The 60,948-nt window shown below is 42.9% G+C and overlaps 2 protein-coding genes and 1 non-coding gene across 3 annotated transcripts; 1 reads left to right on the forward strand and 2 right to left on the reverse strand.

The window, feature by feature from the left end:
* The first annotated feature begins 32,332 nt into the window (after positions 1 to 32,332).
* On the forward strand, positions 32,333 to 34,376 carry CLDN23 (claudin 23). The gene has a single exon (XM_019953630.2). The coding sequence runs from the start codon at positions 32,708 to 32,710 to the stop codon at positions 33,587 to 33,589; it is 882 nt and encodes a 293-aa protein (XP_019809189.2). The 5' UTR covers positions 32,333 to 32,707; the 3' UTR covers positions 33,590 to 34,376.
* Positions 34,377 to 37,983: 3,607 nt separating this feature from the next.
* Positions 37,984 to 38,056, reverse strand: TRNAE-CUC (transfer RNA glutamic acid (anticodon CUC)). The gene has a single exon. It is a non-coding gene; the product is annotated as a tRNA-Glu (tRNA).
* A 4,765-nt stretch (positions 38,057 to 42,821) lies between these two features.
* Positions 42,822 to 60,748, reverse strand: LOC109553363 (low-density lipoprotein receptor-related protein 4-like). The gene is made up of 17 exons (XM_019953336.2): positions 60,720 to 60,748; positions 60,181 to 60,442; positions 58,408 to 58,537; positions 58,027 to 58,211; positions 57,068 to 57,254; positions 56,268 to 56,486; positions 55,691 to 55,874; positions 54,485 to 54,686; positions 54,232 to 54,396; positions 53,855 to 54,055; positions 52,345 to 52,894; positions 51,819 to 51,944; positions 50,623 to 50,733; positions 48,132 to 48,368; positions 45,594 to 46,062; positions 43,399 to 43,507; positions 42,822 to 42,952 (listed from the first exon to the last, which is right to left on the reverse strand). The coding sequence occupies exons 1-17, from the start codon at positions 60,746 to 60,748 to the stop codon at positions 42,923 to 42,925; spliced, it is 3,396 nt and encodes a 1,131-aa protein (XP_019808895.2). The 3' UTR covers positions 42,822 to 42,922.
* Between the last annotated feature and the right edge of the window lie 200 nt (positions 60,749 to 60,948).

The following is a 60,948-nucleotide window of genomic DNA, read 5'->3' on the forward strand; positions in this document are numbered from 1 at the left end:
AGTTCTTCCAGAACATCTCAGTTTAGCCAGGTAACAACCACTGAATGTTCACAAAACATCCTTGGTGACTGACTTCTGAAGTATACATCAAACAAGGAAGAGCATCCATGATCCATGGAGCCCCTGTAACCAGGCAAATCTGTGGCAGCTACTAAGCACTTGAGAGAAACGTGGGAAAATGTACCGTTGGGAAAGACAGAAGACGAAAGCCCAATTCCAGGATCCACTGGTTCATGCAGCAACATGCCTAGGTAATCACCAGTTCTCCAAAAAGTACAGACAGTGGGCACAAATGAATCTTCATCTCTCTTTATCCTTTTCTAGCCTGAGGACAATGGATGATTATGACCACTTCTGTCTGGAACTTATAATCACTATGACTTTTCATCCATTCAACAAATTTTATTGAGCTTCTGCTCTGTTCTGGGTACTATGTGGGGCACCAGAAAAGAGCATTTAAATAAGACCTAGTCCCTGACTTTGGATTTCTCACAGTGAGATGGAAGAGGTAGGCAGGTTACGTTTAAAGTCAGGGCTAACAGAGCACTGAGCCTTCTTTGAAACTATGGGATATATGTTGTCCCCAGAACCAGGGTCAGAATGAAAAATAAACAGGAATTCCCAGCTGCAAGGTTTTAGCAAACAATCCCCTTTACCCAGGACAACAGTTAATCTTTAATAGGAAAAACAGGAAGCATCCTATTCAAATTCCTGGATGAAGGATGCAGGCTGAATATTCATTAGGGTGGAGGGGGAGGGGAACCCAAGGGAGAAAATAGCAGGAAGCCATGGCATGAGAATTTCTCCAGTGGTTGAGATGTGTTTCCTAGACAGCTTCCATAGAGGAGGCATGTCAGGGTTTTCCTACTGTGAGACTAAATACGACAGTGATAATTAGTTTAGCGAGTAAAATATTCTTTAGTTCCTAATAATTGTCAGCTCACAAATTCTGTATACATTTTAACATTAGGCAAATGAAAGTAAAAGCATCATTTGGTTTAGGACTGTCACCTAAAGTCAGATTAGAGGAATATAGAGACAATATGAAATTATAATTATAATGTAGTGCCGCCATGGGAGCCAGCAAAAGAGAATCCACTTTCTTCTTGCTCTTTTTGTGGCTGTTATTAAGCTACTGCTTTCCCACTCCTGATAAATACCATCCTTGGGCTTGGCTGAGTGGTTGGTGGACAGGTAAGCCCAGAGGCAGACTGCCAGAGATGGGATCATATGTATACAGCAATTCTATAAACACAGCACAATAAAATAGCTCTATAGAATGAATGTCTGCCTTTTTTCTCTCTACTCTTTGAAAAGGAAGGGACAAGTGCATATTGGCCACATAATCAGCAGTCACATGTCTTGCCTGATTGAGACATCATCACTGAATGCAGGTCCTCAAAGGGACAGCTAGGAAATTTTAAAGGTGACCTAAAAACGGAATTTGAATATAAGAGCGGAAACATTCTTGCTAGCAATATTTAAGTAGAAGTTAAATGTACTTGGCTGTGCTGCACAAAGGAAATCGATGTTCTCTATTAGCTAAATTTGAGGTCATTTGCGTTTGCTTTCCCAGCCCCTGAGAAACCACAATTCTTTTGGAGTGAGTCACAGCCCTCTCACCTTCCTTCCCTCCTCCTTCCCCTGCTCACTGCACCTCCAGCCTACATGCTCCTGACAAACACCCAAAGCTTGGCAGGAGCCACTCTTTGCTCTCACATATCTTCCTGGGGGAACGGGACAGGGCAGTGGCAGTCTGACTCCCTCACGGCGCCCTCTGACACCACAGCCTCTTACGGGTATCAGAGGTATACCCGGCTCTAGTATAAGGGCAGAGGGCACATAGACATAGTATAAGGGCATAGTATAAGGACATATACATAGTATAAGGGCAGAGGACAGGTATCAGAGGACACCCGGCTCTAGTATAAGGGCAGGGGGACATAGACACAAATGACACTCCATTAAACCCCTGACACTACTGTCACCTCCCTTTCCTCCCCAAAGACACAGGCCAAGCCTTGAGGGGATAAAAAAGAGTCACAGAAGCATGGCCCGCTGGAGAGAAGGGTAAGTTTGGTAGGGTGTTAGCTAAGGTGGAGAAGGCTAGAAGAGGGGTTATTGATCATTTGATTTGATGGATACAGGTCTCCAGACTTGTTTGTGTACTTCTTTCAAGGTGCCCCAGCTCCTTTCCTCCCTACTGTTCTGTCTGAGTGCCCCATCCTACCCTGCACACCCTTTCCAAAGAAACCTTCGGGAGGAAAGATAAAGGTGGTCACAGACTCTTATACCCATGAGTTCTCTCCCCAAAAAGTGAACATGCACACATTTGCAAAAAATTTCAGTTTTTAACTCCCCAAATCCTTTCCATAGTTCTCTTCTCCAAGTCAGAGATCAGTGTGCACGCAGTGGTCAGTGCCAGGACACTCCCAGGTATTGTGCTGCCTTGGAATCCTGAACTGTCCTTCTTGCACTCCTAAGACCCAACTGCTTGTGCTGCTTAGCGACTTTGCCCTTTATAAACCACTTCCACCTACATCACTCCTTTCAGGTCCTCTGGAACTTGGTGGTGTTGGTTGTCCTGTTTATAGACGAGACTCAGAAATGCTAAGGCGTCACACCTAATGTCGGTCCTCTGGAGAGAACGGAGCTCAAACTCCAACCGCATGCCTTGACTCCAGAGCCTGCTTGGTCCTCCTTTCCTTGCAGCTTTCTTTTAGAATCTTTTATGTTTAATCCCTCATGACTGGGCACTTAAGACATGGTTCTGATCCAGATGCTTGCTGAAGAATTTGGGAACCCGGGAAGTTCCACCTTCAGGATGAAAAATACTTTTTTTTTTTAAAATTCATGGCATTCTTTGGCATTTTATGGCATGAACATATATATTTTACGTGTATACACCCTTCTGTATTGTCAGGTTTTAGTGACCCAAATGGGTCCTTCTATGTTCTAGCAAGACTTGGCTTGGTGTTACTCTTGCACACCCCTGACCTGCTACTCATTTGTGGCCATTCCACCCCTGAGCAAAGGGCCTCCCCACGGCCAGCCTTAAGGTGGGTCAGGAGCCTTGCACGTGAGGGAAGCAGCTGGCAGACAGTTACCACGTTGGCAGAGTTAACTTTTCTTGGCTTTGTTCTTTTAAAGATTTTTATAAGAAAGCAATTTCAAATGAATCATTTCATCTCTCTGAAACGCAGTCTCCCTGTCTCTACATCAGGCCTGACTTTGGTTGGTCTTTCTGTATAAAGCAGAGCTGTGAAGAGGCCGGGAGTCCTCCCAAGGTTAGCAGGCTTCTGAGCTCCTGGAGGAAGGTAAGTGCATTAGCGTCCTGTGTGCTTGCTAAGTCACTTCAGCTGTCTCTGACTCTTTGCAACTCCATGGACTGTAGCCCACCAGGCTCCTCAGTCCATGGGATTCTCCAGGCAAGAATACTGGAGTGGGTTGCCATGCCCTCCTGCAGGGGATCTTCCCGATCCAGGGATTGGACCTGTGTTGTTTGCGTTTCCTGCATTGGCAGGTGGGTTCTTCACCACTAGCGCAGTCCTGGGGCTGCCCTAACAGAGGATCGCAGACGAAGTGGCTTCAACAGCAGAAGTGTATCCTCTCACAGTTCTGGAGGCTAGAAATCCGAGATCAGGGTGTCAGCAGGGCCTGCTCCCTCTCACGGTGCTAGGGAGAGGGCTGTTCCAGGCCCCTCCCCTGGCTTCTGGTAGTTTCGTGGCTTGTGGCAACACAACACCAGTTCATAGGGAGTTCTGTGTGTTTGTGTGTATGTATGTGTGTGTGTTAATCTCTTCACATGGTATTTGTAAACACACCGTCGTATGAATTAGGAGTCCGCCTAAAACAGCGCAGGTGCACCCTCTCCCCTTTTAGAATTCTCACACATGCATGTGTGCACTCATTAACATGTGCATGTGTGCAAATGCACATTCACACAGACACACACACACACACACACTTGCACTCAAGTGAGCCAGAGAAGACCTCCAGTGTATGAGCTGCCATCTGTTGCAAACCTGAGATGTTGGAGCCCCCTATGTGTAACTGTGAGACTGTTCTTCACAGAATTTCCACAGCTAGGGAATTTAATTTTATGATTCTACTCTCATGAACACACTTCTAGAAAATAATTCTATTTTATTCTATTTGTATGTTCATACATTCTGTAATATTCTACTATATGTGTGTGCGTTTACTGGAGCTTTTCTGTCATAACAGGAAAAATAAAAACCTGAGTGCTAACATTATGAAATGCTTTTTAAAAAACTTATATTTTATCCCTATAAAGAATTATGAATCAACTAAGTTGAAATCAATTTTTGGAGATTTTGTTATGTCTTTGGGAAATGCCCATAAAACGATTTAAAAGAAAACAGTAAGCCATTAAATATTTAATGATTATTAAAAGAAAAAAGTATACTAAAATGATAAATTCTCCAAAAGGTTAATGGTGTTTACCCTTGAGTTTTAGTATTGTGAATGTTTTAATTTCCCTTTTTAGACTCCTTTGTGTGTTTTCTAAGCTTTCTATACTGAATGTGTGTTATATTTACAAACAGAAAAAACAGCAATAATGGAAGCTGTTTTTAATGTGCAGAATTCTTTTAATGTGAAGAATTCCTGTCTGTTCTTTCCTGTATACCTTCCCAGCCCGCCCCTGTCCATCCCTGGGGAATTTCAGGCTTCTTTCTTCTGTGTTCATTTAAGAAGTAAACAATGTGGGATCCCAGGTCAGACTTGCTTTGATACAATGAGAAGACCCTCTGGCTAAATTCCTCTTCTTTTTCCTCCCACCGCCCTTCACCCCTTCACACTCCTAACTGCAAAACAGGGCATCTTGACAAACGCTGCTAACAGCAGCCTGGTCTTTGCACCACGGCCCTCTAAGGCTCAGATTGCTCAGCCACAGCAAAGCCCCACCAGAGAGAAGGGGAGAAGGGTGGGGCAGAGGGGAGTGGAGGGTAGAGGAATAGGTAGATCTGAGATTGAGGCTGATTCAGGCTTCCTGGATAGAATCTGTCAGATTCTGGCAGAGATGAATGAGAAACTCAGGCCCCTTCCCACATGTTTGGAACCCTGGCCCTGAGCCATGAGCTGTGCATTTTTCTTTATCTTCTTTGTGGGCTGAAAAGATGAAATTGCTTTCGCTGAGAGAAGTGGCACGGATTTACTTATGTATTAGATTAACAGGATGTATCCGTCAGACTGACCTCTGGACCACCCGACTCAAGAGACAAGTCCACCCTGGTGCTCAGTGTCCATCTGTCAGTGTGTCTGGCTGGTGGGCTGGTGGGCTAGGGGCTGAGCTGGCTCCCCTTCCCGAGGGAGGTACAGTTGATTGTTCAGTGATGTGCAGGAGATCACACAACTGAAGAGAGGAAAGGCTGATTATTAGACTCAAATTTCCATCTCCCCACCGCTGTGAGACTGCGACGTGAGGCTCTGCCAAGAGCTTTAGCATCTTCACATCTCCAGCCAAGTGTACCGTGCAAGATTCACGCAAATAAACCTTTCTGATGGCGGTAGTTCATCTTTTTCTTTCCCTTACCTTCCTCCCCAACCCCGCCTCCCTCCCTTCCCTGCCTCCTACATTCCATCAACCACGGAACAGAAAACATGCTTTGTTTCATCTCTCACCTGTTCTAATATATCTCAGGCTGAAACTCCACGGGGCCCATCTCTGATGAATATTAAGATTAAACTTCCCTCCCTCCCAGCTTCAGTCTCTCCCCCAGTGCTCAGGAGTCGCCACCCCTCCCCTACCACAGGGCTCTCCCCAGTTCCTCTTTCTCACACCCCCACAGTGGTTTCGTTCCTCTTTGGCCTACATCCTTTCCCAGACAGAGGCAATGTGTTAACGTGTCCCCACCTGAGACAAAGAAAGGGGCCTTTGTTATACCTCCAGGATCCTAAATATTATCATCATTTAATTACTGCCATTCTCCCAGGCTGACTTCTTGGCAGCAGGCTCTCCTTTAGTTAAATAGGCTTTTAAGTTTTCCCAGGGAGGCATCATCAGAGAACTTTGTGAATGGAGACTAATTTGGGGGTGTTACTGCCGGTAAAAAGAGGTGACTCCAAGGTAATTGAGCCCTAAAAGACAAACTGGGAGAAAGGTTATGCATTTCCTCCAGGCACAGATCATCTTTTGGAAATGACTGTAACTCTCAGATTCAGCATCTTGGGCAAAAACCAGTGGACTGCATTATTAACTGGCCCAGATTCAATTCTTTTTTTCTTTTTCTTTTCCTCCAAGGAGAAAAGGAGAACTAGGTCGCACTTGCTGTGCCTTGGTTGCCTGGAATTGTTCTCCTGGTTGTGCTCAGGGAAAAGGACAACTTGACTTCAGTCTACTGGAATGCACATCAGCTGGGAGTGTCTGCTTGACCCTAAAAGGTTATGTCAGAAACTTCCAAGCTGTGGAATGTTGCTTGCTCTGTAGAAACACCAGAAGATCTCACACCTGAAAGGACAACATTCCAGACAAAAATGTTCCATATCCTGGCCTTTAGAAATGGGGACGCTGATTTGCCGCATGTGTTAATGTGACTGTAGGAACACAGATGGTTCTCAAGCTGCTGGACACGTCTGATTTTATTTGGTCAAAGTTATAACCTTTGTGTTTCCTTACGATATTCTCTTGGGAAAGCTCTGGTGATGGGTTCCTTTAGTGCTCCAACTGGAGTGATCCTTCAATTGCACTCATTTGTGGCCACCTAGACTGCAAAAAAAAAAAAAAGCGAAGATCAGATCTCATTGACTATTCCTGTTATTGGAGAACTGGGGAGAGTTATTATCAGCATGCCCAGATTGTCTCAGGCTTCCCTGGTAGCTCAGATGGTAAAGAATCCGCTCACAATGCAAGAGACCTTGGTTCGATTCCTGGGTTGGGAAGATCCCCTGGAGAAGGGATAAGCTACCAACTCCAGTATTCTTGGGCTTTCCTGGTGGCTCAGCTGATAAAGAATCTGCCTGCATTGGGGGAGACCTGGATTTGATCCCTGGGTTGGGAAGATCCCCTGGAGAAAGAAAAGGCTACCCACTCCAGCATTCTGTCCTGGAGAATTCAGGTCTGAAAGACTGAATACAGGCCTGGAGGACAATACAACCCATGGGGTCACAAAGAGTTGCACACGACTGAGTGACTTTCAGATTGTCTCTGTCTATCCTAATCTTTTTTTCTTGGTGTTACTACAGAGATAAAATTGATATAACATTGTACAGCCATAAACTGTACAACACGTGGACTTGATACATTTACAAATATTGCAGAGAGTTTACTACCATATTATTAGCTAAACCTCTACCACGTCACATAATGAACATTCTTATTTGTGATGGGAACAATTAAGATCCAGTCTCTTAGCAACTTTGAAGCTTATAATACAGTACTGTCGATTTTAATCTCTAACACACATAATGCTGTGTATTAGATCTCTAACATTTATTGACTGGCTGCAAGTTTGTTGCCTTAAATGACGTCTCTCTAAATCACTTACCTCCCAGCACCTGGTAACCTCCACTCTATTCGCTGTTTTTTAAAGTTTTAGATGCCACTTATAAGTGATATCATACAGTATTTGTCTTTCTCTCTGACTTATCTCACTCAGCATAATGCCCTCAAATTCCATCCATGTTGTCATAAATGACTAATATAGTGAGTGGATTTGGAGGAGCATCAAAAACATGATATTCCTACATTTCCTCCCACAGTAATAGATTCCTAAGGAATCTAGAAGATAATTCAGCAAATGGTACCGTACCTTGAAAGTATTTTAAAAACCCATTATGTTAATCCATCCTATAAGCACAGGAAACAAAATTTATCAGGCCAATCTAGAAGAAAGGGTGAATAAGCACATAAATATCAACAAAAGTAAATAGTTATAAACGTCAGCACATGTATCACTTCTTCTTTAGGTCCTGGAGCCTTTTTTCAAAATCCAAATGCTGGACAGTTGAGTTCAAAAAATTATCAAACCAAAATTGGGGGTGAAAATCAAGCACTGGGCACACCTTCATGGTTCCACCTCTTCCTAAAGCCCTGCAAAGTAACAGTACAAAGATTTTCAAAGACATAAATGCAAAGGACAACGAGAGAGGAGACAAGAACAAAAACTTTTGGAAGCCAGAGAGGAAATGAAAATTCACAGCCATGAAAATCCTGTCTTACTTTGTAGAACCCTCCCCAAACTCAGAAGCTGGTAACACCAGATACTTCTGAAAGTAGAGGTGAAGACAGAGCTAAAGCAGAAAATCAGTTGTTAGTTTGGCTCCCAGGTGGCCTCCCCAGATCCAAGCAGCAGGCAAAATCTCTTAGCATCACCAGGAGAACAGTCAAGATGTGTTCTCCAAACAAGGACAAACAGAAAAACAGTCTTGGATGGGAGATGAGTGTGGGAGGCATGCTGAAATGGGGTCACATACCAATGACGAAGTGGTAGGTTCTAGGAACCCAGGCCAGCATGAAGTCCTGAGCCTTAGAAGGCTGAGCCTGGGGACCAGAGAGTCATAAACTCTCAGGAAAAGCGAGTGCCTTCAAGACCCTGTCAGTTACAGCTCTCATTTTACCAAGGAGAATAAGTTACACTTCAGAATCTTGCCTAAAGCTAGTTCTAAATCCACTGAACATATCTGCATTTTATAGGTGTCCAAATAAGCGTATGAAAAATAAATATAAAGAGATCTCATGTATGTTTAATTTTCTGCTCTAATTGTCTTCCACCAGCTACCTGTGCCACCAACTGTCCAGGATATAAGATTTCTCTCTCTCAAGGCCTCCACAGTTCCTTTACTGCTCTGAGCTGGAGTTGGGCATGTTTCTTCAGAAAACATTCTTTGAAATATTTTTGAAGAGCTTCACAGAGTCCTTGTTATCTAATAGATAGGCCAAAAATCTGACTCCAGGCATGTTTTCCTTTTCTGTTCTATCAAAGGAAAATAAAGATGAAAAGCCTTTTTGTATCTTATTAGGATATTTTTAAAGTAAATAGTTTTAGTCAAAAATGTTAGAGGCAGTTTCCTAAAACAGAGGCGTATTTAATGGCTAGATTTAATAAATTCCAGCTCACAAACTGAGCTCATTGACCATAACTGCTTGCAACAGTAGGAACTAGACACAGAGATTAGCATAATTATGATTTGACTCCTATTAGCATTTATAAATATAATGAGAACCAAGTATTGGGCTATATTAGAAAGACTTCACTAAAATTTCTCTTGTGAGAATAGGAGGTGGCATCGTGATTAGGGCATGGACTGGCTCTGTGACCTTTAACCTTGACGTGTCTCACTTTCCTCATCAGTAAAACATTGTGTGATAACTCAGTGAAAGTGAAAGTCGCTCAGTCGTGCTTGACTCTTTGCGACCACATGGACTATACAGTCCATGGAATTCTCCAGGCCAGAATACTGGAGTGGGTAGCCTTTCCTTTCTCCAGGGGATCTTCTCAACCCAGGGATTGAACCCAGGTCTTATTCTTGTTGAAGAGGCACTGGTTGAGGGATTTTGCTTCTGCTTAAAGTGGAGAAATGACGTCAGATTTGTCTACTGCCTGAAACAAACACACACACAAACAAAATCAGCAAAATGTATGACACAACAGTTTTTGAGACACTGGTCATCAGACAGTGGAAGACAGTGATCTCTGAAGAATAAGGAAAAATTAGGTGAGCCATACTCTTGCTCCAGCTTGCTGCCTTGAGAGAGTTTCTGCTCTGTTGTATAGGCAGGGAGAGACCCGGGCAGAGCCTGGTAGACTCTCCAGCGTAGGGAGATGGGGATGAGAGTCATAAATTATCACTAACCGGAAGACGATGACAAGTTAGAGCTATATACTATATGCTGCACACAGTATGCTACGTTTTAGTCACCTCTGTGTTTGGGATAATTTGTTACATTGCAAAAAATCTAATGTTAATCCTTCCTGGAGCAGTGTTGAAAGCGAAGTCTATGTCTGAGCAAATGTGATCTTCAAAGTGTTGATTTTTTTTCTCAGCATGTTTTCTAACAAAGCTTTGTTGGTTTTTTTCTTCTTTTGCCATCCCCAATACAGCATTAGCGAAATATCTCAAAGTTACCAATCTGCTCAACATCAACACTCCAGCAGTGCTAAATGCATCTACACAACTCTGTACAATTATAAGCTGCTTCGTTACTTTTATTGCCCTTGCCCTCTTGGTCAATCAAACTTACTGAGTTTTAGGGAAGAAAAGTTAATCGTATTGTATTACTGCTTTAATTATTGCTACATGAATCATTCAAGAGGGGGAAAAAAGCAAGCCTGGTATAATAAGAAACTATAAGAAGTGACCATGTATATAGCCTTCCATCTGATAGCCAAGCTAAAGTCACCATGACTTGACAGGTTGTTTTCCCCAAAATGTTACAGTTGTCTTAAAAGCGTGATTTCAAGGTAAGCTATGTGTGGTGTCTTATCCATCTAATGCACAGGGGGGACTGTAAGGAACATGGAAACAGGCAGCACATCTCTTGGGATATTCCTTGAGGAAAAAAAAATCATAATCAAATTGTTTGCAAAACATTAAGTACAAATGGCGGAGAAGGCAATGGCACCCCACTCCAGTACTCTTGCCTGGAAAATCCCATGGGTGGAGGGGCCTGATAGGCTGCAGTCCACGGGGTCGCTAGAGTCAGACACGACTGAGCAACTTCACTTTCACTTCTTACTTTCATGCACTGGAGAAGGAAATGGCAACCCACTCCAGTGTTCTTGCCTGGAGAATCCTAGGGACGGGGGAGCCTGGTGGGCTGCCGTCTATGGGGTCACACAGAGTCAGACACGACTGAAGCGACTTAGCAGCAGCAGCAGCAGCAAGTACAAATGGGCCCCTTTTAGAGTTTTACCACCTTTAATAAAGATGACCTAGGTTTCAAAATATATAGAAATCATGACTGTTATCCTGACCTAGTGCATCATTTGTCAGTACGAAGTCATCCTCTTTTTCCCTCAAATACCTGTTTGATTCTAGTTTGCCAAATATTAAGGTAAAAAAAGATGATCCAGGTTTGTGCGGTAAAGAAACCTGTTTAATTAACTCAGTTTATCCCCGAATTTCCCAAATGTATTTGATTTGTACTTTGTCCAAGTTTTATAGTTGAGGTCAGTAGGAGGTAAGTGGAGGTGTGTGTTTATTTCACATGGTTGGGGAAGTCATTTTTTGGCACACCTATTCATCCCTGGAAACGCAAATGTTTTTGCACGGAAAATATTTGAGGGAAATGTGGATCTAGAGATTAAATTCATCACATGTTTACTTACCCTGTCCCTTCTTTCTGATGCTATTCCATTCTAGGTCAGGGGTGGATAACATGTGAATTTGTGAGAAAAATTCCTAGCATAACTGCTCACAAATGGAAATCACCACCCCCACCTCACCTCAAACTGACTAACACAGTCCATAATCTCCTGTGATAAAATGAATCCTCCGTAACTCAAGAAGTTCAGGCATCACAGATCAGGCAGGGCTTATCACTCTAAAGCGTTCCACAGACATTTTCCAAGCATCTATCTTGGGTGAAGCTCAGTGCATTACTAGCCTGTCAGCAGCACACTGGTCTCTGAAGCTCAGAGAAGGTAGGGCCATGCCAAGAAGGTGTCCAGGAGGGATAAAGACTCATGGACCCCCAGAGGCTTCCGAGGAAGAGAATGAGTGGCCAGGCTGGAAGGTGACAGAGACCCTCAAACAAGGTCACAGGGTGGCACTGCCCTGACCACTTGTGTAGAACCTTAGATGGGTCTGGATAGGGTAGCGAACTCACCCCCTGAAAGCAAAATCAATTGACCGCAGAGATTCTGTGATATCAATCACTGATGGAAATGTCAAGCTAAGAACAAAGAAGGAGTAGAAAAGAAAGAAACAAAAAGAATAGTTTCCATTTGGCATTGATTCTAAGATGCACATTTTTTCACATTTTGACATCTCTGAACTCTCTGAAATTGGCATATATCCTATACAATCTTACAATCGCTGGCCTGCAGGCATCCACGTGACCTAGTTGTCACTGCCTGCATGTGCAAACTTGTTCACAGACATTGCAGTTGTCATCATTTCAGCAGGATTATGTGCGTTGTTGGTACTACATGTGCCAGGTTTAATTGCTGTGTAAAATGTCTTCAGAAAGATTATACCGTGATTCAGTATTGAAAAGAAAACTTACAGTGTCTTCAGAAAGGCAGGCAGACAAAGCAGCAAGGCATAAATTTGATATTTGTGAACTGAATATTCATTAGAAGAGAAATGATTGTAATCCATTGTCTCTTGTGAAAAAAAACAAAAGCCCAAGTGCTGTACACCTGCTTCTCACAATGTGGTCCACGGACCAAGAACATCACCTGGGAGATTGTTAGAAATGCATAATTTCTCAGGCTCTACCACAAACCCCCCACATCAGGAAGAAGCAAGGAATGAATTCTCCCTGAATTTCCAAATGGAAACTATTTCAGACCTCCAGTTTCCAAACTGTGTAAGTAAATTTACTTGCTCATTTGTTACGGCAGCTACAAGAAACGATTACACCAGATTCCAATAGAACTGGTTACCATCACAAGAACTCAGTGGCCCCAGGCAGGATGCAAGTTTCTCACCAAAAAATGTTTTACTAATGCCCTACTTCTAGAGAGTGCCACGTGTGTGCAGGTGTGTGTTAAGTAGCTTCAGTCGTGTCCGATGCTTTACGACCCCATGGACTGTAGCCCACCAGGCTCTTCTGTCCATGGGACTTTCTAGACAAGAATACTGGAGTGGGTAGCCATTCCTTCCTCCAGAGGATCTTCCTGACCAAGGGATAGAACCTGCATCTCTTATGCCTCCTGCATTGGCAGGCAGGTTCTTTACCACTAGTGCCACCTGGGAAGCCAAGAGGGCACCATAGTTAACTTTATTTGTGTGTTTGTTTTGGCTGCTCTGTGAGGCTTGTGGAATCTTAGTTTCCCCACCTGGGATTGAACCCGGCCCCTGCAGTGGAAGCTCAGAGTCCTAACCCCTGGACAGCCAGAGAATTCCCTACAGTTGACTTTAAAAAGAGGCTCACACAGCCTGTGGTACTTCATCCTGAAAGGCAGGTTAAGGTTTTGTTCTCATTTTCACAGCTGAGTAAGCCATGGCCTGGAAAGTGTACGCAATTTAAGAATCAAAAGTGACAGAACCCCAGAAAGATGTACCTGGTATTTTGAACCCAAAGGGATTTCTGAAGAATGACACTCCGCCTGTTTCAAGGAAGCCTTAGCAAACTCTGATATAGGCACACTGATTTATAGTTTATAAACCACTATCTGTTGTCTTTATCCCTCTCCCCCATCCCCAGTTTAGTGACAAAAGGCCACGTCTGACAGTGCATTTTACTCCCTGAGGTTTGCTGACACCTGCTGACAAGTGGGAGGATAACAGCGAATAAAGAAGTTTCGTAAAAGAGGCTGTCGTGCTGCTGTGCAAAGAGAAGCCAAGGTAAGCTTCACACAGGAGAAGACGATCATGGGTGTAAGAGATGCAACAGCCTCCAGGTCTCTGACCAGGTGGGTGGAGCCAGAGAACCCCCCAGTCATGCCATATAAACACCCTAATGCCCCGTCAGGTGGTCTGACAGGAGCCATTGCAAGTCCTGTGTTCTGGATGATGTGTAATAGGAATTAATTTCTAACAATGCAAGTAGTAAAACTCACTCGTGTAACCTGAGATTATTGCAAGTCAATTCCTCACTTTCCTATAGCACTCAGGTGGGACACGTTCTAGAGTTAACCTAACTAAACTCTTATTAATACAAGGTGTGTTTATATTTTATATTTTTATAAACACACACTAAAACGCCACCCCTTTTACCAATAACAGTTGGATCTAAAGACAGCAGTGATAGCTGAACTTTTAAGAGAGAGAAGTACCACTTTATTCCAGTAGGTGGAACCAGAGATCAGCTGATATATATTGCAGGTCTGTCATCCTGGGCCTTGACAGGTGTTTTCCAGGTTTTTTCCCAGCTCTTGCCAAGCTTTACACTTACTGGGAACAGTGAACAAGGCAGTTGGGAGCTCATATCTCTGCCTGAGAAGACCACCTGGGATGAAGCGGGCAGATGGCAGCGGTCCTGACCTGCAGGGAGTCAGAGGGGCTAAGCATGGAATGAGAGTTGGCTGTGCCCAGTGGGGTTTTCAAGATCCCCACAAAAAGGCTCCTGGGGATAAGCAGCCAGTGTTTGGCCATCTGCCACACTTAAGGGGGCAGATTATAACTATCTGAGTCAGATCCAACACGTATGGCCCCTCAACTCTTCTCGTTCTTCCCTTGAATCCCGAATGGGCACGGTGAGTAGGGGGCAGAAAGCAGAGGGGACAGACCTGGGGAGGGGAAATGCTGTAAGTGTGTGGCTATCATTTTGCTATCAGTCTGTGTAATATCCAAAAGGGACGAAGAATGCTGTGACTCAGAAATCCCTCCAGCGGCAGGAAGAACAACGCTAAAGAAAAGTGTCACAACCCAGTGTTGAGAAAGAATGGAGCTGGCCTCTGCTCTTTCCGTGTAGAATCCAGCTTGGATGTGGGGCTTTGGGAGGTGGGCACGGTGCTATCTCTAAAGGAATACTCTCTCCTAGAAAGTCTTAGTGGATTTTTTCCCTTGTGTAGGTTGGAGGTGGTTGATGCGTTATGGTGGCAGAACTTGTTCTGCAGAGATAGTCTGGCTTTTATTGTCCTCTAGCTTGCAATGGCACCCCACTCCAGTACTCTTGCCTGGAAAATCCCATGGACGGAGGAGCCTGGTAGGCTCCAGTCCATGGGGTCGCTGAGGGTCGGACACGACTGAGCAACTTCACTTTCACTTTTCACTTTCATGTATTGGAGAAGGCAATGGCAACCCACTCCAGTGTTCTTGCCTGGAGAATCCCAGGGACGGGGGAGCCTGGTGGGCTGCTGTCTATGGGGTCGCACAGAGTCGGACACGACTGAAGTGACTTAGCAGCAGCAGCAGTTTTGAAGCATCTGCCAAGCACGTGGAGAACACAGGAAAAGTCATGTTTCACATCCTGTCACAAAAGGATAAAATGAGTTGATGTGAGCTAAGTATTTTGCACCTTGCCTGGTACACTGTAGGCGCCCAAGAAACGGAAGCCGCCGTTGTCTCTTTATTGTTTGGTGGTGGTGTTCTGTCGCTAAGTCCTGTCTGACTCTTTGTGACCCCATGGACTGCAGCACGCCAAGCTCTTCTGTCCTCCACTATCTCCCAGAGTTGGGTCAAATTCATGTCCATTGTCGGTGATGCTTTCTAATCATCTCATCCTCTGCCGCCCTCTTCTCCTTTTGCCTTCAATCTTTCCCATCATCAGGACCTTTCCCAGTGATTTGGCTCTTTGAATTAGGTGGCCAAAGTATTTGAGCTTCAGCATCAGTCCTTCAAATGAAATTCAGGGTTGATTTCCTTTAGAATTGACTGATTTGATCTCTTTGCAGTCCAAGGGACTTTCAAGAGGCTTCTCCAGTACCACAATTCCTTATGGAAGATACCATAAAGATACATAATCTCAATTTTATAGTAGGCAGAATAGTTCCTAAAATTCACTAACATCTTTAACTTTACCTATAATTTGAAATTCCTCTCTCTGAATGACAACACTTTTTAGAAAGTGGTTTTTCACTATGGGGATAAAAGTGCCAAATAATTGCCTCTAAATCTAAAATGTTTCACCTGAAGCATTACAGTAAATAGCCTCTTATCTCACCCCACTTCTCCCGGTTCTCTATTCTACTCCAGAGTGACGGCTCAAAAACAGACCAGAACATGACATTGCCTTGCTTTAAAAACTGCTGATACCTCTGTTTCCTGAAGAATGAAGACCGCACACCTCAGCAGGCATGCCATCTCCCATTCAGAACTGCCTTAACAGTGTCGTAGTGCTGGTGATGATGTGATCACAAACACACACACTTACACATAGAAAGAATTAACTCCTCTGTGCTTTTCCTGCTGCGGCTTCCCTAGCCTGCATGCTTTATCTGCCTGGGAAGGTCTCATCTTTCGAGCACCAGCTCATCTGTATCCCTTCACCTGCTCTCTGCAAGTCGTCCCCTGCTCCCTGTGTTCCAGGAAGAGGGTTCGTCACACCCTGTGATAGTTGCATTTTCTTCTTCCTAAGAACCCAGCACAGTACTGACGGACTGTGTGTGTCTAGAATGCCGGGCGCTGAGAATGGATTGCGCTACTCAAGAACGTTTACAAAAAAATAAACAAGAGGACATATTGTTTTTAATGAAAAACATGAAAGCAAACTAAATGAATTTTAAAAGTCATTGAAATGAGAAGAATGAAGCATGTTTGACAGTGTGTACATATTTTAAACTCACAAAATAAGGAGACAAGATGATATGTCTTTCTTTATTGACAAGTAGTTTGATGTGATATTCTATCCAATTTTACTTTAAGCACTGGAATAGTATAATCCAGCCTTAAAATAAGAGCTATTTATTTCCATATTCACCAGGAACAAGTAATTTGTCAAGTGTTTGGGAAAGAATCTGATTTCCTTATTATTGTCAACAGCACAACCGTCTGAATGAGGATGTGGGCTAGTACAAATAAAAACAATGTTTGATACATTTTTTTCTATTTATCTACAGGGATAAAAAGATTAACTAGACTATAGACTGGAATTTTAAAGCCCCCAGAAAACACATTTCCCTAGTTACAAAGAGGACAATGTAGACAGTGAGGAACACTGGGTCAAATTCCTGTAAATGGTACTCAGATTCACAGCATGGAAGTTAAAGGTCATGTTTTGATGACAAAAATGGGACATGGTGAAGCAGAGTAGTTGTGAATTAGTGGGGTTCTCCTCTTCCATCTTCTGCCCAGGAGGAAATAAATCAGTTCATTTTACAAGTGCAGATTATCCTCAAAACTCACACTGGGAATTATGTTCATCTATCTATTAGGATAGAATTAATCAGCAGTGAAACGTATGTCACATTAAAAGCAGAATAGCAGAGAGGAGGCAAAGTATAAATCCTGAACCCTCTAGCAAAATATTGCAAGACGTGACCTTTTAAATTTACAGATGCTTTTTAAAATTTTACAGGAACTTTTTGCAAAAAGGTTGGTGAAGAGTTAGCTGCAATTAGGATTCTTTGCTGCTGCTAAGTCGCTTCAGTCGTGTCCAACTCTGTGCAACGCCACAGACGGCAGCCCAACATGCTCCTCTGTCCCTGGGGGAAGGCAATCACAGATGGATTGGAAGAACTAGGTCCGCAATGGGCAAAGGGCAAACTAAATCAAGTCCTCCTGTAACTAGGCTGCAGAGTGCTCACGATTTCCCAGACCAGGCTTCACTTAGACGTTTCTTGGCTCTTAGTCCCTCTGTCTCTGCCTGGACTGTCCTTTCCCAACCTTCTCTGACTCACAACATCTTACTAATCCTTTATGGCCCAGTGCAAATGACACTTCTGTGACCCTCCCACCCTGACCCTGGGTTCCCCAGAAATAGCACTTCACACATTCCTTTCTTTCAGTATCTATCTCTGAATCATGACTCTTCATTTTAATTCTATCGTGCCCTCTAAACATATCTGGTTTGATCTTTCTGTTGCTAGCACCAGGCTCAGTATGAGCACTCAATGAATGCCTGGTGAAAAAATGGAAAAATTAATAAATGGATGGAAACTAGATTTCTGGACCAAGCCTGCCAGTGTCATTCCTCGTTGAAACTCTCTAATCCTAGTTTCCAGTATCCTTTTGTTATAAGGAAATGCAATTCAATGGTTTCTAAAATAATTACAACTGTAGGATACAAAGGCAGTGTTCTTTATCTGTTAAATATTCTGCCTAACAAACTACCCTAAGACTCAATGGTTCATTATTATTTCTCTAGAGTTTGGTGAGTGTCTTTTCCTGTGGTCTTATCTGGGCTCACTCCTCCAACTACATCCAGCTGGCTGAGAAGGAAGGTTCGAGATGAACTCACTTGTCAGGGGGACTCGATGCTAGCTGTGCACTGGATGCCTTGGTTCGCCTACAGGCTTCCTCCATCCTCTATCCACCCGCCCGACTAGCTTACTTACTTGGACAACTTCCATTACATAAGCCTCTGTTCAGTTATGCATGGTGGTCTCATTGGCCATGGCAAGCCCAGCCAATGTGGGAAGGAAATTACTTAGACTTTACCTATTCATGGACAAAGTGGCAAAGAATTTGCAGTCATTTTTAATCCTCTACATCATAGAAATCTTACTAAATGTGTTGTTGCTGTTATGAATGAATCTTTTATTCCCCCCATCTTGTTTCTTCCTTCCAATATTTCTACTCTTCAACTTAGGTTCTTATCCAGTTTCATTGGTTAGCCTTCCAGGTCATTGTTGTAAACTAGTCCTGAACTTACCAGGAACGTGCCTGCTATTTCACCGCTTACAATGCTGGACACTGATGTAGACATTCTTTACCACTGAGAGAATTCTCTCTCTCTCTTATATCACTAGGGTTCTTGTTGTTGTTGTTGATTTAATCAGTAATTCATATTGAGTTTTATCAAAAAGAATCTTTGAGTGTGGTTATTTGTTTTCTTCTAAGTTATTGATATGATGGATTATATTGTGGGCTTTCATTCTTATACAGAGACTTGCTCCCCCACCTCCCACCCTTCACTGCCAGGTTGTGTGAATGGCTGGGAGGGAGACGATTGCCCTGCATACAGACTGTCCATCAGTCTCAGTCTTACAATCCCCCCCCTTCTCCCGCTTGCCCCATCTGTCAACATCTCAATCTGTGCTCAGCAATGCAACAGTAACCAGCCACAGGAAGCCATGAAGCACTTGGTATGGATATATTTATATGTATGTGCTTAGTCGCTCAGTCATGTCTCTCTGCAACCCCAGCGACTGTTGCCCGCCAGGCTCCTCTGTCCATGGGGTGTCTTCAAGTAAAGAATACTGAAGTGGGTTGTCATACTCTCCTCCAGGGGATCTTCCCAACCCAGGGATCAAACCCAGGTCTCCCTCATTGCAGATGGATTCTTTACTGTCTGAGCCACCAGGGAAGCCTAAGAATACTGGAATGGGTAGCTTATCCCTTCCCCAGCAGATCTTCCAGACCCAGGAATTGAACTCGGGGTCTCCTGCGTTGCAGGCAGATTCTTTACCAGCTGAGCTACCAGGGAAGCCCCATTTACATATATACCTAATGACATGTATCTGTATCAGACAGCACTGATCTAGCTCAATTCTACTTTCTGGTTGTCAACATTTCCTATTCAGAGACGGTTGAACATATCTGTGATAGATGGTGGCATTAATGGCCTGGATTTGCTCTCATCACCCTTTATGCAGACCCCGGAAGACCCCTTCCCCGCTTACTCTGAGCTTGTTCATGTGACTTAGCAAATGTGAGCAGAGGTGTGCCGAGGGCCTGTGAGTTAGGTTTGCCCTCTGTTGCTGTTAGAACCCTGAAGTCACATGTGAAACAGCCCCAGGCAGTCTCCTGGAGGATGACTCTGAGGAGAGAGAATGCGCTATGCAAGGGGACCTAGCTGTTCTAGCAGAGCCCAGCCCCCAGCCACGTGACTAAGCCCAGACCAGACCTACAGAAGCATCTCCCAGCCAAGCCATAGAATCAAAAGAAATAATGAAAAAGCATTGTTTCAAGCCATGAAATTTTGATACCATTTTTAATGCAGTAAAGGCCAACTGATTCAGTACTCTCAGTCTTTGAGAGATCACACTGTGTAGTGAGGATTGGTCATAATTCACTTTAATCAAAATAATCTCATCTCTTGCAAATAGATTTTAAACTAGCTAAACCTGTCACCAGTATGTCATTTCTTACCAATGCCCTCTGTCTTCATTTGCCTCATCATGCAAAATAGTTCAAAATAGTATCTACCTTATAGGTTTCTCTCAAGAAACTTCCTCCTTGCCCAGGCTTTTATGGACAAGCACTCTCGCCTCTATGAGGTAGGTTTTATTGCCCCTACAATAAGTAACTTTTCACAAGTGATGTGACTAACAATTCAGCGCTTCTGAATTAGGTCATTACTTCTCCAGGGAGTCTTCCAGCTGACTAATCCTCCAAAGCCAGCCTCCTCCCCACGGGACCAGCAGATGTCCCCAAGGCAAAAGATAGAAGCGTGCATCTTTCAATTAACTGAATCTGTTATTTAGAGCTGAGCGACCAAATAACTTGGCTAGCAGCCCAGTAACATCATGACCAGAACTGTTCATGAATTGTACTCTAATGAAATCAATTGTCCACGAAATTTAAAACATATTCGAAGCAAAACCACATGTACCATGTGGCTGGGATCTGATAATAGAAGAGGGTGTCTATTGACTGACCATCCTTCTACATTTCTTAGAGATTCCAACTCCAGTGTGTTCACTTTCTTTCAATTCTGTCATCTTCATTATACTGGTTGTATTTTGCATCCACTTAACAAAGTACTATTCCAATTTGGAATTTATATTTGAATTGTGTTGTTCCAATTTGGAATTTTGCATTCACATTGTCCGATTATATTTGAACATTCTACTTTCAGAAATGCCCCATTACATTTTCAATGACTGTGAAAAAATAGTTTCAATTAGCTTTAGACTATTCTGTATTGGCCAATTCTGTATTGGCCAGAATTGGAAATCTTGGCCATCCAGCAGCTAGGACTTGGTCCTTTTGCTGTGGTGTCCCAGGGTTCAATCCCTGGTTGGGAAACTAAGATCCCACAAGCCACATGGCAGAGCCAAAAAGAAATTGGTCGGAATCAACTTCAAAGATTTTTGTAAAACTCCTTTGGAAGACAAACTCAATTTTAAAAGTGTGTAGGTTTTCAGCACTTGAATTTGACTTACAGAATGAATTGTTGTTGTTTAGTCGCTAAATAGTGTTCAACTTTTTTTGACTCCATGGACTGTAGCCCACCAGGCTCCTCTGTCTATGGGATTCTCCAGGCAAGAATACTGGAGTGTGTTGCCCTTTCCTTCTCCAGGGAATCTTCCCTACCCAGGGATTGAGCCCGAGTCTCCTGCATTGCCAGGCAGCTTGTTTACTGCTGAGCCACCAGGGAAGACTTACAGAATGAATACCTTGGTCTAAAGGCAAAAGGAATACTAGCCTAGGGCTCAGTTCAGTTCAGTTCAGTAGCTCAGTCGTGTCCGACTCTTTGCGACCCCATGAATCGCAGCATGCCAGGTTTCCCTGTCCATCACCAACTCCCGGAGTTCACTCAAACTCACGTCCATTGAGTCGGTGATGCCATCCAGCCATCTCATCCTCTGTCATCCCCTTCTCCTCCTGCCCCCATTCCCTCCCAGCATCAGGGTCTTTTCCAGTAAGTCAACTCTTCGCATGAGGAGGCCAAAGTACTGGAGTTTCAGCTTTAGCATCATTCCTTCCAAAGAACACCCAGGACTGATCTCCTTTAGGATGGACTGGTTGGATCTCCTTGCAGTCCTAGGGACTCTCAAGAGTCTTCTCCAACACCACAGTTCAAAAGCATCAATTCTTCGACTCTCAGCTTTCTACACAGTCCAACTCTCGCATCCATACATGACCACTGGAAAAACCATAGCCTTAACTAGCCTCGGGTTCAGGTTACTGTAAATGGTACACACACTAACTGGTTTGCAGACTGGGCACACTTGTTCTAATACCATCACCTCATAGGTTGCCTCATAGGTCATTTGCCTCTTTCTTATATCCTGTAGCCACAGAAAACTAGACGGACCAAAATATTGCCTTTTATTTCAAGTCACTACCACATCATCCATATGAACACACTCCTCTCCACTATGCTCTTGAGACTTCTAGATTCCCATTTTTATTATAAATTTTAGAAATACTAGGTAAAGAGTATAATGAGGTTTAAGCTGATATCATTCAAATACTTACTAATTGTGTTGTCACTGTTAATAAAATGCCATTTTAAGTGCCTATTTTATAAAGATTATTTCACTCATCCTTATACCAATCCTGTTGAGTAGAAACTAACTGCTCCATTTTGACTTGAAGAGAAAAGGTCAGCTTCTGAGAGCTCAACTTGGCCCAACAATAAGCAATGCATGGCAGAACCAGTTGACACAGAAAGTCTGCTTTATGTCAAAGCTGGTGCCAGTGGCCTTCACTCCACCATTCTGAAGTCACCTCTCCTCTCTGCACCTCTGAATGTACATTAGGGGAATAAGAGTCTATGCTCTCTCCTTCCAGCCCCAAGGGTAGCTGATCTGCACATACCATGATGGGTTTGCCCATTTCTCCATTGCTAGGCTTTTTCCAGGTCTTTCTTACCCGTCACTGGGTCGGGAAACGAAGTATGCCTGTCTGGTTGTAAACATTATGGTTATTGATTCAGGTGAAGTGAAAGACTGATAAAATGCCTGACTGATGGCATCAAGCTTCACACTGACAAGTTTTGCAAGTTTAACAGGTTCTGTTCTGAAGTGCTTCTACAAGATTGAGGTGGAAAGGAATGCTGAACTGAGGAGAAAGTGATCATTCTCAAAAGCTTATGCTTAGAAAGGTCTCTATTTTTTAAACATTTGCTTTCTAGCTACTTTTAACAAATCTCACGCCAACCATAAAGTGAGTAAAATACACTTCTGCATGTTTTGATGGTCTTCTAGATGTTAGTGATGTATGTAACTCCTTTGTCTCTCATATTTTAGTTATTTCAGTAAAATTCACCCCATTTCTGTCTGCTGATGTGAAACATAGCTGTGCACAGGAATGAAACAGGACAAAGAATTCTCCAGAGCAATTCTACAGTTTTCTACCTGTCAGAGAACAAACATGTTCTGCAAATGTTCAGGCAAAGGGGTTATTTTGTCCTCCAATCAGGAGGGAGACACCTTTTATGCCCCTTTTTTCATTCCCAAGTCTGGAAGATCTTTCAGTCAAAACAAGTGCTTGTTAAATTTACTCACTTTTACTTCATCCAAATATAATTAAATCTTATGGGATGTATGTTTCCCATACAGCCACTATAATTCTATCCGGTATCTTTGAGCTAAAATTTCCCCTTTAAACTTTCTAACTTAAGTTTATGGGCTAGCAGTATATGGTCTTCACCTGTGCTATTAGATTCAGTGCATTCCTCACATGTGTTTAGAATTCACATAGCATGACATTATAAACATAACATTGGGTAATTCACAGGGTTGTTGTATCTGCTTAGCAACCACAGGAAAGTCTATTCAGGGTTTCAGGAAGAAAAGGGGAAAATATATTTCTTATTCTTTTAAATATACTGTACTCACCATTATTATGAACAACATTAATAAAAATGACCTTCCAAAAAAAGAAATAATGAAAAAATGAGAAAATTGGATGTATGGCTTCTCTGCTTACCAGTCCACAACATATTTCCCAAATATTAATGTAATCTTGAAGTTCAAAGTCAATGCCAAATGTGAATTTTGAAGCTCATGACTGATTTATATACTGAATCTTGCCCTTGCTGTTTGTTGCTGAGTAAAGAATATCTCTGGACTTCCCTGGTGGCTCAGACAGTAAAGAATCTGTCCGCAACGCGGGAGACCTGGTTTCGATCCCTGGGATGGGAAGATCTTCTGGAGGAGGAAACGGCTACCCACTCCGGTATTTTTGCCTGGAGAATTCCATGGACAGAGGAGCCTGGGAAGGCTACAGTCTGTGGGGCCACACAGAGTCAGACACAACTGAGCGACTTTCATTTCACTTCAAAGAGGGTTTCTATATCATGTGTAAACATGAAAAATACTTGGGAAAACACCACCCAATTTTCTTTCTGGTGTTTGTTCATATTGTTAATTGTGTGTACATTTCTGTGGATGACAATGTGACAGAACTCCGCTCTCTCCCACTTTTCACATATGGCCTAATTATAGCCATAAAAGACTGTGCACTCACAATTATGGAAGAAAAATTTGTGTCATAAGAATGTGGGACTGGACTTCAAAGTTAGAGAAATTGTGAAACATAGTTGGCCATGAATTTTTAAAAGTCATCTTTTTCCAATTTAAAAAAGCCTAGTGGTAGGAGGGTTCACGATGGAGGGAAAACATGTATACCCATGGCTGATTGATACAGATGTATCACAAAAACCATCACAATATTATAAAGTAATTCTCTTCAAATTAAAATAAATAAATGCTTTTAAAAACCTAGAATAAGGAAATTTTGAAAATGTATAAAAGTTCAAAGAAAATAAAGATTGGTTCTGAAATCTATCACTCCAAATACAGCTAACATTTTGGTATATCTTCTTCTAGTATTTTCCTATGCATAAACTTTCTTTTTAACCTAATTGGTTTCATGCTACAGTACTATTTTGTAATCTGCTTATTATAAGGGGCACTACAGTGAATATCCTTATTGCTAAACAGTTCTACATGCTGTTTATTTCCTTGGAGAAAAATACCTGAAAGGCTAATTGAAAAATCAAAGAGAAGGCACATAATTAAGGCTTTCAAAACAAACTGCAGTGTTATTTGTGAAATATAATACTCTATTTCCTCTAGTGACTTTTCCAAATCTAGCCTAAAGTATAGCATTTTTTCCCCTTAACTTGTCAATTTTGTTTATTTATTTAATGTTTTTATTTGGCTGCTTGGGGTTTTAGTTGCGGTTCTTTTTTTTTTTTAAGTTTCAGTATGTGGGATCTTTCTACCTGTGGCATGTGGGAACGTGTCCAATTTAAAAGGAGAAAAAATGGTTCATGCACATTTTATTTTGCATTTATGTGAATAAAAGGGTCATTTAGTTGATCACTCTGAATGTGTTTATTAGATATTTATTCTCTTCTGTGATTGTGCATTTTCTTTGCCCATTTTTCATTGCAATATTGTGTTTTTATTGATTTGCCAGAGAGATATGAAATATTAACCTCTTTTCTGCCACAAAAACAGAAAGAATTGTCCTAATGAAACAGAGAAGGACCCTATGATCCCTCGCCTCATGTCTTCAACCTGCCTTTTGCCTGTAGAAACCTTTAGCCAAATAATACATTTAATCGGAGAAATGAGAAAATGCAGAAATAGAGGAAAACAGTCAAATGAGACCAAATAATAATAGTTTAGTTATTAAGTAAATGCAAGAACGTTTAGTTTCTTTTCAGGGGCTATAGATCATATCCTAAGCCATGTCTTTTGTGCTGTTTTGTAGATATTGAAACCCCTACCAGGCTGAAGAAGTTAATCTCATAACCAGACTGCAGCCATGTCATAAGCTGCTGTAATTCAGAGAAATGGGAATGGCCTCAGAGAAATGGGAATAAACCGACCCTGAAACTAAAGATTAACTGTACTTAAAACAATCAAAATGAAACTGCTCAGATGACCACGTGGCCAATTTCAAGATGTCTCTGCTGTTTCTGCATGTAGCCTCTCTTCTCTGTCTATAAAATCTCTTTTCGACTGACTGTGGGTGGCAGGGTGTGGTAAGGGAAGTCTGCCTTCGGACAGGAGTTTGCCCTTCCAACCAGGTTGCTGGCCTGAAAAAGAAAGCAAACCTTCCTTTCCATCAATCTTGGCTCTATTGGCTTTTAAGTGGAGAGCAGCAGGACCCACTTTAGCTAATAGACTTTGGCGCCCAACGTGAGGCTGTGCTCTCGCGATATTGGGCTCCCAGCATTTTCCCCTATCAGAATGCGGTCATGATGGCCAGGATGGCTGCAAGGAACTCACTGCTCAAGGCCCACTGGCCCCAAGAAAGGACTTTGGGGGATACCATTTGTTTCAAGGATCCAGAGCAGTCTCCTCTGCTCGGCACCGGCTGCAAACATACACATTTCCTTGGTGGAATGGAAACATGCGCCTGGACAAGCTGACAAGCTCCACACCCAAGTAAGTCCATCTGTGTGCACTTCGGCAAACTTCTCTTTTGAGCATAAGGTGCTTTTTGAGCGTTTTACAGTTGGTTCTGATGAGTGTCTACCATTGAGAACTGTTTGTGAGCACTGAATGTCATTTGAGCATTTTGCCAATTGGTTCTGATGGGTGTCTATTGTTGATGATTGTTTGTGAGCACAAAGTGTTATTATTGGTCATTTTGGCCAGTTGGTTCTGATATATGTCTGATGTGGAGGGCCATTTTTGTGGAGGAGGTGTCTGTTTGGGACTCAGTATTGGTTATTCTCTTGGCACATTTGTGATGGTTCTATCTACTGGTGTGTATACATGTATTCCATTTGTGTAATCAGTATCTTTGTTGTCTTTTGTAAAATGGGAAGTTCAGGTTCAATTTATTAGAAAGCTTTAGCTATGAAATCACAATTAAAGACAAAAAAATTAAAGAAATAGAAAGATTTTGTAAACATTACAAAATTACAATTAAAGACAAAAAAAAATAAAGAAATAGAAAGATTTTGTAAACAATGTACGGCAACAGTATTCTTGAAACTCCAGAGAAGATTGTTTAAGATGAAACTCTTGAAATTCCAACACTGGTTCTTTTTGTATATGCAGTTAGAGAAAGCTAGCTTGATAAAATACTGTTTTCAGGATTCTGACCGTAAGAGCAAAAATAAGCCTAGGAGAAAGCTTGACGTTAACTCTTATCATGTCCTTGAAATACAGACAATCCCACTTTGCCTGGGACTTTAGGTTTGAGTTAAATAGTAGAATTTCAAAAGATGTTTGGGATTCTTAAACACACATCTTGTTTCACATTAAAGAGAAATTATGCTATGAGAAAAAAATTCAAGTTTTTAGAGGTTATGGGATATGTTCTAAGTTTGCCAATCAGTAAATGCTGGTAAAACAGTTTAATTACTTGTTTCTTGGTTTTGTTAAGGCTTTTAAATGTTAAAAATTGTCATATGTAATTAAAGCTACTAAAAATGATAAGGAAACATTTCAGTGTGTAAAGCAAGTAGGATATGTGTTGTTGGTGAGAGAAGATACAAAGAATGGAGATATTTTTGTGAGGAAAAATGATGATAATTTTGTCCTAGAGCTGCTTGTTTCTGGATGGGGAATACTTAGCTGATCTTGTAAGATTGTAAGTTTCTTTCTCTAACTTTGAGTATTCCAAAGGGCCCCTAGGCATCTCAAAAGAATCATTAAGGTAACTAGGATTATTTGATATGATAAATTATATGGAAAGCATAAAAGAATTCTAATGGTTAAGAAATTTAAAGAATTCTAGTGGAAAGTGATTCTTTTGCTTCAAACCATATTTTTGACCCCAATGTTTAGGATGAAAAAAATTGTCTAGGGAAGTTGTCACAGGGTATAACTACTCATTATGTATATTACTGCTGGCTTATAAGTTTACTGCTAAAAGCACATGTACCATTCTTGTGTGACAATTGGGTATAAGTGATCAAAAGTATAAGCTATAAAATTTCTCCATCAGAATACCTCTGTACTTGTTTGTCATGTCTGATTAGTTTTCCCCCAGTGTGGATAACTAGGCCAGGGTATAAACGAAAGATACGCCTAGCACCAAGGGACCTGAATGGACCCCGAGCAGGCAACTGAGCCACTCTGGCAATGCTAAAAAAAATGTACTGATTACCAATGCTTTCTATGGAGAGATTTGCAGTTTAGAGGGGAAAGTGGTGGAAGAAATTTTCACATGTTGAGGTATGGGGAAGTCATTCTGGTTTATACATGACTTAATTTGAACTTCAGCATAACCAAAACAGCCTGTTTATGGTCTGTTAAACATACATTGTACATCTGCTTTAACCATTAAGGGGAAAAAACCTTCTGAGAATAATGTAAAGCTGAATTTTGATTATCATCTTCATTGTAATATGTCTAAAATTTTCAGATGTTTGTCTAGGTACCATGACAAAGTAATCAAGTTTTCATAATATGAAATATTGATTTAAGTGAACCTAGTCCATGGTGTGGTAAATCTTTTTGCCCTACAGTAGATAGAAATGGACAGAGTTGAAGGGAAGCAGGCTACGTAAGCACAGCTGCTGATTCCTGGGACCAGCCCTACCCCCACCGCACATCCACAACTTTGTAAAGGAGGCAACCTTCATGCTAGACCAAGAAGAATTAGAAGCCTCTAGAAGATAAAACTTAAGCAGATTTTTTTTTCCTTTTTAAGTGTCATAATATCCTGTGATACCTTCTTATATGTAAAAGAGGAACGGCAAGTAGATGCTTGCTTTAGATGAATAACCACACAGAAATGATATAGAATAAATTTAAATTTATTTACTAGGGATTTCCCTGGAGTTCAGTGGTTCTGAATCACTTTGCTGTACACCTGAAACCAACACAGCATTGTAAATCAACTATACTTCAGTCTTAAAAAAAAGGTTAACCATCAATTATACTTCATGTCATTGGTGGAAATTTTGCAACAATTTGTTGGTTTAGTTGATGTAATGAAAACATTTTAGGGACTTCCCTGGTGCTGCAGTGGTTAAGACTCCATTCTTCCACTGCAAGAAGATGATACCACATGCTGAATAAAATAAATAATAAATACATTGATTTACTATCAGCATCATTATTCACAATAGACAAAAGGTGAAAACAACCCATGTCCATTGATTAATAAGTGAATAAGCAAAATTTGGTCTATATATACAGTAAATATTACTAAACCTTAAAAAGGAAGAAAATTCTGATACATGCCACAACGTGGATGAAACTTAAGGACATTGAGCTAAAAGAAATGTCAGTTACTAAAGGATAAATATTGTGTAATTCCACTTTTATAACTTGGATACATTAGTCAAAGTCAGAGACACAAAGTAGAATGATGGTTATCAGGGGCTGGGAGGACAGGAGAGTTGTTTGATAGGTAGAGAATTTCGTTGCCACGCAGGGAGCTCGACACCGTCTCCTGGCAAGAGGACAGGAGCTGCAAATCCTTGGGACGCACAGGGACAAGGAGGTATTTCTCTCAAATAGAGGGAATATACTTTTCATTTGCTGGACTTTTTCCGTTGTCTTATTATTCACGTTCTTGTGCACTATAAATTAGACTCCTATGCACTATGAACCGGAGAAGGCAATGGCGACCCACTCCAGTACTCTTGCCTGGAAAATTCCATGGATGGAGGAGCCCGGTAGGCTGCAGTCCATGGGGTCGCTAAGAGTCGGACACAACTGAGCGACTTCACTTTCACTCTTCACTTTCATGCATTGGAGAAGGACATGGCAACCCACTCCAGTGTTCTTGCCTGGAGAATCCCATGGACGGCGGAGCCTGGTGGGCTGCCGTCTATGGGGTCACACAGAGTCGGACACGACTGAAGCAACTTAGCAGCAGCAGCAGCAGAGAATTTCAGTCTTGCACGATGAAAAGTTTTCTGGAGATTCAGTGATGGGAATGCCCTTAACATTACTGAACTGTACACTTAAATAAGTAAGAAGATACATTTCATGTTCTGTGTATTTTACTATGATTGTTTAAATGATGTGTGTTGTATCTTCCTTTTTCTGGGTAGGATTTTACAAAATTTATTTCACTATTTAACTAAAAATATTTATTGAGTACCTCCTATGAGCTAGGTACCATTCCAGCTGCTGAGATATAGCCAGCAGGGTACCAAGCACTTATTTGTAACTTAACAATGCAATGGTATAAAAAGAATATAAATAGGTCAATATGCAATTAATAAGAAAATATTTGGTAGTGGTAAGTTCTATATGGAAAATAAACTAGGGTGATATGATACTGGGCTAGCTGGGGGGCTACTTTAAATTGGATGTCCAAGGTTATCTATTGTCTACAATATTTTGCACACAAAGCTTGAAACCAGTTGTCAGGCTAGAGGTCATCAAGGAAAACTAATGCCACATGAGTGGTCTTCATTCACTTCAGGCACTATTTAAAACTAGAGGATGATCAGAGTTTAATTTTTTTTTCATAGTTTAATTTTTATTCTATGACCTACTGAACTGGATTTGCCATTGGAAGACTAACATATTAACAGGGTCTTAATATGTGGACAGAGTGAAATATAAAGACCTGATAAAGGAACTCTGAGGATACCTCATAATGGCATACTGATCTTTGCTCCCCAAATTTGCAACAAGACCCAGCCCCTGTAGGCTAACAGGGGACCAACATTGGTCCCCTGGGAATCTTTGTTGTTGCTATTTAGTTGCTAATTGTGTCTGACTCTTTTTTGACCCCATGGACTATAGTCCACCAGGCTTCTCTGTCCATAGGGCACCGTAAACAGATTCCTGTCTTATCATAGGCCCCTTTGCAGAAAAGAAAGCTATTCTAGGGCCTGAGGATCATTTACACAGCAGGTACTAATCTCAGAAATAATTCATCCTTGCTGCACAGTGATTCATGCTGTTTTTCACTCAGCTTTGCGATGAACTCAGAGGCACAGGGAACAAAGAGCCCAGGTCTAGAATCAGATGCTGTGCTTAATGCAATCATCTTTTATTACTATAGAAAGTCACCCACACAGGGCTACACTTTTTTTTTGTCATAAATATTGGAATTACCCTAAATCTCATTGTTTTCTATGCTGGAAAAAAAGCCTTTCAAATAATAAACAACTTTACTAAAATGCATTAACAGTTTATTTTGACCAGGCAACCATGTGTAAGAGAATTGTGTGGATACTATGTGAAAGGACACAGAGCGGAAAGAGAGAAAATGGGTTTGTGGAATGACTGCTTCGGGCCAGGCCATCAAAGAATTTATCCTTGTCCTGGACAACTAGATGATTCAAGTAATAAAGAATTATGACAAGTGTTACAATAGAAGAGAGGGTGTGTATGGAAGTCCAATAGGAAGAGTTAATCCATGGGATAGAGAAGCTCCCCTGGAGAAAATGGCATTTAAGCAAAGATCTGAGAGATGCACTGGATTTGGGAATTGGCAAGTAGGACTCTAGGAAAAGAAAAGAGCGTATACCCAGGTCTAGAGACAAAAGGGAGCACAACACACCAGAAAAAAAAAGGGAAATCCAGTCTTCCTGAGTTGTGGTATGAGGAGGTGGGGGGGGTAGTTGGAGAAATTAACCCTTGTGTATTGTTGGTGGGAATGTAAAATATGCAGCTACTGTGGAAAACAGCAAAGTATTTCTTCAAAAAAATGGAAAATAGAGTTACCGTATGATCCAGCAATTCCACTTCTGGAGAACTGAAAGCAGGGATTCTAAGAGATATTGCTATACCCTATGCATAGAAGGATCATTTGCAGGAGCCAAACAGTGGAAGCAACCAAAGTGTGCATCACAGGCTGAATGGATGAACAAAATGTGGTCCATACCTGCAATGGACTATTATTCAGCCTTAAAAAGGAAAGGAATTCTGATACATGCTTATGAACATGGGTGAAACAGGAAACCATCATGCTAAGAGAAATAAGCCAGTCATAAATACTGTATGATTCCACTTGCATGAAATATCTAGAGGATTCAAACTCATCAAGACAGAAAGTAAAATGGCAGTTGCCCCAGGCTAGGGGTAGGAGAGTTGGTTGTTGGTAATTTATTGGTTGGGTTGGGGAGTTACTGACAAATGAATAGTCTCAGTTTGGAGAAATGAAAAAATTCAGGAGATGGCTGATGGGAATGGTAGAATACTTATGTTATAAGTATGTTATTAACTTATGTTAATAAGTATACTTAATTCCAATGAATTGTATGCTTAAAATGGTTAAGACGGTAAATTCCATGTTTATGTGTATCTTACCACAATTTTTTGAATTTAAAAATTTTCAAAAAAACAAAAGACCCATCCTTGGTATTGTCCATTCCTAGAATGTTCAAAATAACTTCAAACTAATGCTTAACTTTGCTCTTTTAGAAATCATTTTAAACAGTTGTAAAGGTTAACACACTTCCATTGGAAGAAATACAGAAAATGAGGAAAACATTGTTAAAGGATAATTTTTAGGAAAATGTAAAATCCTGATTCTCACACAAATATAAAATGAATGTCAAAGATTTTATTTAACTTATTGTGGAAACCAGTATGATGTAACTCTTCATCCCAGAAACACTCGCTTTGATTCTTTTGTATCAAGGTTAATCCGGAGTATGACATGTTTTTTAAGCAAATGAAACAAAATACACAAGTGCAACACTCCGGGACACACTACTCGACCGAGTGGACCCTCGGTGCACACCTGCCCAGCGCACCCCGGGAGGTTCCATCCATTTGGCCACGAGTAGCTGCAAGCTAACAGCGCAAAACTTCGGGGGATCTCTCTTGCGGGGAGTGGAGGGAAGACAGGCTACAGGTGCACGGTCGACCGTCAGGGACCGGAGAAAAGCTTTAGCTGCTGAGAAGCAGGAACCTGCTCAGCGCCGGCCAGGTGCGCCGGGCTGTCCGGGTGGTACCGCCCCTTTCCTTCCCCGCCCACGGCCGGCGGGCCCAGCGGAGGGGCAGGGGCGGGGCGACCTTTGCTCGGTTCGGCCCAGAGGGGCCCTTGCAGTTTCCGGCTCGCCACTCCCGGACCTCCCGCCCCTCCCACCCGAACGGGTTGGGCCGCGGCTGCTGCAGCGTCCCCACCTCCGACTGCAGTTTCGATCAGACTCGCCCTCGAACTGGTTTCGATCAGGCGGCCGGGCTGGAGGCAGGGCGGAGCGGCTGGGACGCTCGGAGCAAACTAGGGACGCGCGGCCGAGAGCGGACAGTCCTGCTCTGGAGACAAAGAGCGGCCGGAGGAGAACCGAGTGCAGGAGCGCGGGCGTGGCTGCGGTGGCGAGCGTGCGGACTTCAGGGAGTTGGAGCCCGGAGCGCTCTCTGGGGGCGCGAGGGCTAGAGATTGCCAGTCAGCGGCAGGTGCGCCACCCAGGATGCGGACGCCGGTGGTGATGACGCTGGGCATGGTACTCGCGCCCTGTGGGCTGTTACTCACCCTGACCAGCACGCTGACGCCCGGCTGGAGGCTGGTGAAGGGCTTCCTCGACCAGCCGCTGGACCTGGTGCTGTACCAGGGCCTGTGGGACATGTGCCGCGAGCAGAGCAGTCGCGAGCGCCAGTGCGGCCAGCCGGACGACCTCGGCTACTTCGCCGCGGAGCCGGTGCGCGTGGCGCGGGGACTGATGGTCACGTCGCTGGCCGTCACGGGCCTGGGGCTGCTGCTGGCGACGCTCGGCGTGCGCTGCTGGAGGGACGAGCCCCACTTCGTGCTGGCCGGCCTCTCCGGCGTTGTGCTCCTCACCGCGGGCCTCTTGAGTCTCATCCCAGTCTCCTGGTACAACCACTTCTTGGCAGATCGCACCGTCCTGCCGGCCCAGCCCAGCCCGGTCACGGTGCAGGTCGGCTACAGCCTGGTGCTGGGCTACCTGGGCAGCTGCCTGCTGCTGCTGGGCGGCTTCTCGCTGGCGCTCAGCTTCGCGCCCTGGTGCGCTGAGCGCTGTGACAGCTGCCGCAAGGCGCCCTCCAGCAGCGCGCGCCGCAGCAGCATTAGCACAGTGTACATCGACGGGCCAGAGCCCGCACTCACGCCGGCCATCAAGTATTATAGTGATGGCCAGCACCGGCCGCGGCCTGATCAGCTGGGCGCCACCAGCCAGCGCAAGGCCGGCTTCCCGATGCCCCGGCCCCCACCCAAAGCCTACAGCAACCCGGTGGACGTGCTCGAAGGGGAGAACGCTACAAACTCCGAACCCGGCTCGTCTTCCCGCAGCACTCGGCCCTGCGGCAGCACGCTGCCCTGCGACTCGGACGTGTAGGCGGCACCCCAAGCCTGTACTGGCTCAGCCCTGTCTCACCAGGATCCAACCTTCCCTTTCCGCTGAAAACACCTGGCTCGGAGTCGGACCCTGGGACACATTCCTGTAACTGGTTTGGAGGGCCATCTTCCTTTCCTGTGGCCAAACTAGATTCCTTGGACTCTTGGTTCAGGTTGGGTTTGGTTTTCTTTTTAAAGAGTTTAGTGTTCCTCCCCAGAGGAATCAAGGCCCTCTTCTGGAGCGACAGGCATTTCGTACTTTTAGCTGGAGACATAGAAAGAGTGACTTTGCATCCCGTTGATAATAATGTCAAAATAAGCAAATGGAGGCTTGAAACAACAATATTCTGAAATGCCTATGAACCTTGGATCAGTATAATTATTATTAATTTCCCCCCACTGTATAATTCATTTTCATGCAAACTCTCAGGAGACTAGTATGTTTCTGGTTATATTTGAAGGAGGCTCTTAGAATAAACATAGAGCCATGCAAATACCAGCAGCTTTAGTGACTCTAATGGAACGAAGTAACCTGATTAACTCATATTTACATTTCCTCAGGTATAAAGAGGATTTATCCTTGTATCACTCACTCCAGAGTTTCTCTTCTAGATGCCAGAAGGAGAATGAAGGGACTAATGCTGTGTTGTTCTATTTCTTGGCTACCTCACACTGGCCATAAAGAGCTATATATTAAATATTTGGAACAAAATGGAACCTGTTAATCTCATTAGGCTAATGTACATGTGTATATATCTCTTATTTATAAATAAAATTTGAGAGCAAGAGTTTCACTGTACTCACAGAAGCATTTGTCTCCTGCACAACCTTTGGAAGGTTAAGCTTTCATTACTAACAGTTTCCTGGCTGCCTACACAGGCTGAAATCTAGCACTCACATCTTTGCACCTCTTAGCTAAGATTACTAAAACTAGCCAATGGGCCACTTCAATCTTTGACTGCTTTATTTTCAGGTTCATGCTGTTTTCTGTGTAAAGCCAAGTCTATTGTTGAAAAAACTAGAAGCACCAGTTTCCACATGAGGTGAGACTAGAAATCTTTTCCTTTTGTAACAGTGCTGCCTAAAATCACAGGTAGGCAGCTATGTGTACAATGAGCGGGACTAAATCTCCAGCAGGGCCGGCTCCAATTCCAAGTGGTTGATTGAAGGGCTGTCTTGAACTGAACTGAATGGTAGCCAATTCAGAGGTAGGAGCATTCACCTCAGTAGACACTGACAACACAGCTATAATAGAACTAACTCAGCAGCACATGCAGAGTGTTAGAAGTGGAAGGAATAATGCAGGTTCATTTTCTTTGCCATTTTGTACTGGAGTCACCTGTTTCTTTTTGCAACCAAGCTTGAGTGTGCTGGTATATCACTGGGGAATCTGTTTCAAATGCAAATTCTGATTCAGTAGGTCTGGAGTGAGTCCTGAAACTGATTTCCTAACTAGCTCCCAGGAGATGCCAATGCTGCCGTTTCACAGGCCCCCTCTTGGGGCTGCATGGCTTTCCTTGGGACTGTGCCTCACTCAAATTTCAATCCCAACTGGCAGCATGTAATCAGATCTTTGAGAACTATTGCCTAGATGAGTTTGGGGACTTGATTTAGGGAATCAAGCCAGACTAGAAAATGGCAATCCTACTTTTTTCAGCTGACAACTCAAAAGGTTGAGCACCTGAGAAGTCAGGACCAGGCAGACAACATAAAGATATTGAGTTTCTGGCAAGTACTGAAGCTGACTCTTGCCTACATCATAATTCCAGTGTTTCTAGAGTAGCCTTGGTAAAAACAATCAGTACTAGTACTTAGTGTGATATTACTGTTCCCTGCTGGTCACTCTCTTCTGGCTTATATCCAAAACACTTCTTCTTTGTGATTAAGGTTTGCTGCTGAATTAGAACTCCATTTTTGCTTCATCCACAGGAATAAAACGAAAACTGTCTTTAAGAAAACCAAACTTCTTTTTACTATTAAAAAACATATTTAAGACAGCATGGAAAGAGCCTCTCTGCATTGGGGCAGGATTTGGGTTTGACCTGAGAATCATGCTGTGTTAGAGCAGTAAAAAATGACAATAGACTTGAGAGTCAAGATGCTGGAGGAGGCTGGAGCCTCAGGACTTGCTATCATGGACAAGTCCTTTCCCTAAACCTAATATCCACCTAACCAAGGAGCTATACCACAGTGAGACTCTAACGTGAAATAGTACTGCCTCCTGGCCTCAAGCCCTTCACACCTCTGACACACCATTACGACTCACTTTTTTCTTAGACTCTTTTCTTTAAGTATAGTTGCTTTACATTGTTGTGTTGTTTTCAGTCGCTTAGTCCTGTCCAACTCTTTGAGACCCCTTGGACTGCAGCCTGCCAGGCTTCCCCATCCTTCACTGTCTCCTGGAGTTTGTTCAAATTCATGTCCATTGAGTCATTGATCCCATCCAACCATCTCATCTTCTGTTGTCCCCTTCTTCTCCTACCCTCAGTCTTTCCCAGCCTCAGGGTCTTTTCCAATAAGTTGGCTCTTCACATCAGGTGGCCAAAGTATTGGAGCTTCAGTTTCAGCGTCAGTCCTTCCAGTGAATGTTCAGGGTTGATTTCCTTTAGGATTTACTGGTTTGATTTCCTTGCAGTCCAAGGGACCCTCAAGAGTCTTCTCCAGCACCCCAGTTCAAAAGCATCAATCTCTGATGCTCAGACTTCTTTATGGTCCAATTTCACACCTGTATATGTGTGAAAAACCATAGCTGGAAAAACCATAGCTTTGACCATGTGGACACTGTTGTGAGGATTTGCTTTTAATAATCCTAATGACATACAGAGTATGTGTCCCCATTTAACAGGTGAAGTCTTTTCAAGATTGCTCAAGCTCTGCCTGGAGGAACGAGGAATCTGTGAAAATAGAGCATACCCTGTGTTAACACAGCTCCTGCTCTGCCACTCTGCCAGTCAGGCTCTGATCCAGACACCCACCCTCACTAAGGAGGGGCGGGGTTTTGGGCGCACAGGCTGTTGATCCCTTGCTGAGGCTCTGGCGGGTGCGTCAACAATGCTTCAGCAACCACCCTCATTTTCATGGTCTAGATCATTTGTAAGTTTTGGGGCACCTGTCATCCTGTCAGCACATCTTTGACTGCCTTGGAAAGCAAATTTATTTCAGGCCTGGGCTTTGTAGAACGTTCATACTCTAGCATGAGAAAGATGTGCAAGGAAAATGAAGACTAACAAACCAGGGTCAAAGCCTGGAGAAAAAAGGCAATATTTTAAGGAAGGTGATTGGGAAGAAGTGGGGCTTGAGCAGAGAACTGAGAGAAAAGATTGGGTGTCAGAGAGAACAGCAAACTCCAAGTTCCCAGTAAAGAAATGTTAGTGAAAACAGGTTGGCATAGTGATCACGATACCATGCTTTACTTTTCCTTCACCCTAGATGGGAGTGGTAAGGACAGGACGAAGTTGGGGGGACCAACTGAGAGAACCCAAGGACCTCTTCTGTTCTAGTAGCTTATTTAAGGAGGGAACACAGTCTGGATTCAATCTGTAGCATAGAACATTTTCAGAGTCAAATATAAACAATTTGATATATGAATAGCAGGTGAAGAACGTTCTAGTCTGCCAATGTGTAGACAAGCCCACAGGCAGAGAAAGGTCTTTTAGCCTCAGAGCCTCATCATATCCCTGAAGTGACAGGAATGGTTAATAACCAGGCTCTCTCTCCCAACACTCATCTCACGTCTTCACTCCGACCTTCCTAAAATGAAGAACCGTAACTCATCTTTAAGAGTCTCAGCATGTTCCTTACCTATGCTTCACTCTTAAATTCCATTCATGACTTGGCCAAGGCTTAGGCTTTCACTCTCATCACTTTCTCCCACACACATACTCTAAACTACTTTTCCTCATCAGCTTGGAGGTGTCATCTTTGAACATACCATTCAAATGTTCAGATGTGTGCTTTCCTTGGTGTACTTTCTCATCTCATCTCTAAATTGAAGGTGGGGCATGGACGGCTTCTATTTATATTTGTAATCCTAGAATGGGTACTAACAGGTCTTCAGAGCCTGTTAGCAAATAATTAAATTATAAATTAATTTAAAAGTCACCCCTAAAAGCCCTTTCTGTACCCAAGTGCTTTCCTCAAGTGGTCACACACAACTTGTCATGTATGTGGAAAGTAATTAGTGGCCCAAGGCCACTGGCCCAAAACCCAATGGGGGGGCCATGAGAGCAGCCTTGTGAATCTTTATGATTGGCTTACAAAGATCAGCACAACCCATGCCTCCTCTACCCCCAAGACACTACAGATGAGATCTTTCTCCCTTTGGGAAGGGAAGAGAAAAGGAACTCAATCAATAGTTCTTCCTTTTAAATTTGGCTGCACCATGCGGTATCTTAGTTCCCTGACCAGGGATTGAACCTGGGCCCTCAGCAATGAGAGTGCAGAGTCCTAACCACTGAACCACCAGGAACTCCCTCAGTCAATATTTCAAGTAAAAACTTAAGTAGAATTCTTACCCCATCTTCCCCCCAAATTCTGCCCACATTCTGCTTCTTTTTTTCACTGAAGACAATAAAATGACCTCCTCCAGCAAGTCTTTATGAAGTAGAACTGAGCACAAAGCAGGACTGAGCACAGGAAAACAAGGTTTTAATTTGTACAAATAAAGAATAACATAGACAAGGCTGGGCAGGGGGTGGGGGTGGAGTGAGGGGAGATAGTACTGACCAGAGGGCTTGAGTCACCAGGGAGAGAGTTAAGTGCAGCTCTACCGCGTTCTTGTCCCATTATGCCACACTCCCTGGACATCCATGGGCAAATGGCCCTTGTACTCCTCCCCACCCCGACCATGTTTGCCTCCCAAATCGCTGCCACTCACCACTCAGCTGAGGAAACTGAACAAGTCACTGCCATTTTACTAGAATGTGGGTAATAATATGTTCCATAATAATAGCCTCTGTCTTGCCCTTGCTGGATTTCAGTTTCTTTAGCTGCATAACCGGGAAGACTGGATTAGATGTTATCAGAAGGTCTTCCCAAATCTAAATATTCTGAGTGAAGGTTACAAACTAGGGGAGGCTGGAAGAAGAGATGTGAAATCTGAACAGTGAGACTTGGGGAAGCTGACTGACACATAAAATTAGTAACTGGCCTGAAAGCAAAAAACTCCATATTCTGGTTCTCAGTTTCTCTGAATTTCCAAAGCCTGTCAACAATTAACATAGTAGGAATTTAGAACAGCACACTCATCATTGTTCATGGTGGTGGTGGTTTAGTAGCTAAGTCGTGTCTGACTCTTGCAACCCCATGGACTGTAGACTGCCAGGTTTTTCTGTCCATGGAATTCTCCAGGCCAGAATACTGGAGTGGGTTGCCATTTCCTTCTCCAGGGGATCGTCCCAACCCAGGGATTGGACCCAGGTCTCCTGCACTGCAGGCAAACTCTTTACCAACGGAGCTTCAAGGGAAGCCCATTGTCCACTAATTTGTTTGTTTCCTAAAGAAAATAAGCATTGTCTACTTTCTGTATCTGTAGGTTCTCCATCTGTGGATTCAGCCAAATGCAAATGGAATATTTTCAATGCAGAACCCGTGGATACAGAGGGCTGGCTCTAACAGCCTTGAGCATCCGTGGATTTTGGTATCCATGAGGATCCTGGAACCAGTTCTTCATGGATACCAAGGAACAACAAATATAAATTCTTAATTTAATTCTTTAATTGCTAGCAGTAGACACAGGAGGTCAAGTTTTGTGTAGGGCCCTTGGAGCCTAAAGCATAAAACCATGAACTTTTCCAAAGCTCTTTTTTTCTTCCAGAAGAAAACTCATACCTATTTACCAGGTTATAGAAGTTGAGTTTCTATAATGAAATGTAGAATTTCCTTCTTCTACAGATTTACTGCTCCATTTGTCAGCCGTAGAGGAATTGAGAAATTAATATGGAGATGATCACACTAGAAGGCTTTTATGCTTCATAACATGCCCATTGCTGCAAATAGATAAGGTCGTGAAATGGACATATTACAATAAATTTAGGGGATGGGATGGTTAGAAATTAAGTATAAAGTTTTAAATATTGTTCATAAAATTAAGCCTTTCTGGTGAAAAGGACATTCAGATATTTTCTGAATTCTTGAATAGAGAAAGCACAATAGGATGTGATAAATACATTCAGATGGGATAATAGGCACACATTCATAAAGGACCAAAGACAGGAAAGATATAAATAAGAGTGGTCAGGGTGGAAAGAGTGCATATGTGACAGTTCAGCTGCAGTCAGCTCCCTTTTACCCAGGAAGAGCAAGCAGGGGGTATTCCTGGGGCCCAAACACGAAACAGGTCTGCAGAGCAGGAGGGAGACTGAGTGTACCATTTCCACAGAGCCTGCGAAGCAGACTGAGCCACCCAGGACACAGCCCTGCGAGTCTGCTGGAGGCCTAAGGTCTAAGGAGCCAAGACAGCGGCCTCAGCACATTCAGGAAGGGAGAATTTCATCGTACCTCATCTCTGCAGGCTTTCAGTCTGGATGCTTTTGGGTCATAGGTTCTGTGTCTGGATGCTTTTGAGTCACTTTTGCACAGGTAGAGGCAGAGCCTTGCCAAGGGCAGTCTTAGCAGTGAGGATGGCTCTTGGCCAAAGTGGCAGACAAGTGTGAGACTGACCCTGTGGATAAGAGGGGTCTAGGGGACTGTGAGGTGAAGATGGGTTCTCTCAAGTACAGCTGAGCCCCAGAGGCAATCTGATGATGCTCCATGTGTCTTCTAGCCTTGAGGAAGGAGAGCCCCCAGCGACTGTTCTCCACTCCAGGTCAGGTCAGATTGATCTGTACTTGGGAATTTTTACACTTGACTGCAAAGCACAGTTTGTTTTATGCACTACACTCCCGGTAATAAGCCTAGGACTTTGTGCTTAGCATCCTATACAAATTCATGCTGCAAGAAACTAAGTATAAATAGTCTAGAAAAGATACAAGCAAGAAATCTTCCAAGTCAAGTTGTGTTTATTATGATTTACGCTCATGTTATCAGTCTCAGGTACTAGGCTAAGCAGGCATTTTTGTGTTTTAATTCAGTATCCAAATGGTCTGATGTAGGTTCTGTTAATCCTGTTTTTTATCTCTGGGGTAACAGTTTCACGATTAAGTCATCTGCCCAAGGCTGCTGCTGTCGAACTTTAGACCATATTCCTGCTTTGTTACCTGTATCCCATCACAGATTCAATTCCTTTGATTCCTTATGTGGGTATGAATAAAGCAGTGATGCAGGAAGACGTGCAGAGGTATTGGCACAAAGGGTGTTGGGATCTAAGTAGCGTTTGCATGTTTCCCTAGCAGACACAAGCTAGTTGAGATGACTTCTGGTCCAAAGACCCTTTGTGTCAGTACCTCTGTGTGTCCAGTTTTAGAATCCAACGTGGATAACTGGGCCAATATATAAACAAAATGTAGGCCTAGCACCAAGGGACATGAATGGGCCCAGAGCAGCAACTAAGCCGTTCTGGCAATGCTGGAAAAATATATCATCAGTGCTTTCTATGGAGAGATTTTCAATTAAAAGGGGAAAATGATGGAAGAAATTTTCACATATTGAGGTATAGGGAAGTCATTCTGGCTCCTATATGATTTAATTTGAACTTTAGGTTAACTGAAACAGCCTGCTTGTAGCCTACTAAACATACATTGTATATTTGCTTTAACCGCAAAAGTGTGTCTAGTCAAAGCTATGGTTTCTCCAGTAGTCATGTATGGATGTGAGAGTTGGACCATAAAGAAAGCTGAGCACCAAAGAATGATGCTTTTGAACTGTTGTGTTGGAGAAGACTCTTGAGAGTCCCTTGGACAGCAAGGAGATCCAACCAGTCAATCCTAAAGGAAATCAGTCCTGAATATTCATTGAAAGGACTGATGCTGAAGCTGAAATGCCAATATTTTGGCCACCTGATATGAAGAACTGACTCATTTAAAAAGACCCTGATGCTGGGAAAGATTGAAGGTGGGAGAAGGGGACAACAGAGGATGAGATGGTTGGACGGCATCACTGACTTGATGGACATGAGCTTGAGTAAACTCTGGGAGTTGGTGATGGACATCACTCCTGGAGTGATGCAGTCCATGGGGTCGCAGAGTCGGACACAACTGAGCAACTGAACTGAATTGATTAAGGAAAAATGTATTAGTATTTAATATTATAGACACTAAAGCCCCCACCAAGTGGAAGAAGTTAAGAACATGATGACCAGACTGTAAGCCATGACATAAGCTGCCACAGTTTCAAGAGCTGGCCTCAAAAAATATGGGAACAAAATGGCTCTGGAACTGAAGATGAACTGTACCTAAACAAAGTCAAGATGATGCTGGTTACCGGTTTCAAGAGGACTGTCACAGCTGACTGTGCTGTTTTGCATGTAGCCCCCTCCCTTCACCAATAAAAGCTCTGGTCTGCTGATTGCCAATGGGCGGTAGTTGGCCTTTGGCAACTGACTCCACTCTCAGTTGCCAGCCTCAGAAATAAAGCAAACTTTTTCCTTTCCATCAACCTTGCCTCTTTATTGGCTTTTGGGCAGCAAACAGCTGGACCCTACTTTTGGTAACAATCTCACTTCTGGGCATATATCCAGACAAAACTAATTCAAGAAGATAAATGCACCCCTATGCTTATACCAGCAGTATTCCCAATAGCTAAGACATGGAAACAATCTAAATGTCCTTCAACAGGTGAATGGATAAAGAAGATGTGGTGCATATAAACAGTGGATTAATACTCAGCCATAAGAAATACATGAAATAATGCCATTTTCAGCAACATGGATGGACCTAGAGATTATCATACTAAGTGAAATAAGTCAGAAGGAAAAAGAGAAATACCATATACTACTTAGGTGTGGAATCTAAAATATGCCACAGATGAACTTATCTACAAAGCATAAATAGACTCACTCAGAGAACAGACTTGTAGTCGCCGAGGTGGGGGTGGGTGGGTAGGGAGAGGGATGGATTGGGAGTTTGGGGTTGGGAGATGCAAACCATTGTATAGAGAATGGACAGATAAGGTCCTACTGTATAGCACAGGGAACTCTAATAAATACCCAGTGATAAAATACAATGGAAAAGAATATGAAAAAGAATGTATATAAACGTATAACTTAAACACTTTGCTTCACAGCCAAAAATTAACAACACTGTAAATCAACTATACTTCAATAAAATAAACTAATAAAAAGCAGTTATTTTAATATGAAGTTACCATTTACCACAAATTGTTACAGAAGTTAAAACAGTACACAGTGAAATATATAAACAGTTTTTATTGAGATGTTTCAGCTTCTTTTTTTGTCAGGTTAGTCAGTTTGTAAAGACGTTAACAGTTCCTGTAGGAAAAGAGACTTGAAATTAGAGAATACGCGTTACATTAAGACAAAGCAAAAACACAGAGATGGTTGAGCTACACAGAAGTGAGCAGAGATCGCAGGATGGGGGTGGGGGACATAAATTTTAGGGGTAATGTTAATTAACCCTAATTACACCTCGCTTCACCCCAAGTAGTACTGAGCCCCTTTTGGAAGTCCAGCAAAAGCTGAATTTCTTGATTACATGTATGTTTCACTTTGGTGTGAACAACTTGAGACTGAACAGAATCAGCAATCCAAAAAGTTACTGAGCGTTCATTTGGTCTACATAACAACATCATTTGCCAGTAACAAAAAGCTCTTTAAGTTAACATGGCCTACTTTCACTCTGCTAGGATTTTTTGGTAAGGGCATTCTGTGACTGGACCTCACCTCATGTTTTCCTCAAAGACTCTTCCCAGACATACCTGTTCATCATAAGCTTCATTGACAAAAGTCTCACTATTCATTAGATTCTCCTCTTCTTGGTCATTTTCTTTATGGCAGGTCAAATTTCTTGATGATGCTGTCCTGTTTCTAGAAATCAGAGAAAGTCAAAAGAGTTGTTCCTTAAGGTAGAAGCTGGGAATGGGGCATGGTTCGAAGACATTAACTCGTCCACTATGAAAAGTTATGAAAAGGAAATGGCAACCCACTCCAGTACTCTTGCCTGGAGAATCCTATGGAGGGAGGAGCCTGGTAGGCTACAGTCCATGGGGTTGCAAAGAGTCAGACACGACTGAGCGACTTCACTTATGAAAAGTTATTGTTATGGGAACGATGTTGTGCTTTTATTGTCTCTATAACAAAGAACTGACCTAGAATGGCCAACACTTGAGTCAGTTATGATTTGTTACTAGGCATTCATTGAACTTCCAAAATGTTGTATCTTCTCAGTTGAGAGGAAACTAGGAAATTAGTCAGTGAGAATTGAATCTAAAAACAGGTAACTAGCAACTGGACATAGATGAGTTAAGAAAGCAGGTTAATGTAGAAGACAGATGCGACTGATAGTCAGAAGCACAAGGGAAGCACCTCAATTCATCTTAACATTAACCAGTGTTACTTTAGGCAAAGATATACCATTTCTCCTGGCCTTTTCTCCAGTCTGTAAAGTGAAGGCTGTACAGAGGAGATGTAACTTTAAAGGATTCTAGTTATCTCTGTAATGTTTCTTGATATGTATTCTGTACTGTTTCAGGTACTGTGTGTTAGTCACTCAGTCAAGTCTGACTGTCTGCAACTCCATGGACTGTAGCCCATCAGATCAGGCTCCTCTCTGTCCATGGGATTCCCAGGCAAGTTTACTGGAGTGGGTTGCCATTCCCTTCTCCAGGGGATCTTCCTGACCTAGACAGAGTCAAACCCGGGTCTCCTACATTGCAGGCTGATTCTATACCATCTGAGCCAGCAGGGAAGCCCCAGTGTTTCTTGATATATAGGCTGCTTAATATCCCTTCCCAATATGTTTAATCAGTTCCCTTCAATTACTGTATCTTCCTAAAGCTTATTTTGTCATCATTCTTAATCATTTGAGTCATTCTTTTTTGTTTCATTTGTTTCTTTAATCCAGTGACTCTTGTTTTACATAAAACTTTATGCTTTTGCCTTAAATCTCTCTTATAAGCTTATCTCACCTCTTGTCAAGGGCTGTGTTTGTCCCCCTAAAATTCATATGTTGAAGTCTAACCCCTAGTACCTCCAAATGTGACCATTTTAGGGATAGGGTCCTCAAAGTGGTAATTTATGTCAAAAGGAAGTCATTAGGGTGGGTCTTAATCCAACAGGACTAGTGTCCTTAGAAGAAGAGGAGATTAGGACATCAACATGTAAGAGGGAAGACTACATGAAGACACAGGAGAAGCCTGTATCTACAATCCCAGGAGAAAAGCAACCCTCGGCCTCAGAAGAGACCAACCATACTGACACGTTGATTTCAGACTTCCAGCCTCCAGGACTGTGAGAAAATAAATTTCTGTTGTCTAAGACACCCACTGGGGAGTGTTTGTTATAGCAGCACTAGCAAACTAACACACCCAAGAAATTTTCCCTCCAAACAGTCATTGGCACTGACTCTGCCTCACTGGAGGCTTCCCAGGTGGCGCTACTGGTAAAGAACTTGCTTGCCAATGCAGGAGATACAGGTCTGATCCCTGGGTAAGGAAGATCCCTTGGAGAAGGAAATGGCAACCCATTCCAGTATTCTTGTCTGGGAAATCCTATGGAGAGAGAACACTGGTCGGCTACAGTCCATGGGGTCGCAAAGGGTCAGATACAACTTAGCAACTGAGCATGCATGCACACACACTTCCTCATTAGAGGGGACTCTCCTCACTTTATGCCTGAGACTGTGCCCCTGACTGCTTTTACATTATAGTAAAAGCACTGCCCCTGACTGCTCCTTACATTATGGTTTGCTACAGGTCTCACACAAAGATGGTCTCAGTTATGATTTTTCCAGGTCATCTAACAGATAAGTCTGCTTCATTGCTCAAATCTTTCCTCAGAGAACAAATTTCTACAGTGGATTCATACCTCTGATCTCATTAATCTTGTTTTAGTTTTATTTAACAAGCCGCCTTTAGAATAAAATTCTCCCATGAGGACAAAAGTGGCTGCTCACCGCTTTAATTTGTGCTCTCTTCTGAAATATACAAATGCTCCCAGAATGACCAGAACAACCAGTAGGGCTATGGTTAGGCTGAGGGCAATGTGGCCAGGGGCAGGTCCATGGGCGGCTGCTTCGCAGAAGTCTCCGCTGTAGCCCATCAGACAGTTGCATTTTCTCAGCTCTCCTTGCATTGTACAGATTCCCCTCCCACTGCAGAAATCGCTGCTACAGAGCAGAAGTTTTTCCCTGTGTGAATCCTTGGGCTGACCTCCTTCCTTGGTTTCTGGAGTCTCGCTCTCTGGAGCAGGAATCGGAGGGGTTAGGATTTTTCTGACAGGGTAATTCATTCCTTCTGGACCTGGAGATCTAGTCTTGGTGGACTTGGTACCCTGGAGAGGTTGGACAGCTTTTGGTGTCAGTCTCTTTCCAGACTCTGACGTTTTAGGTGTTGGTGTTGAATGGGTTGTATCTGGATAGGTACCTGCAAAAACAGTAGGTGTGAGTACGAGTGTATATACAGGTTTGTTATTGTCAATAACTATTTCAGAAGAATAAGAATTCCAGTGAACTTAACTGGATAAGTTTGAATTTTTGAAATCACAATCACTACCATTACTTTGGGCTTCCCTGGTGGCTCAGATCATAAAGAATCCACCTGCAATGTGGGAGACTTGGGTTCCATCTCTGGGTTGGGAAGATCCCCTGGAGGAGGGCATGACTAATCCACTCCAGTATTCTTACCTGGAGAATCCCCATGGACAGAGGAACCTGAGAGGGCTACAGTCCATGGGGTCGCAAAGAGTTGGACACGACTGAGCGACTAAGCACAGCACAGCACTGTACTTTTGACAAAACAAAAACCTATCAAAAGCTGATTTAAAAACTACATATCTAAAGGCACTTAAAATATTTGGTTTCTGGACCGGCGTAGTCTATCATACCAATCCATTTTCAAATGATGACATGCAGGATTTTAGCCAAGGTAGATGCCACCAGTTCCAAAAGTGTTTTCTCTATAAGGATGAGTGTAGTAGATCGAAGTAGTATATATCTAGACTATAAGGATTAAGTTTATCTGTAAATATGTCACATTTTTTGAGTCCAAGTAAACTGTAGGTTTAGCAAGACGTACAAGTTGCAAATATTGAACCAAGTTTGGTGGCAGGGTGGGAGGGACACTCATAAAGCAGGGAGCAGACAGACAACAGGGTTCTATCCAAAGAGCAATCCAAGAGTTAAGTTTATGTTTAAGGCATTTCACCATGTTCTCTGTCATTATTGACACAACTGTTACTCCTCAAATGGAAGACAAAAGTACCAGGAGTGGAAAGAGCAGAATTAGCAATAAAAATGCTTCTTGCTTCTGTCCTAAGCTGGCCTCACAGGAGCATTTCCAATCCTGGGCATTTAGGATCCTTGATGGTAGGTTACATCCAAAGGAATTCAGCTTAATTTTATATACCCAGTACCATTTCCCTCAAAAAAGTTTTATATGTAGTCAGGGTGAAATCATCAAGAAGCAAGGTCAGCTCTTAGGCCCAGCACATCAGGAATGGGAGGGCAAAAGAAGGTTAGGTTAGGTTTTAAACCAGAAACCTAACCTAACCTCAAGGTGGTAAAGGTGATAAATTTCTCACTCATTTACCCCCATCCTTGAGTCATTGCCAACACAGGACTAGCAACAAAAGCACCCTTAATTGCTGAAAAATAGAATCGACTATGGGAATCAAAATCCCTTATCTTTCCCATTTAAGATGAAATGTTTAGAGGTAATAAGTAGTCTTCCAGCTAGTCAGGTTTTACAGAAATAAGAATTTACATTGAGAAGTCAGTGATAACTCTTCACTGTAAGGCTCCTTTTCAGATCTCTTCCTTTGCTGGTTATGACTAAGCCCACTGTCTCTCTAATTCTATCGTGAAGGGGACTTAGATACCCATGGAGCTATAGCTGATGATTCCAGCAGAATTAGGTATTATGATTACTCAGCTGTCTGGCCACGACAACACCTTCCCATGAAGGCATGGTTTGGAACAATATTTCTATAACAACCATCTATAGCTAGCATTTAAGGATTAACTTGACAGTGTTATAATAATATGACAGCTTTCTACACACCCTCTTTAATTCCTTAATAACTCTGAGCTAGAATATGCTCCTTCCACATTCAAAAGGGGGAACCAGGACAAGTCAACTAGTTTGCCAACCTCTTACATTCCAGGTGATGCTATTGTGACCAGGGGCTGAACTGGATCTGAGTTAGATGAGTGCTCTTTCAGGCAACATATACTGTCGAGCCCTGTGGAGTGAACTATCATATGGCCTACTCTAAAATCGAATTGAGGGGACGTTAGCTTTTTACAAAGAGTCCCCATAATCTATATACAATTGCCCATAGTTAGAAGTTTCATATTGTTCAGTTTAAAGAGTACACAGTGAGAAGGAAAAAACAGTTTAAAGGATAAAATCTTGAGGAACACTGTGGACTTAAATATTATTAAAGGTAAATCACCAAGGTGACCAATGGTGGGTCTCGGGTAGGAGTTACTCACAGTCCATTTCATCAGATCCATCCAGACAGTCAGCATGACCATCACAAACCTGTGTGGCGGAAATGCATTTCTGACCATCCTTACAGGACTGTGATGGTGCAGAGCATCGGACAGCTTCAAGACACTTCTTTATGTCATCCAAGTAGTACCCACTGGGACATTTACAAGTCTGTCCTTCCGGCTTTGGTAAACAGATATGGCTACATCCTCCATTGTCTTTTGAGCAGTGGTTACTACCTGTGGATCCCCACCCCCCAAAAAAATACTGATTTAGACTATTTCAGAAGGCTCTTCTGTAAACTTTCTGCAAATAGACCATCAGAGTTAGGGGACCCAGATTTTTCAGATTTTTTCCCCAGAGTAGGTGGCTTTTCAGTTTAATTCCTTTTAGACAACTAAGAACCAAGTGATTGGTGATTCTTCTTCATGGATAAGGATGGCTTTAGAATATCAGGAGTTCACATCTGTAACTGTGACTAAGCTAAACATAAGTTTATATTGATTTCTCCAACTCTAATCTATCACCATATGGATCATTCTAGCTTCCTTTGCTTGGTGATCTGTAAATTCTCAATAGTGAGAAAACTGTCTCCTATCACCTGCCATCTATTTACTTCATTGCTCAATTCTAGTAAACATATATAGTGGTATCAGAATTGTTAGTCTGTGCCCCAGTGGGAAACAAATTTATCAAGGAGGGTACAGGGCTTATGTATCACTTTTTTTGCTTCAGTGTTAGACTCCACTCATTTCCAGAGTTACTTTGCTCAGCACCTTTTCTACCTTTTCAGGAACATTGTTTCATACATTTGTAGAACAGTTAGATTGTTTTGTCACAGTTTGTGTTCCATCCTAGAATCCCCTGACCTTCTAAATGATTTTTTTAAATTTGCACATCTTAAGGTTTACTCTTTGTGCTATGAAGTTCCATGGGTTTTGACAAATGCATAATTTAACATATCCACAATTACATAATCATACAGAATGCAAGCCTTAAAAATATCCCCTGTGCTTCACCTATTCAACTTTCCTCTTCCCCCTCCTTCCTGGAAAACACCGATCTTTTTTCACAGGGTCTACAGTTAGACTTTTCCAGAATGTCACATAAGTATATAGCCTTTTCAGACTGGCTTCTTTCACTTTGTATCATGCACTTAAATTAATCCATGTTGTTTCCTGGTTTGAGAGTTTGTTTCTTTTTTGTGGCTGGCTAATATTCCATTTGTACCACAGCTTGTCTATCCATTCACTTATTCAGGGACATCCTGATTGTTTTCAGTTTTTTGTGATTGTGAATAAATTTGCAATAAACATGCATGTGCACAAAGCAAAACAAGCCAGTAGTTCATATAAAGGACCAGCTTAAGAAAAACTGAGGTAAACTTGGCTCATCCAAGATCCCCTGTAAGTTCTCCTTTCCCTTCACATCATGTAGCCAAGATATTAACTAGAAGGGCCTTGATAAAGCTCTCTTTAGATGAGAACTCAGAGGCTATGGTCTCTCTCATCCCTCTAAGAGTCACAGATACAGAGAACAGATTGGTGGACTCAAGAGGTAGGGGTTAGATGGTGGGGGACAAGAGTCTAATTAAGTCAGCCATGTATATTTCCCCATAGTTCTCCAAGGCTTCTATCTCAAGCTTTGACTTCTGGTGAGGCTTTATCTCTTGACATATTCCAGGAATTCTGGAATAGATTATGGATATAACGAAGATAAAGTGTACTTCAGAAATGACAGGGTCCCTCAGTTAGGCATTTGCGTCTATAAGAAAGGTGGAGAAATACATGCAAGCACCCTCAAGTTGATATTTGAAAGATAAGTTAACATCAAAAGTAGATGTAAGTGACAATGAGTAGAATGAAGAACAGTTTCACTCTAGAACTAAAAGGGGATTTCCGGTTTTATTACAACTGTAATTCAGTCTTCAATAAGAGAACATAAAATTGGACCCAAGTATACCAAACCCATGGAGAAGGCCCTGGCACCCCACTCCAGTACTCTTGCCTGGAAACTCCCATGGACGGAGGAGCCTGGTGGGCTGCAGTCCATGGGGTCGCTAAGAGTCAAACACGACTAAGCGACTTCACTTTCATTTTCATGCATTGGAGAAGGAAATGGCAACCCACTCCAGTGTTCTTGCCTGGAGAATCCCAAGGACGGGGGAGCCTGGTGGGCTGCCGTTTATGGGGTCGCACAGAGTCAGACACGACTGAAGCGACTTAGCAGCAGCAGCAGCATACCAAACCCAAGCCCAATATCCTTACCACCATTGTGTCTCCTGGCTATGCAACAGGACTAGCTATAAACAGAAGCAGACCATACATAACTGCATGAAGATAAGAGTTATATAGATCTACAGGAATGTGTCAGAGAAATATTTTACTGGGAAACACAAAGATATTCCAAGGAGATACTATAGGATGGAACAACTCCATCATAGGGAAATCCAGTCGACTTCAGTGTTGTTATAATCACTGCAAGGTTGCTTACCCTGTTGGCTAAGTTTACTGTAAACTTTTAAATCCACAATCTTCTGGTCTACTTGGAACCACCGGTTTTCTGAAAGTTCTGCTTTGCTGTACCAAACTTTACTGATCTGGGCTAAAACAAAAGGCAGTGAACAATCATTAACAAAAGTGAAATTTATCTTACAACTTCCTGGACAAAGAATACTGCTCAGTATGAAAACTGTCACTCATCTGGAAAAATTCTAGTTAAATAACAGGAGTTTTACAGAAGAGACATGCATTTTTTTAAACCTAGTTCCTGGGAAGAAACTTAAAGATCAGTAAAAGCCGTTTTGTGCTTTTGCCGAAAATAAAGTCCAGTGAATGTATGTCTAGCACATTCATAGACATCTGGATACACAGAGAGAAAAGTAGGATATATGATACATGAAAATTCAGCTCAAGCAATTGATGGGTAATGATTTTAGGCATTCTCCCAGAACAGCATTTCTAAAAATGGCTTATTTGTAACAAAAGTCACCAGGGGATCTTAAATGGCAAAGGTCTCACCACATACCTAACAGTTTAGCATCTTTGCGGTAGGATCTGATAACTTATTTTTGCAGTTCTCATGAGGCCAGCCCAACTGGTCGAGGGACCAGCACTGGGAAATTTAGAGAGACAGATTTACTTTAAACAGCCTTTTCCAGTTTTACCAGACCTAGACTCTAGTCAGAAATAACATACTAGAAAGAATACTGTGGTTTAGACCATTTCTTTGAATACTAGAAATATCCAGCAAGTATAGAATGCTCTGGAATTCACCTAATACTTTCATGTGTACCTAGTCAATCAAGACAGGTACACTTCCCTCATGTTACAGGTAAGGTGTTATAGCTATCAGCTGACAAAGCCACCTGGTCCCAACTCCTGGCCCAGTTCTCTCTGTACCATACCCTGGTGTCCTTCAAAGCAAGAGCCTCCTACAAAAGCCAGAAATCTCAGGCAGAATGAGATAAAGCACATTCACATGTAAAGAGTAACCAAATAAGTAAAAGCTCCCCCAAATCACACAGTCACTGTTAACATTTATACACGTTAAATTAGGGAAGCTGCTTAGCTATTCCTCCGCAAGAAACACACTGCCAAAGATCAGTGCTAAGCAGTAGCAGATTTGCTTTAGATATCCAGGAGTAAATTCAGCTCACAAAGATAATCAGATGTAGAATTAAGACCTACCATCATCCACGGTGGTCCAGAACATCATGCCTTGGCCATATGTAAACAGGTTAAGGCCCTGAATTCCTCTGCGGTCTACTCTGTATCTAGAGCCGTCTTGTTGAATACTTTCTATGAGTCCTCTCCCTAGAAGGAGAGGGCCAGTTAATTTCTGTTTGGAGCCCAAACAGCTGTACTCCATCCTGTGGCTCTTTATATCTTGTCCTGCCTCCCTTCCAGAAGGATACATGCATTTCCTGAAAACTAGTTCTTATTCATTCTAAAAGTACTACACAAAGATTTACTCATGCATATTTGTTAGGTTCTTGATTTCACCCCTTCACCAAGAGGCAACTGCATGACTCTCTGAGCTAATATATGCTGCTCAGGATGGGGACTGATTGTATTTGTTTAGAAAGTGGTACAGAAAATGTAAACTCAGACCTAAAAGCCATTTGAAGTTACAGCTGAAGACTACAAACCATCACTATTTCTCTGGCCGAGGTCCCTCACCCTCACACTTAGGGTGGAGAAGTTAACTGCTCACCAGGATCAGCCCAGTACAGACGAGTCCCTGCATCTGAAAAGCTCAGGCCCACAGGGACCTGGGGTTTCCGCCAGAGCACCTTCCTCCTGCTGCCGTCCATGGAGGCGCATTCAATGCTGGAGCCACGCCTACCATCATCCTGGGGACCCAGGTCCACAAAGCACATGACTGCAGTTGGCGGGTGGAGTACGACACAGGTTGGGCGATAGAGACTTCCACTGAGCAAGACGGTGGAGTACTGGCCTCTGGGGGAAGCTATGTTGATGTGAGCATTCTCACTACCAATCCAGTATATGTTTCCACTCAACCAGTCCACAGCAAGGTCAGTCACTGTGCCCTCCACGGATATGATTTTCCTCCAGGAGAGCTTTCCAGAGTCTTTGAGCCTCAGTAGCCAGATATCACCCGTATTCCACTCTGTCAGGTAGAGCACCTTCTCCTGGGTGACGTAGTCCATTGATGCAAGCTGGTTGACATTGGTAAAGGGAAGAATCCTATGTCCTGGTAAAGTTGCTTGTCCTCGTGAAGCATCTAGATTTTTCAGATAGATCTGTGGGGGAAAATTAATTGGATGGCACCAGTTGAGACTAGTCAAATTCTTCATCTTGATTTTGAATTCATGTTCAGATACTTACATTCAGATTTTCACACAGTCTTATTGCCTAAAAGCAAATTGCATTTCTCTCCCTCCCTGTAGTTTCAGGCCCTTAAAATTCCTTGAATTCATATGCTTGAAATATTTACTCCTCTGTGAAAGGCCTCCCCCCTTAACTTTTTAAAATTATTTTTACTGAGATAAAACTGACATACAATACTATGTAAGTTTAAGTTGTACAATGTGTGGGTTTGATACACACACACATATATATATATATATATATATATATATGAAAGGCCCTCTTCTTTAAATGAGACTTCAGTCTGAAGATCTTACTGAAACTGAAGTTGGTCTTCCAACCCTAAAATTTGCTTTGTCATTTTATTTATTTATTTTTAAATATAAATTTATTTAATTGGAGGCTAATTACTTTACTATATTGTAGTGGTTTTGCCATACACTGACATGAATCAAAGTCATCAAATCCTCTGGATATGAGAAGTTAGGGGTGACTTGCTTGTTAGTACCTTTTCTCCTCCTATGATTTAAGAAAAGTGTCCTCACAAAATGTACTTACCTCTCAGGCTAGAACCCAGCCAAGATTCTTGTATTTGGAATTACTCTGCATCATCAGCTAGGTGCTTGGACAATTCAAGTGAATTAAATATTATGTCAGATCCCTAGCCTCATTGTGTTCTGAGGTGCTAAGCGTTTCTTAAGGAATCTAAGTAGGAGTGGTCTTCACTTCATAGCTACTTTTTTTTTTGGTCATCATAGCTCCCAATACACAGTGAATATTCAAATTTAAATTGTATTTGAAGAATATCCCAAAGGGAAGAAATTCAAGGAATTCAAATTACCCAAAGTCTGAAATAGACTGTGGCCCAACCATGTGACAGAACAGGATAGTACCTGCATGATAACTGTGGGCAACCCAAGGAACAGAAACGCAGATTCCTTGAGGGGAACACAGTTGACACCATCATCTGCAAGCAGGAGTCCAGCTGGACAGCGACAGCTTCCCTTGGATTGTGGGCTCAGAAGGCACAAGTGAGAACATTCAGCGTCCAGACAAGGATTCGAAGACCTGGGCTGTAGCACTTCGTGCATTACCTGGAAGAAAACACCTAGATGTCACTACATGTTGTTGAATCCTTAAAAACAGCAAGTAACTCAACCCTGCCTTTCAGTCATTATAGATGCGGTCCCTGCAGTTTGTCCTTGGGCAGCTCATACACGTAGCCTTCCCAGGGAGGATCAGAGGATATTTTGAAGCATCAACTATAGACCTTTAGTCCGTAAGGCTGTTCCAAACGCTTGATGAGGACAGCCCGGTTCTTGCCAGTCATCTTTTTCATGCGTTGTACTGTTCTCGTCTTCATTTCAGACCAGAAGACTTCATCCTCAAACACAGCCACTGAGAAGGGGCTCTTGATTTGTGTTAGCTGCAACATCTAAAACGGTGATGGTGAGGTTCCCGGGATGAGTTTTACACAAGGCACATGACATTTCACACAAGGCTATTACCAAAAGAACACTTACGCTAATACCAGTACCATCTAGGTTGGCAGAGCCAATGCAGTGAAATTTGTCATCAGACCAGAATATCTTCCAACTCAGCTGGTCGAGAACTATGCTAGTTGGCCAGCCGAGACCTTGACTAAGGAGTATTTTTCTGCTGCTCCCATCCATTCCAGCTTGTTCTATTTGAGGCTCTCCTCCAATTTCAGACCAGTACATTAGCCTATGTGGATAAAAGTCAGCTTTAAGACAAAGTATTACCTCACAGAAAATAACACCAATTCATTCCTCAAAACTCTGATTTATAGCCCAATTATTTCTTTCCCTCAAACTTAAACTTGGTCTATGCCTTAAACATAATTTGTGAAGTAGTAAAAGAAGATTTTCTTTGAAGTTTTATGGTGATTGTTCATTATTTAGGGATATAATATCTATTATGACAGCTGTATAGGAAGTCTAAAAAATACATTAGACCCTAGCCTGGAAAACATCCAGGGAACCTGCCAGTCTTTTCTGGGCTAGAAAGTCCACTAGTTCCATGGACAATGGGTGCTTCAGATCACATTCTTGGTCATAAGCCATTAGATCCATCAGGAAACTCCTGCCAGTCTCCTGAGGACCATGTTACCAGATTCCTGGCTGGAGGTATTGAAAAGATGAGGAAAAAAGAGGGAAGGTATCTGACCTAGGTCACCTCTGGATCCTGAGTTTTGCTCTATCTTGTTCTTACATTTGATACACACATGGCCATCCCAATTAGGGCTTTGCTTGGAGAAGTAGGAAATGCTGCCTCCAAGCTCCTGGCCCTTTGCAGAGACAAAGGGCTCTGGACCGAAGAGCTCAACCCCCACATCCAACTCCTCTGCCCCCATCAACACCCCCCAATCACATTACTATAAACACCAGCCCTAGTTCCATTCTCCCTCCTCCTGCCATTTTAAAGCCATACAGATTCTCCACTCAGAGGGACACCTGTTTGTTTTAGCCAAAGAAAGTATAGGTGGGCCACCAAGTGAGCAAGCCTACATCTCACTTTTCTGAAATAAAGGTGTTTTTGCAGGAGCTTTCACAACTACTATGGTATGGCTGGCTCACATCATAAGATCCAAAGTCAAGTCAGACAAGGTTTCTATTCCCTCACTCTGTGTTGAGGGAACACAACCGAAGTGGAACTAAAGAGGCACAGACCTGACAGACTTGACCAGTCCTTGTGACACCCGGACTCACCCATTTAGGGGATCTAAAGCCAAAGACCGTGGTTGGTTCAAGTCATTGTCCAGGACAACCGTGTACTCAGACTTTCCTCTCCAAATTGCAGTCAACTGAATTGCCAAAATCTGGCCAGCTGTCCCATCTGTCCAATAGAGATTCCTCCCGATCCAGTCAACCACTATGCAGTCTGCCTTTATCCCTGAGGAGAAGAAACTGTTCATCATGTGTACTTAAATTACAGCTTTTCAGAAGGTTGAAGCTCACAGACCTCAGACTTGCATGCCACGTTAATTCATTTTCCAACTGATATATGCATCTCCATCAGAGCAGTCTTTTAAATGCTCCAAGATACTATTTGCAGAAGAAGATGACCATTATGAGTAATGGTCACTGGCTGATAGTTTGACTGACTCTGATCAACAGAGATGGAAACTTCTCATTTCTAGCTAACTATTAATAATAGCAAGACTTGACCACTTGTAGTTAAGAAGATATAAACCAATGTTTAGAAAGTTCATGGCCACTCATCCTATTGTTCATGCTATGTGTAATTAGTAAGGGCAAGATGAGAGCCTCTTATAAGGAGACAAACCTTTCACCATAGTCCCCTTCTTCTTCATGTCCATGCTTATCCACTGAATACTCTGGGCCCCGAGATCGGTCCAGAAGACTTTCTGATCCACTAAGTCATAGTCAATAGAAAAAATAATCAGGTTCTTGTCTGTAGTTGCCAGAATATCTTCTTTCAAACTCCGCATCCCATAGAGGAGTAGTTTAAACTGGATTGCCACAAGCAGGACTGGTTCAGTACCTGTCAAAAAAGAACTGCTTTCAACATGGCCTTAAGGAGTTTGATTGGTGAGCCCAGCACTGGCTAAGGAATCAGAGGACAAAGTAGTTTTTGCTTTCTCATTGACAGGGCTGTGGTACCAGCTCACTGGCATCTAAGTAGTTCTTCCCTTGATGTAATGGTTAAGCTAAAACATGGTTTAAAGATACTTAGAATAAAAGCATCATTAGCCTAAATTGAAAACCACATTTATAACTAAATATTTGGTGTTAGGTGGACAGGAAAGAAGGGCTTGTCTGGTCTTAAGGTAAGGCTGACCCATGGTTACAGAGGTTTAACTTATGGGTTTGTTATAATAACGCCTTATTTGTAGATACTTTCAGATTCAAATTCAAGGTATAAAATGAAAGTGAAAAGTGAAAGTGAAATCACTCAGTTTACAAAATATAAAAAGGAGGCTTTGGAACTGTGCTTGTCTTGTTCTGAAGACAAAGCAGGCCGGAACACTTAAGACCTAAGAAAGAGATTTGCATTGGTATTCCGGGATGTCATAGGACCTCAAGCTCTCAACCTACAGTTGAGATATTTGCAGCTGCATTTACCAATTGCTTTACAGGTATGGCCATCAGGCTCCAGTGAGTAGCCAGGATGACAGGCGCAGGTGTAGGAGCCCTTTGTGTTGACACAGGTCTGACTGCAAGGGTGACCACCCAGCCTCTGGCATTCATCCACATCCTCACAGATCTGGCCACTGCTTTTCAGCTCAAAGCCTCGCTCACAAGCACATACCTGACAGAGGTTGGAAAACATGAAGACTTTCTAAAGGCAAGGTACACAGTTGATAAAAAAAGACCTCAGCTTTGATATAAAAAGCACAGGGCGATATGCTCCATGTCAACAACTCAAACTGTTCTTTGAACCAACTTCATTCTGAATGCAGTCACTCTCTCCATCTCCTGCCGCTCGCCCCACACCCTTGTCACCCCCAGGGGTCCCAAGTTAACAAAGATGTCCAGTTCAGCCCAGGCCACCTAGGACTCCATCAGAATCTGTAAGTGAAGAGGCCCCTAGGTTTCACTGAACTGGTTGTCTGCCAACAGGACCAGACATCAGCATGGTTTTCTTCCACTTCCACAAGTTCACCATGTTCAGCCAACTAATAATGCCAGACCAGAAGAGGGAAAGTTCTTGACTGAAGGGCAAGTCATATTCTAAATACTCACACAGAAAGGACTTCCTCACAGGTACTTAGTTTCCTGAGCTGTAGCATGGCGGGGAGTTACTTGACTCTTGGGACAAATCCCTCCAAACATTGTCTCACCGTGAATGTCGCAGTAGGGGAGTTTCTGGAGCTGGGTGGCAGGATTCCAGAAGACCGGAGAGGGGAAAGGAACTAGACAGGACTGGGCAGAAAGCCTCAAGCAGGGGCACGTGGGAGGAGGGCTCAGGGCGGCCCCGCCGTGGACGACTCGCGTAGGGAGCAGACAGCCCGGCTGAGGATGACCGCCTCTCCCCACACCGAGGCTCCAGCCGCCAGAGCACAGAAAGAGAAACCACTCACAGGTCCGTGCGGGGACGGGTAGCAGCTGTGGAAACACTGTCCCTGGCGGCAGGCGGACGACGAGCACTGCCCGCCCTCGTCGGAGCCATCGGCACAGTCTCGCTTCCCGTCACACACCAGGCTGAGGTCCAGGCAGGCGGAGGGGTGACACTGGAACTCGGAGCTCCCACACTTCTCCGGGGGGCCTGGAGAACGACTTTCTGCCTTTATAGTCAAACCCTCTGCCACACCTCCCTCCCACAGCAAGGCTCTCGCGCGTACAATCAAGACCTCTATCCCCGTAGAGGGATGGATTTCAGCCCCGTAGCATTTGCTCACTGAGCTGGGTTCCTGCGCAGCTGCGCCCCTCGGAGGCCGCCCGCCTCCTCGCCCTGTACTTACATCCCGTCTCGTCGCTGCCGTCCCCACAGTCACTCTGCCCATCACAGCGCCAGGGCTCGGGCACGCACTGCTCCCCACTGGCACAGCGCCACTGCCTGGAGCCGCAGCGAAGCTCCCTGGAGTCACAGTCCTGAGGAGACAGTGAGCGACTCCGTCAACTCCCAGGTCCAGAGCCCAGGAAGGGGCCTGGGTTATGAGAGAACCCTCAAGTCCCCTCTTCAATGAGGCCAGAGATGTGGATGATAAGCAACGCCTTCCTCAGTTGGAGTTCAGACGACGAATTGTGGGTGATACCAACGTGGATGGGAAAGTGGGAAGGAGATACCTTATTCTGTAACCTGACCAGCCAGGAAGTCTTAATTCGTTTAAGAACCTACAGCTTGTTTAAAAACAACTAGACCTTATGATGATCGTTTACCTAGTTTGGTTCACTTTTTCTATTTCATATTCAATGGTCCCATTTCATTTAGTTTATGTTTTTCAATTTCTCCATCTTTTCTTTTTTCTAAACATTCTTTCTCAAGCCTTTATCAAGCATAGTAGAAAAGATTTTGTGTGTGTGTGTGTGTATATATATAGTATTTTTAAAAGTGAAAGTGATAGTCACTCAGTTGTGTCCGACTCTTTGCGACCCCATGGACTGTAGCCCGTCAGGCTCCTCTGTCCAGGGAATTCTCCAGGCAAAAATACTGGAGTGGGTTGCCATTTCCTTCTCCAGGGGATCTTCCCGACCCAGGGATTGAATTTGAGTCTCCTGCATTGCAGGCAGATTCTTTACGGTCTGAGCCATAATACAAAACTTATGAATTTTTGCCTAACTAAAAAATTCATGACATTTTGATTCCACTTGTTTGACTTAATACGAATAGAATGCTGTATTTCTAATGAAAACAACAGATATGCAACAAGCAACAAAGATTTACTATATAGCATAGGGAACTATAGTTAATATCTTATAATAACCTATAATGGAAAATAATCTCAAAAATAATATATGGGTATATGTATAACTGAATCACCTTGCTATGCATCTGAAACATTGTAAGTCAACTATACTTCAATAAAAACTATATTAAAAAAGAACCTATGACTGATTCACATTGATATATGGCAGAAACCAATACAATATTGTAAAGCAATCATCCTCCAATTAAAAAAAATTTTTTTTTAAAGTATAAGCAAAAGAATCTGCTCTAGGAACTCTTCTTAGAATTCCCACCATTTCTAATGCACACTCCAGCATTTGTACCTAATCTGACTGGGATTCTCAGAACTGCTGCAGGGAGAAGGGTATTTCAGATCTGTGCACCTATGATACAGCAGCACCTTAAGATATAGTTTCAGCCCAGCAGACACTACCCATTCTATTGATGAGAAAATAGAACATCACCACAGAGCTGCTTTCTTAAGGTCAAAAGTGAGCAGTAGGTTCAAAATTGGGCTGCATCTCACACAATGCAGAAGCAACGGTGTATGTTACGGGAACTGGTTAGGCAGGGCTTCAAAGCATCTCTCTAAACAAGACGTTCAAGCTATGACCATCAAGACCTAATATTTGCAAAGCTCCTCCAATAAAGATCTTACAAGTTTGACTTTCAACCAGAGGATCTTAACATTTTGGACACTGTGATGCAGTTACAAATGGCTTTATGGGCAGAGATTGTGGGAGACCTCTGTTCGTACATTTTCCCAAGTTTTCTGGTGAGGAAGCACAAGTTACTGTTGTGATTAGGAGTCTACAGTGTTTTTTTTTTTGAAGGAAGAGTGGGCTACCTTCTCGTCAGTTCCGTCTTTGCAGTCTAAGTCATGGTCACATATCCACTCTGCCAACACACACTCCCCACTCCTTGGGCACTTCACCTCCCCTGACGGGCATGGCAGGGGCCAGGCAGGACAGCCCTCTTCATCCGAGTGGTCCAGGCAATCACGGTTCCCATCGCAACGCAGGGAAGAAGATACACACTGGCCATTCTCACATTTAAATTCAGATGGGCTGCATTTTTCATGAACTGAAAAACAAAGCTTTAGGTAACAACTCAGCCAGATGGAGAAGAAGCAAGTTGATGGCAAATAAAATGGTTTGAAGACTCCCAGTCTTCTCTTGTTACCTTAGGAATTAAGCCCCAGTGGGGGTTAGGGTGGGAAGGTGCTTCAAGCAGAGTGTTAGGACAGAAAGGGCCTATAAGCTAGCCCAGAAAATCCTCCTGTCCTGGAGGATGAGACAGGGATGGGAGGACATGTAGGAGGATGCTGGGACAGGCAGGGGAGTGGGATTCTTGCCTGGGACCCTAATGTGAGTTGCCCCAACACACCTTTCCAATTGAGGCTGAAAAGGCACCATTTTGACCTCAAGTTTTCACTCTCAGACTAAAAGAAGTATGCTTTTTTGTAATCCTTTTTGTTGTTTAGTCCAGCAAGTCATGTCTGACTCTTTGTGACCCCCATGGATTTTCACCCACCAGGTTCCTCTGTCCATGGAATTTTCCAGGCAAGAATACTAGAGTGGGTTGCCATTTTCTCCTCTAGGGGATCTCCCCAACC

Source organism: Bos indicus, chromosome 27 (genome assembly GCF_029378745.1).
Source record: "Bos indicus isolate NIAB-ARS_2022 breed Sahiwal x Tharparkar chromosome 27, NIAB-ARS_B.indTharparkar_mat_pri_1.0, whole genome shotgun sequence".
In the NCBI taxonomy this organism is placed as follows: Eukaryota; Metazoa; Chordata; class Mammalia; order Artiodactyla; family Bovidae; genus Bos; species Bos indicus.

Coding starts and splice junctions, on each gene's coding strand:
- CLDN23 (XM_019953630.2), top strand. CDS start 32,708: ATGCGGACGCCGGTGGTGATGACGCTGGGCATGGTACTCGCGCCCTGT.
- LOC109553363 (XM_019953336.2), bottom strand. CDS start 60,748: ATGGTGCCTTTTCAGCCTCAATTGGAAAG. Junction 57,255..58,026: donor ACCCGTCCCCGCACGGACCT/GTGAGTGGTTTC, acceptor AACCTCTGTCAG/GTATGTGCTTGTGAGCGAGG. Junction 46,063..48,131: donor TGGATCTGATGAAATGGACT/GTGAGTAACTCC, acceptor CTGTTTTTGCAG/GTACCTATCCAGATACAACC.